The sequence below is a fragment of the Zeus faber genome (genome assembly GCF_960531495.2).
Source record: "Zeus faber genome assembly, chromosome: 6".
NCBI classification, from domain to species: Eukaryota; Metazoa; Chordata; class Actinopteri; order Zeiformes; family Zeidae; genus Zeus; species Zeus faber.
Window position 1 is genome coordinate 30,235,194 of NC_137201.1, and position 71,678 is coordinate 30,306,871.

Sequence of the window (71,678 nt, forward strand, 5' to 3'; positions counted from 1 at the left end):
GCATTCTGTTCCATATTTGTATTTATAACTCTGTAAACATTAGAACATCATATTGTCTTTGAAGCTCTCTCGCACGGCTCTCACCATGACACCAGAGATATGCTTCGCCTGCTCATTGAACAAATCAGCGACTGGATGTGTTTGAACTTCTTTCCTACATAAATAAAGACAGAGATGAGATAATTGTCTTTGGTGCCAAAGAGGGAAAGTTGAAAGATACTGCTCACCTCGACTCCTCATCACCACTTTTAAATCCAGGCTTTAAACGTGTATATGACGTTGCCTTTGAGTGGATAATCAGCCTGCTTTAAATTGCACTTTGACTTTATATTTATAGGATTGTTTTTATCTTACTTTATGTCTTTATATATATTTTTTGCTTTTTATTTCTCTGCCTTTATTATTGAAATTTGTCTTCATATCTGTGATGTTTTATTCAGATTCATTAAATCCCTTTGTGCCTTATGTATAGCGCTTTGAATTGCCCTTCTGTTTGCTACGTTCTATATAAATAAACCTGCATTGCCTTGCCTTAATTGCCTTGCCTATAAATTTGAGGAAAGCAGTGAGAGCCTGGAAGAGTCTGTAACAAGGTGGCCTTGTTCTTTGCATAATCAGATGTCTGACAAAGAAAGAGCCAAAACTAGCATCAAAATTAGTCGTTTAAAATCATGGACGTTACAACAAAACCGACTTGCATGGACTGACTTACCCTTTCATTTACCCATTCTGACACGACTCCTACTGCACCCTCAAGGTTTGTCCCGAGTGAGTCAAAACGAATGGGAAGTTTTGCTTGTTTTGGCGCCATCCTAAAGTTGAAACCAGTTGCCAACCTGAACACCAGTCCGTACCAACGGGTCACATGCGTGACACATGCGCCGATGGGATTCCGAACGGGCTGGGCTCCGAGGGACGCCAACAGTGTCATCAGAATAACCAGCCAAATGCTGTTGCTAATCCCCCACCATGGCACCGTGTGCTGCATCTCGGCTCCAACATAAAGCCTCCGAGTCCTGAGGGAAGTGAAAGTTAATTAGCTATGATGACTAGAGTCCTGGGATGATCATTAGGCGTTCAGCAAGGCTGCCCAGCAGTAATTAAATGTCATCATCTCACTGTTCACTAAGACATCCAAACCTTGGCTGCAAAGGTCAACCAAAACCGAGCACAGCCGCGACCACCGCGGGGTAAATAACAACAAGAGAGGAAGAGTGAAAGTTGGTTTGGTGACACATTTAAATAATGACTGTTTAAACACTTAATGGCTCATATATGCTTGATTCGGCACAGAGGGACTGTGGTGCAGCGCAAATAACCGAGGCCTAGTCTAGTGCGAAAAGGATGTGACCGTACAATGCGTATGCATTGATAGGCTTGGTTGTAGATGATGGAGATGACGGTGGAAAATTGGCGTAGGACTTTGTACAGAAGTGAGGTCGCCTCTCTGAAATCCGGCTTCTTGTCAACAGCGTAGATTTGCTTCACCGGCAGAACAAATTCTCTGTGGCGTCTTAATCAGAGACGTGCACCATCCCCTCAGTTTGGCCACTCATTGAGTTGATTACCATCAAAAAATAAGTCTTCATCATGGCACTACTGTTCACCATTGAATTCCCGCAAAGAGACAACATATCCAAAGCCGTCTGTCCAAAACAGACTGGAATGAGTCTCTGGACAAACCGTTCAGACTCTCCATACGATGGCTATAAAACAAATATTACATCCCATTTTTCCTGGCCAAATATGTGCTATTCCAGCATTCCGACATCACCATATTTCCCCAGCAGGGTAAAGCAGAGCTGAAACGAATAAAGCAGAATAAAGCAGGATTTGTCGTCCTGCTTTACTTAGCTTTATTAGCTTCAGCTCTGCTTTTCATGCCTGGCAGAAGCTCAGGGACATGCGGCTCCATCCCGCTTGATGGACTTCCTCCATGGACGACCGCAATACAGAAGGATCCACAATTCCAGGTCTGATTACCTCCTGAGCAACACTGGAGCCCCCTAGGGAACCGGGCAGTTTCCCCGGCCTTCCTCTTCATCATAAACTGCAGGTTCCCTAACAGCACCTTCTGTCATCGACAGAAATTGCGAGATCACACGTCGACTGCACCACTACTGGTGCTGCTGAGCCTGCAGGGGAGCGGTGGCAGAATCCGTGGGGTAGGGAGAGTGAGGTGAGGTGTTTACAGATCACAAACGCATCTGAGTAGTCTTCGGGAGGAAAAGGACACGCTATCGCCAGTTAACGCCCAGGGGACACATACGGAGATTGCCTTGTCCTCGAAGCTCCTTGGAGAACATCTGGGAGGTGGGGCGGACTGATGCACCAACACAGACATCCTCTATGAGCAAGGGATGGTTCTGGATAGTTTTCCATAGGAGCCACCGCTCTTTTCAGGGCTGCAATCCCGTTACATGATTTGGCCGCACGTTACCCATGCCTGTGTTTCCGGGACCAGAGGAGGTGTGCAGGGAGGCTGGGCCAGCTTATTACAAAGGCCAGCTCGACCGCACTGTGCACAGAAGAAGAGCGAAAAGTTTCACGAATTATAACCCACCTCACTTTCGAGGTGTGTTTATGGAGCTGAGGAGACCTTTTTTTTGCACTCCATCTGCGAATCGAGGAACTCTCTCTGAACATACATATTATTGCGTCAACATTTAAGAAAAAAATATCGCACGAAAAATGTAATAAATGCCAGTATTGTATTAAGATATGAGTTGAATTAGAATATCGAGTGGGACATTTTATCACACTGTTGGGAAATGGTTGCATTATCGGATTCTAAAATCTATCTTGGTGAGGGCTTTGACTCGACACGACTTGTAAAAAATGGAAGTTTTGCCATTAAAGCCATAAGAATCCAGGAAACAGACGGCATTGTTATCAGGATGACTGACATTATAGCCGTATCAAAGGCATTAACATACATGACTTCATTGCAGGCATTTACCAAATTAATGTCAAGGGCAGCAAATCTGTTTTGACCTTGGTTAAAAGGACGTTCAGGACGAAACTGGGAACACACCAAACAGTTGCAAACAAGGAGACAAAAGGCCGGCACGCTGATAACACTAATAGCTCAAATTCTGGGCAGTCTGTAGACCCGCAGGGAATGCGTTCATCGGCTTTCAACTACAAGTGCGAGCACTCCGACTAATTTGCCCTGCTTTATAGATAGACATTGATCACTGGAATATAATCATTCATGAATGCCTCCGTGGCCGGGACAAAAAGTCTTCCCCGCTGAGCTGAGAATTGCAAACCCAACAGGCAGCGTCTCCAGCAGGACCGGAGCCTTCTGTGGAAAATCAAGTCCAAACGGAGGTCACTATTAGCCCATTATGTCAGCCCCCCAAGGAGTGGGCTGAATAACAATTAAACTGCTGCTCGGCCGCTCCCTGGCTGCTATTTATAAGGGCCAACAAGGAAACCGCGCATCCAGCGAGAGGAGGGGGGCTCGACGTGAGCAGACTATCCAGCGGAGGGACCATTTGTTTCTGTGTATTGATTTGAAAGTCAACAATATGAGCGATTCGATAGAAAACTCCAATTGTGATCCCCGTTCTTAAGAACAAACATACTGTTATATTACACTGATATAGACAGAGGCTGACCTTCTTTACTTGTGTGGACTGGGTGTCCTTTTTTATTGAACAATGTAGAAGTAAATGATCTGATAACTATGATCAATATACCAATATCGTCGATATTCTTAATTCTGTCGCCCAAGGAATGTCACATGAGAGCCGATGCCCACTTGAATAATGCAGTAGGATTTGATTTCAGATCAATACATTGAAATGAATAAAATAATCTGGACTGTAGGGAACTCACCGCGGAGTGAACAAAAGTATAACTGCTTCGTGTCGATTCGATTCAAGATTCAAGAGGTTTATTTGTCACGTACATATACATACTTTCATACATATATGCAGTGAAAGGTCTTTGCAACGCACCCGGAGATCATGCACAATAGTTACAAAACCGAACATAATAGCTAACCTATTTCCTACCTCGCAACTAACTGAAACTAACTGATTCCTCAAACCTAATGCACTTAGTGAAGAAGAGTAGATGCTGAGCTGCTCCTTTTGTGTGATTTGAGGCATTTATCGGGGAAGACGATAAATGCCTCCAAACCGCACAACAGCCCAAGCAACAGTTTGGGAAGGTTAAAGGTTGACGAAATGTGTTTAATTAAAGACGGGAAAAAGAACTGTAACACGGCCATCCTGAAGTACCCTCCAGCTCTTGTACCAAACAGTGAAACTCTCGCTCTTGGCGTGACATGGACTGTAGTTGGCGTGGGGGTTTGTCCGGTTTTTTTTTTTACTGAGAGGTGGAGCTCATCGTCAAGTAAACATTCATACACATGCACCCACCACCCCCTGACCGTCAACACCTCCACCACCGGCCCCTGAACCCAACCACTACCGCTGGGAGATAACGGTCCAGGTTGGCACCATCACGTCAGGTGTATAATCGACCGGTTTAATCATATACAGCACAAAGCAGAAAAAAAATGTTAACCTTTAAAGCATTTGCATGATGGAATGAACATTGAGTATCTGTCAGCCGCCGCAGAATCAAATTAACATATCGCGCACCTGTAATCGAGTTTGACGTGACTGCCTACTTAGTTTGCAAAAAATAAATAAATCTTGCGTGCAAGGTTACTCATCGCGTCCAAACTGCAACCTAAGCAGGTGACGTGTGAGGCAATCAATCCCCGCCGAGAAGGTTCAACAAGGGGGGGCGGTGAAACAACCGACGTCTTTCCGTACGGGGCTAAACTGTGAAGGGGTGTCATGGCGGCCCCAGTTGAGTTGAGCTTGGTGCGCGCCGGCTGCACCGCTGCCCCTCTGTCCGTCCTCCCGCACTGTTGTCGGCAGATAGCGCGTCGACGTGAGCGCCGTCTGCGGGAAACGCCGGGAGCCGAATCCGTCGCTTACTCCGGCGCTGACTGGCCACCGATTGCGAGCTCCCCCGGGCGAGGGCTGCCCATTAGGCCGGGATGACCCACCGCGTCCCTTAGCGGCCGAGTGAAGATCCTGACATTTCTGTGCAGACTCTGCCGCCCCCCGCCAATCCCCCCCCCAGATGGCCGAGGCCGGGTTAGCGGCCTCGTTCCGCCGCGCACTAGCTGAGCCCTGGAAGGACTAATTGGTGTTCACTTAGTCGCTGGTTCCGCGGGGCGCGCAGGCCGCGCTCCCTCTTGGCTTCGCTCCGGCCGGCCAAGCGATGCCTGTCTGTGACTTCCCAAACCGTCCGGCGACCGTTTCCGCCGAGCTCCTACCGGCCGCGTCCCGCTCCACATTTACGCGGCCGGCTGGTGCGGGGCAGGACGTGGACGCGCCTAGGTGTGGGAATGCTCCACTGAGAAGCCGCACTCCAGTCAGCGGGTGTTCGGTCACAGTAGTTGCTGACCAAGTGCTGTTCCCTTTTTTCGGATTCCGCTTGCTCCGTCTGAGCCACCGGCACAAGATCCTTTGAAATATTTACACGTCATGAGCATTATTCTTTTTTTTTTTTTTTCTTAATTTTTTTTAATTATAAATTAATTTTCCTCGAGTCATGCAAAGTCATTATTGAAGGACATTAGACTGGTAGGTTAAGCGCCGCCTTGAATCGGCATTGTGGGTAGTCACACACACCCGGAGACCGCATCACCGGGAGGAAAGGTGACGCCTCGCGTTGGTTGAGCTGGAAGTGACGAGCTGCTCTCCCTCGGATTTTGGACACAGTCTCCTCCTGACTTGGTAAACTTGATGCTCCAAGCGTTGCTCTCCACGGTGCGAGGGTGTGTACGTTGCCCATTAAGAAACTAATTAGAGTTAATTTAAATGATTAACCTTACTTCAATATGATACTAAGGGTATATATTGCAACATCGTTCCGTTGTTTATTTCTTAAACTTTTGTATGTGTAAGATCGATTTTCACCATCATACATTGTGAGGAAATTTGGACATTTGGCCATGTCATGGAATGGCAGTGTTTCCAACACAGCTGAGCTCATGCTGTGTTGCTCATGTTAGTCTGCATCTCATTATGAGATTGGATTATGTTAAAGTTCAAGCACTATTAACTAGTAATTGTTAAGTGGTATGAGGTAATACTAACAGCCAAATGTATATTATAGTTACTGTTATTTTGTTATTTATATAAATATATTTATAAATACTTTGATATAGTTGTACAACAAGAACTTTAGTCTTGTTTAGTTTATGCAGATCAGACCAGGATTAGGCCTAGGGGTTTGGTACAGACTTGGGTTGAACTTAATTGAAAGTTCTGTCATTCCATTCAGTGGTTTGGAAGAGTTCTGTGTGTGTGTGTGTGTGTGTGTGTGTGTGTGTGTGTGTGTGTGTGTGTGTGTGTGTGTGTGTGTGCGCTCGTTGATTGCTGTAACGGGCAACAGGCGTACAGCCAACCTGATCCCAGGCCCAATTACCTGGACCCAAGACACTTATGGCACCGCACACCCTCGACACCAAACTGAGGCCAGGGTCACGTAGCCAATAACTAAAAACCTCTGGAAATCAGCACAACACATGAGCGACATCCAACACGCGTCCACCACGGCGCCGTTTGAAGATCATCTCTGTGAATACATTCTCGAAAATACATGGACTTCTATGTTGTAAGCACCCTCGTCCCCTCTCTTTGATCTAGCAATGTCCTTATGAGCATTTACGGTGTCGGCCTTGTCTATAAACCAAAAGTGGGTACGCCATCGAAGGCCAAATAAATCTGTGCTCATGTGTTTATTGCCGCACCATATGCGCTAAGCGGAGGACATTCTACTCGAGCGGGCCACATTTCAGCCATTTTCCCACATAATGGACACATAAGGTGGGTGGAAGAGGGGAGAAAAAAGAGGGAGAAAAAAATAAGTGTAGGAAAGGCCAAACGGACATAGACAGCGCCCTACCCAAGTTGTATGCATGTTTCCTGTCTATCTGCAGTGATAACAGGTGGCTCCTATTTGACACGAGGAATATCACAAGAACCCATAACGGAGCAGGAGCACCAACAGTGTATTACATGGAAACACTGGCCATTTGCAACACCTTTGCGATCATATCCTTAAAGCAATTTGGAGGCTTTATAGAGCATTTGACTGTAGATGTTCCCTGCCTCAATAAAGTCAGTGTACTGACATTCACTTTTACCAGTAGCTTTTTGTGGTCATTGTGAGGATGATGACATTTCATTTTCTCCCCTGGAGGAAAAAAGACCCTCAAAAAGACACTACTCGCTAACATTTGAAGCGGACTGCATTAGCTTGCAAATGGAAAAATAATAAGGTATCAAAAAATCCATGCCTTCAACCATTGATAATGGGGCTGGTTTTCTCACCCTCTCAGCAGAGCACCTTGTGCAATGGAGACGTGTCACTTTTCAGCTACCACAGCAGATCCATTTTCTGCCTGTCAAATTTTGCAAGCTGCTTCAGAAAGTGGTCAAGTGTGTAGTCCCTGGATGCATACGCCACAACACGGTAATTCAGTTTTCCGTGGAAGTTAACAATCAGGATATGTAAAAGCTAGGACCAGTGTAAACAAACTTCAGCCACCAACACGTACCTTACAAACAAACGTGGATATGCAGCCATCATTTTTGCCGGAAGGGCCGGAGGTTCCCCACCCCTGTGACGGCATCCGTCACACTTGAACATTTGGAGTATTTCAGCGTCTGCCTGTGTGAAGGAGGACATCTCTGCGTGTAGTGACACACACTGTGCTGCATATCGCTGCAAGGTGAGGTCTGTGAAATTGAGTTGGCATCTCTCCTGAAAAACACGGCTGAGGACCGGTGTTGGTAAAGTACATAAAGACGTGGCAGCAGCTTTCAGTGCGACCTGGACCCGCGCTGGTCTCCTTGCTGTGCTCAACGTCACGAGAATGAATCCACTGGCTGGTGTGCCGGAGCACGACTGTCTTTGGTCGCGCTACACATAACAAAACTTAAACCAATTCATTTGAATGGGGAGATTTTCATGGATGTATTATTATTTAAAATGAATGGGTTTATATTTCATTCTGACAGCCGCGAAATAAAAGCAGGATGTTGGTTTTGTTGTTTCTCTGTTGAACGGTCTATTCAATTCAAGGTTGGGCAAGAATAGGGATATAGGGTCGTACCCACAGCATTAATGTCCTTCATAGACACAATATAACTGGATATAAAAGCGGCGTTTGCGCAGCTGGTTGACAATTTGAACGTACCCATCAGCCAGTGCATAAACATTTCCACGGTAACAGCGAGCTCCACCAATCAGAGACGTCGCTGTTGCACTTAGGATTCTGACACTGCGAATAAAACATGTTTTCTTAATTCAAGGCTGATATCAAATGGACTCAAGGCTTCTGCAGGAGCAAAAACAAATTATTATGTACATTGTGTAATATTTTTACAATGTATATAATACAATGAAATTCATACTGAGGTTATGACCCTATATCCCTCTTGCCCATCCTTGAATTTTGATAGAGAAAAATTGAAACCTTTATTTTGTTATCATTAGTAAATTCTGTCTTGTGTAGCATGAACAAAATCTCCCCATTCAAATGAAGAGGTTTACATTTCATTGTTTGAAGCACGAAAACAAGTTGGACAATCGTTCTCAGGAACACGATTCAATAGATTCATTTTTGTAACTATGAGCAGGAAAAAGCACGAGACCTGCTTGTTCTGTGTTGCTAAAGCTCATCCAAGTCCCACAACTTATGGTAATTAGCCGAGATGCTGGATTCACATTGGAGCCAATTTTTCATGTTCTTCTATCAAACGTCGACACCGACGACAACAAAAGGATTCCACCGGGAGTTTGTGGCTATACTTGAGATTTCGACCTTTATGTAATGCCAGGGATCTATAATCAGTGGTCTGCAATCGGTCAATTTGTCCCGTGGCAGCAAATTCACAGAAGTGACATGGGTGTCAGGGCACTGCTGATGTGGCAGCCGTCACCACAAAATCTCTGCTGTCGAGGTCGACCCGACTGGGAGAATGGCTGCGGCAACATCAACGCCATGTAACAATACAAGCTCGTAACGATACGGCCCGGTTTAACAACCGTCGTATACTCGGCCGCACTCATTTTTATTATTATAAGACACCTTCTCTCCCTTTCCTTATATGCACAGATGATATCATTACTGGAGGCTGTTATTATTCATTTTCCTGCACTTGCTGTTTACATATAACTCACCATTACATTAACTTTCAGCTGCAATGCAGGTTTCTCACCTCCGTTTTCAGACATAGGCTTATAGGTCTACTGCGCTGCATACAATGAACTTCTGCAGAGTGATTTTGTGTACGGTAAAGTGGAATTTCTGGGGAACATTTCGCCAGAGTCGTTAGTTTTTAAATTAAGCGGTTGCTTACTTTTAGAAAATAACAGCGCGGCAAATGCTTTTTTCTTTTTATTTTCAACAGAAATCATCGAGCGGACATCAACCTAGAAAGACGAGAACAAAACATCCGCTTACGCAACATCTTAAATCCTCCTTCTGCCGCCTTGATATTCTGCCAACAGGCTTTTTCAAAAACGTTTCAAATTGCATGGCCTCAGATCTTCTACAAATTGTCAACATGTCTCTTCTCTCAGCTTTCTCCCCACAGGCCCCGAAGACCGCCGTCATCAAGCCACTCTTAAAAAAGATCAATCCAGACACCTCACTAATGAACAATTATAGGCTCATATCAAACCTCCCGCTTTTAGATACAATCATTGAAAAAGTTGTTTTTCAACAGCCGAACAATTTCTTGGCACTACACAACTGTTTTGATGTCTTCCAGTCAGGATTTGGACCACACCACAGCACCGAGACGGCTCTTGTTAAGGTCTTCAGTGACATCCATCTAAACAGACAGTGGCAGAATCCCAGTCTTAGTATCACTGGATCTCCGCGCTGCATTTGATACAGTGGACCACACCGTATTACTAGACCGACTGGAAAACTGGGTGGGACTTTTTGGCACAGTACAAAACTGGTTTAAATCCAACTTAAAGGACAGGTACTACTTTGTGTCTACAGGTAGTTGCACATGTGAGCGGACAAAAATGACGTGCAGAGTTCCCCAGGGCTCCATTCTGGGGCCTCTTCTGTTTAACGTCTACATGCTCCCACTGGCTGAGATTATGGAAAGCATCAAAATATGATACCATAATTATGTAGAAGACGCGCAAATCGACATAACCATGTCACCAGGGGACTATGGTCCAATACGATCACTGAGCAAATGCATTGAACAAATCCACAATTGGATCTGCCAGAATTGTCTCCAGTGAAACAAATACAAAAGTGAAGTAATTGCTTCTGGAGCGAAAGAAGAACTACGAAAAGTCAGCGCTCAGCTTCAATCAGTTATGTTAAAAAGCACAAACCAAGCAGGAAAATCATGGAGTCAGACCTAAATTTCAACAGCCACATTAAAACAATCACAAAGTCAGCTGACTATCACCTTAAGAATATATCCAGGATTAAAGGACTTGTGTCTCAGCAGAATTTGGAGAAAGGTGTCCATGCATGTGTCTTCACTCGACTGGACGACTGTTCTACTGTAACGTGTCTGTACAGGTCTCCCTAAAAGAGGGATCAGACAGCTGCAGTTGATTCAGAACGCTGCGGCTCCGGTCCTCACTGAGACTCAGAGAGTGGATCATGTCGCTGCAGTTCTCAGACCTTCACACTGGCTTCCTGTCTGTCAAACAACTGATTTCACTGAAAGCTTTAGGGCCAAAATACATTTCTCATCTCCTGCCACGTTATGAACCATCCAGAGCTCCCAGGTCGTCTGGGACACGTCTGCTTTCCGTCCCCGGGGTCAAGACTGAGCATGGAGAAGCAGCGTTGAGTTTTAATGCACCGCATACTGTATCTGGAACAAAGTCCCAGAAAACTGCAGCAACTCTCACCTCTTTTAAATCAAGGCTGAAGACTTTTATGTTTTCCGCCGCCTTTTATTTAACCAAATTTGCGGGTTTTGATTCATTTCTTGCGCTGCACTGTGACTTTTATGATTTGATTTTATGCATTCTGTGTATTCTATTTATGTTTAACTTTACCTAAAGATTCTATGTCCTTTTGTAATGTGTTTCTTTCGCATTGGGCTTAATGCTTCTGGTGTTCTAGGTAAAGCACTCTGAATTGCCTTGTTGTTGAAATGCGCTATGTAAATAAACTTGCCTTGCCTTGCCCGGTTCAAATGATAGACGTCGGAAACACTGAGGCGGAAATGCTTTCTGATGAAATGATCAACGGCAACGATTATTGGCCCAAACCATAGTTAGTACGCCCGCGCCTGTGAGTGAAATGGGAAAACGTCTCCACGACGAGAGAGAGGGCAAAGCTCAACTCTGCACTTATACAGGCGGCTGCCGGGTGTCACTTTCATTTATTCATCTCCATTTCAATCATCTGCTCCCATATTGGGGTGAATAATCACCTCATCAGATCGGGGATTAATCAGATTTAAATTACATTTGGGATTGGAGACTCCACTGGAGAATTTTTTTTGGGGGGGGGGGGGGGGGTGAGTGGGGGGCGGGGGCGGAGAAATGGGTCATTCAACAAAAGAAGCCGTCAAAGTCATTTGTAATCTTGTACAGCAGCGAGGGATATTTGACCTTACTCTGTCATTCTTTGAGGATTGCTTTAAATACCAGCACTATTGTCTCGCTGGCTAATGACGGCGATCAATTATTAACAGGTGGAGTTTGGGAGTGATTAATCGTAAAGGGATTTATCTATATTTCGATTATAGTGGTCCATTTCGACGCCGGATTAGTTCGGCGGCATCTCCAGACCCCGGACGCGCCCGGACTCTGGATCGCCGCGGGCGCAGACGGACGCGCGTGATGAAGCGCCGGCCTGTTCCCGGCGCTGTACCGGCGCCGACACTTTGAGGGATTCTTTGGGGAATGGATCACAGGCCGCCTTCAGCACACGGGGCAGTTTGCAAGCTTTTATTTCGATCACGCTGTTTGTCACTGTCTCTCCCGGTTCGAGGTCACCTCTGACCTTCCTCTGGGCCCTTTTTCTCGCGCACCCCCTCATAACTCTCCTCAAAACTGTGCGGCACAATTTGAGGTCTCATAGGTTTATGTTGCGGTGCGTTTGTCTGATTTGTTTCATCATCGCTGATCGTTTTCTCGGGTTTTCAGGGTTTCTCGTTTCCAGGACGACAGGGACATTTTCCCGACGCAGGGACCGTCACAGTAATCAGGAAAGTCGTTTCTGGCAACGAGGAACCAAAGCTTTTTTTTTTTTTTCCCCCCTCCAGACGGACTTAGTTCGGAAATCGATTCCACTCAGAAAGTCCCCCGGTCCCAAAAAGTGATCAACGAAATCGCTGAACGTGAGAATACTCGATTCCTGAAATTGTTTCCGCTCGGTTGTTTTCCCCTCAACCCGTCAGCCGTCGCTGGACTGCTTGACTCATGAAGTTCGGCCGCGGCGGGCTGTGCGCTGCGGATCGCCCGCCGGTCAAACCTTGGGAGGACGCCGTCCATCTCCGGACCACCAGCTGCTGGTGTCATCTTTCCATATCCATTCACTGACCTGCCGACCTGAGCCGGCATCTTCCGTCCACTTTTTTTTTCTCCTCCGCCCTAATGAAATGAAGCGACGCCCTCTGCGCATCGGTGGCGCGCCCGACCACGGCGTAATCAAATTGCTCATTTTCAATTTTTCATTTCTTTCATCATTTAAAAAGGCCGCTGTCAGAGAAAGCTGATGCTCTGCCCTCCAGCTGACCTTCACTGATTATTATTTGTGGAGCTCTCTCTGGCCCCGGGGGGAGGGTGCTCTCTCAATTGTCCACCCCCTTTTATCAACTCCTTGCACCCAGCTGTCAAACATTCATCTGTGCACGGAAAGTGGAGAACTAAATAACCACCGGCCATTTTCAGATGAATCTCTCATTATTTTGTGTATCCGGTCGTAATTTGAATTGGCATTCTCGGCATCATGCGCTCTAAGCATAAAGGTGACTCATAAATGAAAATAAAAACAACAATACAAGCTCTGAAATAAAGCCTGGTCGCGTGCGATTAAAAAAGCTGCCGTGCCTCAACCCGACGACACTTCTCGGCAAAGTCTTCCTTCGAGCGCTGAAGCTTTTTCGGAAACGAAACACGGCGCGTCGATCGGACGCGTCCCCGCTAACTCAAAAAAAACATTTCGGAACGTGGGACATGGATCGCTCTCAACTATCTAACGATATCAGGTGTACGAGCGGTTGTTTTCCTGTTTTCGTTGTTTCATTTTCCCCCACAGTTACAACCCATCAGCCCGCGTTTGGGAGCTGATTCTTCCGTCAGGTTGCCTTCGCCGTCAATCTGCCGCCGCCGCCGACCGCCCGGGCCGCGGATCGGCCGCGGGTCGAGCCGCCAAATAAATGCTTTCGTAACCCGGGTCGTACATGTGCCGCGACCTCCGGCGACCCCCGCCGTCGTACCTGGAATCCCGGTGATTTAGCCGGAGGAGCTGAGAGGTGGGATGATGAGGGATCGGGCAAACAGCCCCCGCCAGGAGTCGGCGCGAGACAGCAATCTAGCTGAGAGGCCGGGGCTGACATCAGTATGGACCGTCAAGCCGCACTCCTCCCTCCCGACGGATCAAATTCTATTACGGGATTTGAGATGGGAGGACGGAGGGGACACCGGGGAGAGGGAGGAGGGGAGAGCCGACGGAGGAGGAGGTGGAGTAGTTAGCGCGGCTGGGAAAGAAGAAGCTCCGGGAGAATAACAGAGGGAGAGGCACAGAGAGCGGCGCTGGCGGCTCGGAGGCCGGCCCTCCGGAAATGATTGTCCACAATTTAGAACTTTCAGACAAGGTGTGAAATGGTCTGCGTGTCCGTGGGAAATACCATACAATCGCGCTGTAGCGCTGCCGCGGCTTCAAAGGGACAAGTCGTAACGCGAGACGGGAGTTGTGCACATGCAAGCGCAGCCGACGTGCACGACAAAGAACCTTAACAATGACGACCTAATTCAATGCAGGACACATGTGTATTGACGTGTGTATTGCTGACAACTGAATTCTGAATTACTGAATTATATGAACTCCAGCCAAAGAATATGACATTTTAAGCATTCTGCAGTCGACTTAATTTCAAATAGTCAAGTTCTTATAAATGCGGTGTGTGACAGGGCTACCTCTAAACATATGGCTCTTAGGAATAAAAATGTAAACGAAAAAAAAAAAAAAAAAAAAAAAAAAGAAAATAATTTCCCATTTCCCAGCAAAATCTAAAATCGAACATGGAACAAAATTAAATCGAAAAAAATCGAACAAATTAATTTGACTGAGAACAAAGATATATTGCTACCAGCCTTGGGCTCGGCCTCCTTTTCAACTGTGGTTATTTATTTTGTACTCACAATGGTAATCACAAATACAACATTTATGTGCTTAATCCATTAATTGGTCGCGATCATGACAGGGCGCTAAACGATGCCTTCGTTTTAACCTCCCGTTTCTCCGCGAAAGAATCCTTCCTGACCGCGGCATCACCCAGGGCCCCGGCGCCAGGCCCCTCTCCGTTCTCCAGAACATCCATCCAGTGGCGTCGCTAAGGGGGGCGCGGACCGGCGACGCCCCGGGCCGGCGGAACAATCGAAAGTCGCTGTGCCATCGCCGCTACGCAGTGAACAAGGGGGCGTGCCCGTGAGTCACCGCACCGGATGACATCAACCCTAGCGATGCCGCTGCATCCATCTTCTGACAAATGGACTTGAGTCAGCTGCTAAGTACCTGGTATAAAACATAATTTATATAATGCCTTGCTCATCCACCTCCACTCGTGCATAAATGAAGAGCAGGGCCGCGCCGGTGGGACAGGAGCAGAGCGACGACCGACAAACCCAGTTGTTTGTCGCGAGACGTCTGAGCGCCGCGCGCTACAGTTTACCTTCTTTTCCAATTTGTCAACTTCCAAAAGTGTATGTGATGTTTGGCGGCGGCAGGCGGCAGAGAACAACGCACAGAAGAGATATCCGCGCCCCATTAGTTTTCGACTACACACACTATAAAACATTTCATCTCTCTTTGTTTTTTCCATTTCATGGCACATCCTTGCCCGCTCCCGTGCATGCTGCGGAAGCGCAGATGGCGTCGCCGTGGCCCCGTGCACAAGCCGTCCCTCAGGCTGCCATCCAGGCCGAGCCGGACAAAAGACCCCTGTGAAAATCTTGAACAAGCAGACGCGTCCACACACGTGTGCACCGCGCGACCGGCGTGGAACGGTGCTGTAACGGCGGAGATCCAACAGCGGAACAGCGGCGGCGGCGCCCGCGATTGGGCGGGTGGCACGTCGCGCGTCGTATGAGCTAAGGCGTTATCGGCACTGTCTGTTTGGGAGATGGTTCATTTTCTCACTGTCACTTTGGCAAAGATGAGGGATTATCAGAGGCGAGTGCTGCGTGTCAGGAAGACGCCACCTGTCTCTGTCAGCGGCCAAAGCGCCAACAGCCCAAGTGAGATTGATGATTCCCTCAACTGCAGCGAACACCTCCACCTCTTTCTTCTGCCTCTCCTCGCTGCCATCCCAATCCCCTCACAAATAAAGTAATGGAACCTGTCCATCACCGTTTCCCCCCGCAGAGAGAGACGGGGCCCCTGGGCTCCATAACGCCCGGGAAGTTGGAATCCTGACGGCAGAACGGCGCCTTCCAACCCGATCGCCAAACAACTAATAAATACAAACTGATGTGGTCAGGGAAGGGGCCAGCCCAGAGCCTCGACCTCGCTTGTCAGCGTAGACAAGTGCAATAACATGGAGCGGAAGACCGGCATATTAACTCCCTCGGCCAAGAGGAGAGGTTAACCTAAACCAACTGTAGTGAAGCATTCAAGCGTTTGTTTTTTCTCGTCAAGAAATTGTCTGTACTGGACAAGGTATCAGCTCAAGATGAGCCGGAAATGTCGCCAGGCGGCGAACCCAGACTTTCTTTTCTGACGCTAATCCATTTCTAATTGCATTTGGAATTACTTCCCCTGCCTTCAGTTGTGTTTGTGTACGGTCACGGTGCGCTCTGTTCTCCCAACGATCCCTTTAATTCTATGCTCCGAGGTTCCTAACCAAAAACTCGCTTAATCGAATATCATTAATCAAAGAGGTTCTCATATTGATCCCCTCTGCTATAAGGTTATAGCATTTCGGAGAACATCAATATCTTAAGTTGTCCGACAATCAAGTCACAGGCCATGTACAGCTGAACATGTGATGACTTAAATATTAACTTTTAATGCTTTGACCACTCGGTTTTGCAAGTGGAGGCATTCATAGGAAGTGGTGTTCGCGTAATACAAATATCAGCATCAGTTGGGTTGTCACTTTCACTCCTGGACCTGGGCCAGCCCAAGGTACGCGCTTCCGTTTCCAGCGAGAGGCATGTGCTTTTGGACTCTAGGCGGAGGAAAAACACTTTTCTTTTCTTTTCCACTGCCAACCAGGTCGTGCTGCGCCGAAGTGCCTGCGCTGATTTTAGCTTCTTGTCTGGCATCCGGCCTGGAACCCAGCGTACCAACCAGGCCACGAGGGTGGAGCTTAGCGATACTGCAGGGCCATTGATCAATCAAGTTTCTCACAAAATCAGCAAACGCTGAAGTTCCTCCACTGTGGCTATTGGTTGATTTTATGTTTCATAAGAATGTCACGGCACCATCACTGTTATAATAGCTATTGTTCATGTTCAGACCGACAATGGGGGTTTAATTTAGATATTGCTTAAATATTTCACAATCACACAAACCAGAACAGGGCTGGAGATGCCTTGCGGCTGCGGTCCGCTCTGTGCAGCGATGCAGGAGCCTGGCAGAGAGAAGTCGGAACCACCATGAGTCCTTGCACCAGACTATGGACTTCAGCCTGGACTTTGCTTGGTGCCCTGGGGAGAGCATCAAACTATGTTTTCCATTATAAATAAAAGAACCAAAGCCATCTGCAGTCGGCAGTCTTCCCTAGAGAGCTGACACGCTGAGCAACACGGGGCTCAACCCCCAAGGAGCCGAGGAGGAGGATGGGTCACACCAAAGGAGGGAAGGGTCCACTAAGGAATGTGCTGATTGAAAGCAGCCTCAAGGAAATGTACCTCGACTATAAAGCGATTCTGAGGCAGCTTCAGTGAAACTTTGCCAATGTGTCTTGCTGTTAAAGTGTTTGTCAGTCTACTGTGGGATGTCATCGGCCGTCCGTAAGAGTAAAAAAGGGGGGAAATGAACCTGGCCCGAGTATTACCGCAGCATCTGTGTGCTGACATGCAATTATGGTGGGAAAATCCCACCGCTGATGCAGTTGTGTATCATAACATATGTGCGGTTACATTCATGACTCTGTCGGTGGTATACAAGTCAATGAGTGAAAATGCAAATCAGTGCAATTTAAAGAAGCGTTTTGTATGGTAATAGTCATGTTCCTGCAGTCTGCACCAAGACATCAGGCCTAACTGAGAATCCATAACAACCTTTTTCCTTCCACGATCCCAGCTGCTATGCCAATTGTTTACCATCTAAAAAGAAAAATGATATGAGTTTTCCAATAAACTGAGAATCGGTTTTATGATTTGTATGTGGCTGTAGGAAGAAACACGCAAGCTCTGAGTTGAATTGGAAATGACTTAAATTGATGGGGAGATCAATGCAGCTACATGGGGAAACAGACCTAGCAGCACTGATTTGCATCTCTCGTTGTTTCTTGGCCCCAAGAGAATAATTACCGCTGTCATAAAACCAACATGCCTCCACATGACTGCTGGCCTATCGGCTATTGAAGATCTTATTACATTTTTATATCTGGTATCAAAGCTATAGGATGTTGCATAAAGCAGCGTGGATGTGAGAGTTTATAGACGTTCACTATCCCCTTAAGTGCAATTTGCTCATGTCATTAAACGCCGGGATAACATGTAAAACGACATCTAATTAGGTTTTATTAGATCTCTTCAAAGCATGACAACAACAGAACATATCCTCCCGGATCCAAGTGGGAGTAATCTGCACCGGGAGTGGAAAAGAGGAGCTGAAGAGACTGGAAGACACCTTTCCAAAACGCAACGTGACTTGATTCAAGTGCGCTACAAATCTTATTTTCATATACAGTACACAGCGATCAGCCACAACACTAAAACCACCACTAATTACCATTAATATTGAGTAGCTCTCCCAGGTGCCGTCAAAACAGCTCTGACCCGTGGAGGCATGGACTCCACAAGACCTCTGGAGGTGTCCTGTGGTATCTGGCACCAAGACGTAGTAGCAGATCCTTTAAGTCCTGTAATACCGTTTTTACATGAAAATTAGCAGGGATGCCAGGGTTTTTTTAAATGCGGGTAAAAACCGTTAAAAATATACGATTGACACCATTCCCATTGCCAGGACTATGCCTTTCTTTTTTCTTTTTCCTGGTGTGTCACAATCTACGTCACCAATACGTCAGAAAAGGGCCGTGTCATGGTTCCAGTGTGATTGGGGGAAACAAAAGTAGAGGCATCATGGAGTATCCACGCCTGCACCACGCGTGCACCATTCTTTTGGAGGCGGGAAGTCGAGACGCTCCTCCGGTTCGGAGACCGGCTCTGGCCGGTGCTGGAGTCCCTCGGAGCCCGGCGGGGAGCATGGGGGTTCTCCCCTGTGGTCCTGTGGAGCGATCCCCATACTTTCAATATTTCATGGTCCCGGATGCGGGAAAAGATTCAATAACTGCCGATTTTGATTTTGGATTCTAAATCGGATATGAGATGATCGAATGATACATAGATATTCTTGTCTATTTATGCGCCAACGTCCAGAACTGAACCTTGCATTGCATTGCGCCAGTAAAGGGGCGGAAATTAGCGCGTGGTCCCAGGTGTCATCAGAGCCGGTTGGAGATTTAGACGATAAAAACCTGTGTCTATTCCAGGGTCATTTGTCCCGGGACTGAAACCCGGGTGTAAGCTTTCCCATTAATGACAAATGCCAGATGCCAGATTTTTGGCACGGTGGGAAAGGGGTATAAGTTGTGAGGTGGTGCACGCATGGATCGGGCTTGTTGTTCCAGCACATCCCACAGATGCTCCATAGGATCGGACCCTAACCCCGCCCATCCACATGATGTAGAAGAAAACCTGATTCATCAGACCGGGCCACCTTCTTCCATTGCTCCATGGTCCAGTTCTGATGCTCACGTGTCCATTGTAGGAGCTTCCAGGGGTGGGCAGGGGTCAACGTGGACACTCTGACCAGTCTGCAGCTACACAGCCCCATATGCAGCAAGTTGTGATGCACAGTGTGTTCTGACACCTTTCTATCACAGCAGCATTAACTTTTTCACCAATTTGTGCTACAGTAGTTCTTCTGTGGACTTCTAGACCTCACGTGCATCAATGTACCCGTGACCCTGTTGCCGGTTCACCGGTCGTCCTTCCTTGGACCACTTTTGGTAGGTTCTAACCACTGCATACCAGGAACACCCCACAAGACCTGTGGTTTTGGAGATGCTCTGACCCAGTCGTCTAGCATCACAATGTGGTCCTTGTCAAAGTGGCTCAGATCCTTACGCTTGCCCATTTTTCCTACTTCCAACACATCAACTTCAACAACTGACTGTTCACCTGCTGCCTCACATATCCCACCACTTGACAGGTGCCACTGGAACGAGACAAGCAATGTTACTCACTTCACCTGTCACTGGTTTTAATGTTGTGGCTGACTGGTGTATAGAGTAAAGAATTTGTATCAAAAGATCCATACATTTCAACTATTGTGGATTAAGGCCTTAATCAGAGGCACCTTGTTGTTGATGTTTTTTAGCACAGCAATCATGGGATTGGAACCGCCAAACCTATAAATCCCAATATCAAACTCAACTAAAAGTGCTTTACTTAATAATTAACACAATAATTCAGACCATATTTTAATCAAGAGCAGGATCACTGCTTACAATAAATGTCTTTATTTTTAACTTTTCAATTTGATATCAAAATGGTTTTTTTCCGGTATCTAGAGGCAGAATGGACTTAATTTTGTCAAAAAAATTCAGCAAAGCCATACTTTGGTTAATATTATATAGATATTTTCACCATATATGGGGAAGGTAGGGAATTTTGTACAGCAGCTGCGCTCCTAAATACCGAGGTGTCATCTGTGGATCCATATGCTGGTGTAGCTTTGGATAAATCCCTGCTTACAGAGAGGGATTTGGATGAAATATACTGTGTTTTTTTGTGATATCGCTGGTGATCAGCCTCAAAACCAAACATATGATTTATCGCAAACCTCCTATGTTCGTGTTGGAGCAATTCCCCTCCTCCAAAAAGCTCTTTTATCATTTAAAGTATACGTGGGCCAAAGTGTACTGCAACCATCAGGGTCATTTACTGTATGTTAAACCGCTGGATCTTATTGTAACAGAAGCCCACTCACCCTTTCCTTCCCGTATATGCTTTGTGAGCTTCTCCGCACGTACATTAATATGCACGCTCCCTTCAAGATCCAGCCCCAAAACGCGGACGTGCACAACGGTAGTCCACAGCGCGAGACCATGCGTGCCGCTCCGGAACATACAACCGGGGCTTTTCTTGCGCGGCGAATGACCGCGCCGCGTAGCTATCCATGCAGCCGCCATCCCGTCACATTATCTCATTACCTGGCTGCACCGGGAACGTTCGGACGCCGTGCGCTGGATCTGAACGACAAAGACAAAAATTGGAACTGCCTCCGTGACTCCGCCGCTGGTGATGTTGGCTGTCACGACTGTCGTGACTGTCATGTGCGGTCACAGATGCACTCGGCGTAAATAGCTTTGGATAAAGGCCCCTGCGCCTGAGTGTCCTCTCTGAGCATTTCAGTGATAAAACACCTTTTTAGTGCGTCTGTACGTACGTAAAGAGGTTATAAGGGGTTTATCGAGCGTTTCCAATGAACACACACACACACACACACACACACACACACACACACACACACACACACACACACACACGCTATCATGCTGTGGAGGTACTGTGTGGTGACAGTTGTGGGCTGGCGGTCGAGGCGGTGGAGGCGGTGGAGGCGGTGGAGGCGGTGGAGGCGGTGGAGGCGGTGGCTGTGGCAGACGGCAGATGAGAACGTAAAAAGCTTAGTCTCTGGGGAAATAGGTGCAAACTGATCACCTGCCCCTCGACGCTCCAGGATAAATATTAACTGTACGTACCCCCCCCCCCCGGGCGGCTGACAGGAAGTGTGATTGTAAATGTCATCTCCGTGGGGGCGGCGGCGGCGAGGGGAGGCCAGATCCGTCCGTGTCATCTCAACCGCCTCGCCGCAAAGCGGGCGCGGCAGCTGCGGAACGGCTGTGGCCTGCGGCAGGGCCGGGGCGCGTGCGCAGGTGTGTTGTTTTCGCACGCTCACGGCGCGACGCCTGGAAACACGGATGACAAAGAGCGGCCCCTCGGGTCCTCGGCCCCTCGGGTCCTCGAGACTCGCTCGGCGTTGGTGACGGGGTTCTGGGGCGTACGGGCCTCCTCCATTACTCCTCCCAGTCACACCTCAGCGGCGATGCGGAGGCTGTGAGACCAGGGCAGTGTGGGGGCGGGGGCGGCGGGGTGGGGGGCTCTTCGGAGGACGTTCCGGCCAGAGGGAGGGCGAAAGGTCGAAAGGTCAGATTCCACCCCCCTCCACCTCCGGCGTCGTGCCGGAATCTGCGGAGCCTCTTGGCGTCGTGGCCATTCCTGCTCCGCCGGGCTAGACACTCCGAGGGCGGAGGGGAGGGGGAAGGGAAGGTGGAGGGGGGGGGGGGGGGGTGGAGGGGAGGGTGGAGTGATTTTCATTAAGATAGACTCTGGAGTGCTTGTCCTATTACGGGGTCATTATGCTCCGTGGCAAACAGATTGGCTCTAATGTGAAACGGGGGAACCCTCGCAGAAGGAAATTGCACTCGGAGTGACCACCCGGCGCTGGGGTCGGCCCTCGCTCCTTGATTGGCTAATTAGCGGCTTGTCAATCAGCCCCCACCCACCCCCCCCACCCACCCCACACCCACCCCGCCCGCAGAAGGTGCGGCCAAAAAAATAATTAAGAGTTCTGAGAAGGAACGCCGCTAATGAAAAGCCCCCGGAACTTTCCTCTTCCCACCTCATTACCAGCGCGGTGCAAGATAAGCAGGTGAGAGAGGCGTCGGGCTTCGTGAGGAGTCCAAACTCACCTGGAATGTTCCTGAAGCGGAGGCCGTCCAACCTCCCGGACCAAACGCGGCGGAGTCATGTGTTCCGGCCGGAGGACCCGCCCGCCGCATACACTGTATGTTAAATGAGCAATTAAATAATGTGGAAAATTAATTAAGTTTTCACTCCATTTAACTTCATCATTAGGCCTATATTCAACTATTATTTACTTTAATTGCTTTTGGGGGCTGAACACAAGCAATGAAAACATCCGAAAATGAATTAACGAAGTTTTCACTTGATTTATATTCATTATTATACTCAGCTGTTCTTTTTTTCAATCCACTCTCAGAAGCCTGCTGTAACTCATGGGGCAATTGTGCGATGTACCGCAAATGTTGTGAATTGCATACATTTATACTTTTATTGAAAATTATTCTTGTTTTTTTTTTTGACTTTTTTTTCTTATTTCGCTGCAAAAACAAAGCATCCATGTGGGCACCTTGAAAGCCACCCGGCCCGCCAGCGACGACCGTGCCGCCACACGCGGGTTGAAAAGCTCCGGTCCCCACTCTGGAGACGCGGTGGAGGCGTCAGTGTTGTAGGTTTGAATTTCGACTTCATCAGCTTCACCGACTTTTACTCTGCGATAATAAAAAACGAAACAAAAAAAAAACGGAGAGACGGAGAGTCGGCTCATACGCAGAGCACCGGGACCAACTGGGAGAAGTAAATACAAAGAAAAAAAAGCCCAATTTTCAGAAATCCTCTCAAAAAACTTCCATAAATCAGTGACCAAAATTAGAAAATAAATAAATACACAAAGGATTCTTGGCGTTGTTTCAGGATAACGGCACTTGACCCTGAAAAACAATATTTCTTGGTTTGCTGTACAAAGGACCCGGCCTGACACGGAGATGCTGTTTCGGGAATAATGGTGTTTTGGAGATTGAAACCCAAACACCATTCAGCGCCGCTCCCCGACACGGTCCCAGCGCGTCGCAATTCAACCGCATCTCATTTGTCCTCGAATCTTCCCCCGAATCAAACCGCCCCGGAGCGCTCCGCCCGCCCCCACCTCCACCTCCACACGCTCTCCCCCAGGTGGCATGGAGGCGGCATGGAGGCGGCGTGGAGGTGGTGTGGAAGCGGCATGGCGGCGGTGTGGAGGCAGCGTGGAGGCGGAGTGGAGACGGCGTGGAGGCGGCATGGAGGCGGCGTGGAAGCGGCATGGCGGCGGCGTGGAGGCGGCATGGCGGCGGCGTGGGGGCGGTGTGGAGGCAGCGTGGAAGCGGCATGGCGGCGGCGTGGAGGCGGCGTGGAGACGGCGTGGAGGCGGCGTGGAGGCGGTGGTGGAGGCGGCGTGGTGGAGGCGGCGTGGCGGCGGCGTGGAGACGGCATGGAGGCGACGTGGAAACGGCGTAGAGGCGGCGTGGAGGCGGCATGGAGGCAGCGTGGAGACGGCGTGGAGGCGGCGTGGAGGCGGCGTGGAGGCGGCGTGGAGGCGGCGTGGCGGCGGCGTGGAGACGGCATGGAGGCGACGTGGAAACGGCGTGGAGGCGGCGTGGAGGCGGCATGGAGGCAGCGTGGAGACGGCGTGGAGGCGGCGTGGAGACGGCGTGGAGGCGGCGTGGAGGTGGGGTGGAGGCGGCGTGGAGACGGCGTGGAGACGGCGTGGAGGCGGCGTGGAGGCGGCGTGGAGACGGCGTGGAGATGGCATGGAGGCGGCGTGGAGGCGGCGTGGATACGGCGTGGAGGCGGCGTGGAGGCGGCGTGGAGACGGCGTGGAGGCGGCGTGGAGACGGCGTGGAGGCGGCGTGGAGACGGCGTGGAGGCGGCGTGGAGTGGCGTGGAGGCGGCGTGGAGACGGCGTGGAGGCGGCGTGGAGTGGCGTGGAGGCGGCGTGGAGACGGCGTGGAGGCGGTGTGGAGTGGCATGGCGGCGGGGGTGGCGGCTTCTCCCCGCCGCCAAGTTGACAGGACGGCCGCCTCTGTTTGGCTCCCCGTCACAAAGACGTAATTGCTTTGTAATTACTCCTCCATCGTGGCGCTCGGTGGCAGAGGACCAGAGCTGCAGCGGCATCAAGCTTCAAAGCCGCGGCCACGTAAATATTCATGAGTCAGGAAGACGGAGATGGAGACGGAGACAAACCCCGACGCTGCGTGGACTAATTACTCCATCACAGCACGGATGGTTGTGGGCGGAGGGTTGTGGAGGACTTGAGATATGCATCACAAAGGTGAAACAAATCTCTGTTGTTGGACATAATTTAGAAGTGCAACAAACATCATTGCGTTCATTTATGAATGAATCCTTTGGAACATTTGTGCTTCTGCTATTTTTCTCCCAAAGGTAAAGCAGGTTCGCAGGTGCACAACAGCCTGGCAACCGGCGATGGAAGAAGGTGATTCTCATGACAACAACATAATAATAACAACGGTGTTTTGGCCGATGGAAACGGCCCAATCCCGATGTTTCGCGCGACACGCGACAGGGATGCGACGCGTATGAGCACCGCCTCAGCGGGGAGGAAAAAAATAAATAAACACCTGGACTCGTTCTGTTTTTCGTGCGTGGAGATGAATGCGATACCAATGTGACTGCCGGTGGCGGCGGCTCCAACGCGGCCGGCAAAAGTCACGCAGGGCGAGGGGCGGTCGGTCCACTCGGCCGTCGCGCGCCGGCGCCTCGGGCGGGGCTCTCCGCTTCCTCCTCCGTCGTGAAGCGTGATTTACGCTTCCTTCCTGGAGACGTGGGAAAACAATCGCTTGAATTACAATCTCCATTCCGCCTGCGTGCAGGCGGCGGGGGCCTAAGCATGAAGTGCACACGCGGGGCCGATTTTAAGTGCTTTTTTTTTTTTTTTCTTTTCTCTCTGGCGTCTGGTGATAAACATCAGAAGCGCAGGCGGGGTCGCCTGGAAACAGGCGGCAAAATGATTGCTGCGCGGGCAACAAATCCGAGCTGGGCGCTGAGACCCGGAGCCCTCAGCAGGCTCCCTGCCGAGCGGCGAGGGCTTCACCGCGTTCCTCGGGATCCACCAAGAGCCTGGCGCAGTGAGACAGAGCCTCTTCCTTCCCTGCACGCCCTGCAAGGCGGTCAGATGTCATATGTCATATGTCAGATGTCATATGTCATATGTCATATGTCATATGTCGTATGTCACCGACATATGACCCCTGGTCTGCGGTGACTCTACACAGTTTCTCCCAGAAGTTGCAGGTTCATGTTGTTCACTGGCAACCTGAGGTGTGAGGCATGTTGACCGCCTCCATCCTCACTGTATTCCTCCTCGTCGACGATCAGACTGTGACGTTCTGAGCTTCTTCGACGGACCTCGGTCATGTCCGATGGCATTTGGTCAATATATTATATTCTTGCATTATTATTGTATTTATTATCATATTATTCCTGAACTCGAGTTTGCAAAATGTGAACGCCTGCCTTTGCCCCTTATCGTAAAACGAGGAACAAAGACTTATTCAGGCCTTGTTTTCCTCCTTTTTCGGCTCTAAATCAATCACGGCTGAGCTGAAGTCTCGCGGCAAAGAAAAGACTCGTTTTTCGTTTTCTTGTTTCGTTTTTTTGCTTGTTTTCGTTTTCTTGTTTTTGTGTCTAAAACCTGGATCTCAAAGCATCCCGCGCACGCGCCCTCCAGGTCCAGGCGCAGGAACACGTCACCGGCATCTGTGCAGAGGTTTGAGACACGTTTGCTCTTCCGTTGTGGTTCTGTCTGTCTGTCTGTCCGTCTGTCTGTCTGTCTGTCTGTCTGTCTGTCTGTCTGTCTGTCTGTCTGTCTGTCTGTCTAAATCATCCTGTTCACACACACGTGCGTGTCCGCCCCCCCCCCCCCCCGCCTCATGTCCGTGGCTCTAATGGAAGCCGACAGAGACAGCCACTGTAATTACACCCAGATAATCTGACCATCTGACCAATTATATTTCTCATTAGAGCCTGATAATGCTCATTAGATTAACTTTCCTCGGGCAAAAATGAAGAAACAATCAGACCAACACGCAGGCGGGAGGTTGGATGTTGGATTGGATGTTGGATGTTGGATGTTGGATGTTGGATGCTGGATGTTGGATTGGATGTTGGATTGGATGTTGATGCTGGATGTTGGATGCTGGATGCTGGATGTTGGATTGGATGTTGGATGTTGGATTGGATGTTGATGCTGGATGTTGATGTTGGATGTTGGATGTTGAATTTGATGTTGGATGTTGGCTGTTGGATGTTGGATGCTGGATGTTGTATTGGATGTTGGATGTTGGATTGGATGTTGGATGTTGGATTGGATGTTGGATGTTGGATTGGATGTTGGGTGTTGGATGTTGGATTGGATGTTGGGTGTTGGATTGGATGTTGGATGTTGGATTGGATGTTGGATGTTGGATTGGATGTTGGATGTTGGACTGGATGTTGGATTGGATGTTGGATTGGATGTTGGGTGTTGGATGGGGGATGTTGGATGTCGGATGTTGGATTGGATGTTGGGTGTTGGATGGGGGATGTTGGATGTCGGATGTTGGATTGGATGTTGGATGTTGGATTGGATGTTGGATTGGATGTTGATGTTGGATGTTGATGTTGATGTTGGATGTTGGATGTTGAATTGGATGTTGGCTGTTGGATGCTGGATGTTGGATTGGATGTTGGATGTTGGATGTTGGATTGGATGTTGGGTGTTGGATTGGATGTTGGATGTTGGACTGGATGTTGGATTGGATGTTGGGTGTTGGATGGGGGATGTTGGATGTTGGATGTTGGACTCGGGGCGTCGGACACGGGGAGCGGCGTTGCCGTGGGGGGGGGGGGGGGGCGTTCATCAGCGGAATCTGACGAGTCTGAGCCGCGACGATCAACGCTCAGAGGGTCAGAGGGTGAGACGCTCAGAGGGTCAGAGGGTCAGAGGGTCAGAGGGTCAGAGGGTCAGATGCTCAGAGGGTGAGACGCTCAGAGGGTCAGAGGGTGAGACGCTCAGAGGGTCAGAGGGTCAGACGCTCAGAGGGTCAGACGCTCAGAGGGTCAGAGGGTCAGAGGGTCAGAGGGTTAGAGGGTCAGAGGGTCAGAGGGTGAGGGAGGATTCGTCTGGAGGAGGCGGGTGCAGCGGCACGTTGCCGTTCAACTTATAATTCATTGAATTCTTATTTTTTTTCCCATCGGTTTGACAATGGGAAGTGATTGATTTCGATCCGAAAAACAAGCAAAACAAGGCCTGAATAATTCTTCGAGTTCAGGAATAATATGATAATAAATCTAATAATAATGTAAGAATATAATATATTGACCAAATGCCATCGGACATGACCGAGGTCCGTCGAAGAAGCTCAGAACGTCACAGTCTGATCGTCGACGAGGAGGAATACAGTGAGGATGGAGGCGGTCAACATGCCTCACACCTCAGGTTGCCAGTGAACAACATGAACCTGCAACTTCTGGGAGAAACTGTGTAGAGTCACCGCAGACCAGGGGTCATATGTCGGTGACATTGGAGCCGTTTCCAGGGCGACGTCGCTGACGTTCCGCTGCCGAGTCGCGGTGAAACGCACGTACGCGCCTCCCTCCAAAGTGTCAATTAGGCCAATCAAGGCGCCGCGTCTCTGGGGAGACGGGGGACGCGACGGGGTGCGGCGGCGTAGAATATTCCCGCACATGGCAGGTTTTAAATGTCGCCGCGACATCATCGCTGTCATGGAAACCGATGAACAACACTCGAGCAGTTTGAAGGTTATTTATTTATTATTATTTTATTTATTATTATTTTACCACTTCTTCTGCCTCTCGGGGATAGCGGCCCTGCAGGGCGGGCAGAGGGTGCAGGGAAGGAAGAGGCCCTGTCTGTCAGCCTTGAAGGTGCTCCACTTGTGTCCGTGCAGACACCGTCACCATCTCACGCTTCACAATTTTGATTCCGGCTTTTTGAATCGAACCGGCGCCGTGCTGAGCGTCGTTCCAAAGGCCATGGTCGCCGCTCGCAAAGAGAAAGCCGAAAGCGAGGGTGAGACTCAGAGGGTGGGTGCAGACGTCCTCCGTCGCCGCATCAGTGACACTTCTGTCTCTGTTTGTTTTTGGTTTTTTTTTTTTAAGACTCTTTGTTTTTGTCGGTTTTATCCGACGGTGGGAAACGTCGCCGTCAGTGACTGTTTGGAAAAAACCCACCGGAGAGATGACTAATGAGGCGAAGCGCTGATAGAAATATTTGTTTTCAAAGGGCTACATCTCCTCTTCAAAACGGTAATTATCTGAATGTCATTGTTTATTATTTAGCGAGAAAAGGATCCAGCATCCAGGCGGTGGAAGTGTTGCCATGTCAGGAACACGTTTGAGTTGCAAAACATGTTTAAAAAAAAAGGTTTCAAACAATGTTTAAAAACCTTTTTTCTAAATATGTTTAAAAACATGTTTAAAAAAAATGTTTAAAAACACATATTTTAAAAAACATATTTCAAAAACATATCTTAAAAATCATATTTAAAAAAATGTTAAAAACATGTTAAATAACATATTTAAAAACATGTTCAAAAACACTTTTGAAAACATGTTTAAAAACATATATAAAAACATGTTGAATAACATGTTTAAAAACATGTTTAATAACATAATTTAAAACATATTTAATAACATATTTCAAAACATGTTTAATAACATATTTTAAAACATATTAATAAACATGCTTAAAAACATGTTTAAAAGCATATTAAAAAAACATTTACAACATGGTTAAAAACATATAAAACCATGTTTAATAACATATTTAAAAACATATTTAATAACATATTCAAAAACATATTTATAAACATGCTTAAAACATGTTTAAAACATGTCTAAAAACATATTCAAAACATTTAAAACATGTTATTAAACATGCTTAATAATATGTTTAATAAAATGTTTAATAGCATGTTTAATAACATGTTTAAAAACATGTTTAATAACATATTTAAAAACATGTTTAAAAACATATTCAAAATATTTAAAACATCTTATTAAACATGTTTAATAATATGTTTAATAAAATGTTTAATAACATGTTTAATAACATATTTAAAAATATGTTTAATAACATGTTTAAAAACATGTTTAATAACATGTTTAAAAACATGTTTAATAACGTGTTTAAAAACATGTTTATAAACATGGACTGGATTGTGTCCAGCTGGCTGGTGACTTGGACCCTGACGCGCTCGGCCGCTGGGTTTTTTCGAGGTGGGATCAGTGAAAATCGGACTGAGTAGGAAAAGGAAAAACGCCGCCAAAAAGAATATTTTTCCATGAGAAGCCGACGTGTCAGGACCTCGTGTGTTTGCCGCAGCGGGAGGAGCAGCTAATTTCCCTTCCCCGCTTCTGCCGTCACCAGCCCCACAGCACAAGTGGAAATACGCTCTGGGTTTTAGGAAAACATGAGTGGGATGTCGGGCTTCTCCTTCATTTTGGTGATGGTTGAAATAAAAGTTTTGGTTTTTTTTTCATTTGGAGAGAGGAGAGGAAGAGAGAGGAGAGGGGAGGAGAGAGAGGAGAGGAGAGGAAGAGGAGAGGAGAGGAGAGGAAGAGGAGGAGAGAGGAGAGGAGAGGAGAGGAAGAGGAGGAGAGAGGAGAGGAGAGGAGAGGAAGAGGAGGAGAGAGGAGAGGGGAGGAGAGAGGAGAGGAAGAGGAAGAGGAGAGGAGGAGAGGAAGAGGAGAGGAGAAGAGAGGGGGGGGAAGGGGGGAGTAGAGGAGGGAAGAGGAGAGGAGAGAAAAGGGGGAGATAAGACGGGATAAGAGGAGAGGAGAGGGGGAGGAAGGAGGGGAGAGGAGGGAAGGAAGGGAAAAAGGGTCCGACAAATGGAAAGGAGAATGAGAGGAAGGAGGGAGGCGTCACCAACACAGCACAGACGACAGATCCATCAACAAAGACAAAGAAGAAGAAGAAGAAGCAGCAGCAGCAGCAGCAGCAGCAGCAGCATCTCCAACGTCTCCGGCGTCGTCCAGGTGCGGTTCTGGTTCCCGGTCGGGTCGTTCCTCCACTCCCTTACGTTTGTGACAAATAGTGTCCAGAAAATAACGAAGGCAATTTGAGATGAGCAATCCCATAATATTGGATCGTGAATCCATGGATCCATGGAAGCAACGTTCAAACTCACGCTTGTGAAAAAAATCAAATAATAATTGATATCTTCAGGGCGTGCGGCAGCTGAGCCTCCAGGGCTGTGGGCATTCATCCACCCCCGGCTCTGGAGGCTCTGGAGGCTCTGGAGGCTCTGGAGGCTCCGGAGGCTCTGGAGCAGGGGTCTCAAACTCAACTTACCTGGGGGCCGCTGGAGGTGGAGTCTGGGTGAGGCTACAACTTATTTTCCCTTTCCTATTGCAACACTCTGCTGTCTTCATCAGGTCACTCTTTTTTTACTCTTGTTGAGTTCGCCCACTTCCTGAGTCCTCTGTACCTTGCGCTGGGTGACAGGATGTATTTTCCTTCCACTTAGTGTCACTCTGGAATCACCTTTCAACCAAGTGACTAACGCGTTGGCTAACATGTCAACAAACACCACCGGAAGCCGTCACGAGCCTGAGCTATGGTGGCCCATAAGTGATTCAAGAAATATAAAACGCCCAGAGCAACGACTTGGCAAAAAGGTGCGTGTGAGAAAAACACGAGGGCCACACTAACACTAAACTTTGATGTCAAGTAGGGGGCCACAAAATATCGTCCCACGGGCCGCGAGTTTGAGACCCCTGCTCTGGGGGCTCTGGAGGCTCTGGAGGCCTCTGGAGGCCTCTGGAGGCTCTGGGAGGCGCGTTGAGGCTCTGGAGGCTCTGGGAGGCTCGTTGAGGCTCTGGAGGCTCTGGGAGACTCTTTGAGGCTATGGGAGGCTCTGGGAGGCTCTGGAGGCTCTGGGAGGCTCTGGACACCTCCGGAGGCTCTGGAGGCTCTGAGAGGCTCTGGGAGGCTCTGGAGGCTCTGGAGGCTTTGGAGGCTCTGGAGGCTCTGGATGTGGACGGGGTCTCAGGGCCGAGCGGGGGGCAGAGTTGTGTTGGGTTCTAAAGCTTGTGGAGTTTCCCTGTCGATCGACAGCGTTTGAGGAGACGCTTCACTTTACAACGAGGAAGCGTGGGCCCCACGTGGCCCCACCCCACTGCAGGGACGCCCTCCCTCCAACACACCAGCCGGGTCTGAAGGTGTTGGCTCTGTGTGTGTGTGTGTGTGTGTGTGTGTGTGTGTGTGTGTGTGCGTTTTCTCCCTAATCCCTGCAAAATGAACTTTGCGGCGCACACAAAAGGGGGATTACACGTTACACCTCAGATCTCCCATCCACCTCCTCTGCGGGTGGAGGAAGAAAAACGACACCATCCTCTGTTCTTTCCAGATTATGCATCGAACAGTTTCAATGAAAGATTTGAGGATGGTTGGGGAACTGAGGAGGCATGATTTGTTTGATTCGTCGTCTCACGCCAGCACCGGAATACAACCCTGCAGGCTGCATCGCTGCTGTGATACTCGTCATAGCGTAACACTGCAAACAGTATGTTTACAATATTACAATTATAACAGTATTGTGCTGCAAAGTTTTTCAGCTGATCATGATGCACTGAGCGTGAACCACGTCCTGGGATGAACGTGTGCGTTTCGTCTTCATTCCTGTCTTTTCTTATCCTCCCTTAACTCTTAGAAATAAAAACATAAATCCCCCGCACTGTTCTTTTCAGTGGTAATGTGTGACCCGTTGTCCTGGTCTGTTTTTACTTCAAATCGACTCATTCTTCCATAGGTCTGCACAGCTCCGTGTGTCACTAGACCTGGTTATTGGCAGTAATGACACTCGAACGAATGTCCAATATATAGTTCAGTGTACTCGGCTGACATTTTGAAGTTGGCTGTGTACGTGCGTGCGTGTGTGTGTGTGTGTGCCATGAGCAGCACATCGCTCCGGAGAGATGACGTCTGGACACGGAAATTTTGTTTTTTCCCCCTTTGTTATTTATCGGCGGGACGGTAATGGACTGATAATGTTTGGATATGATTATGTCTCACTTTGCAGGGCCTGGATGCCTGATTCCCACCACCAGACAGACGGTAGACAGACAGACAGACACTGGGTGAATTAGTAGACTATAATTCTATTCCAGCTTTCAATCTTAATAGACATAATTTCTGAATATTGACACTTCTTCCAACTGTGCTCTTTAAGTCTTATAATGGATCACATGGAACAGGTCACTCCCTCACTCCTTCTCTAGTAAACACTGTCCTCTTTTGGTCATCGTCTAGAACTGCATGAAGAAGAAACCGTCGGCCTGGTCGGGATAGTTAGTTAGCTCACACACATCATTTCTCTTCACTATGACTTCACATTCATGGTTAAAATTGAAATACTTCCACGTTTTTGAGTTAAACGGGATGATTTGCGATGAGGGCGGCTGGTTACCTTCAAATCTTCACCGCCTCAGGGACGCATGTCCTTGGTCCTGCAAAATAATAATCAGAATCAGGCTCAGGCTCAAAGCTGAAAAGAACGATTTCAACACGACAGTCATCTCCTTTTTTTTTTTATACGATTATTACCAATAAGACCAGATCCTTCAAAAAGGCAGTGGCGATTAAAGTCATTTTGAAAGTCAAATCAACTGTAAAACACAGCACGGAAGCACACCAATATGCACAAGAGTTATTGTAGACAAAAGTTAATATCCGGTTCCTCTGGTCACTTGCGCTACCAAAAGCAAGCATTTTGTTTGGGAACCATGATTAGATGAACAGTGACCCATCACCTCCACCCATCAAGATGCTGGTTGGAGATCTGTCCCAGCTTTGATTTCCCTGCTCCCTCATCAGACAGCAGCACAGCTCCACCGTGTGGCCAGGTAAGTGTAGTGCAGGACCAATAAATTCAACAAACCAAATAAATCAGTGATTCAATAGCAGATTTTTTAATTATTCAGTGTTTTAATATAAAAAAAAAAAAAAAAATCAGTCTGGACATGGCCAGCAATCCACTCCCATTGGCTATAAGGTGGTTTTCCCAGAGAATAATTCTAGTACCAGTCTATGTACACCACATCCAGAACGGGAAAGAGCGGACTCTACCCATGGCTACACCACATTCCACTAACAGAGTAAAAACACACTTCACCTCAAGGATTTAATGCCATTAATTAAAAATAAAAAAACAAACAAACAACTGATTCACAAACAAAAGGGCCCTCCTAGTGTGCCGATAGTATTTTCTTACAATACTCTATAAAGTAATGCATATACATGTCTCTTTTACAATAAATTAGTACAGGCACATTCTCCTACAGTTGAGTCGGTAGTGAAGGTCCCGAGAACCTGCTTTAAAAATATAAGGTTTTACAGGTTTTATACTGATCACACACACCACACCCAGGCACGCACACACACACACACACACACACAAATAAAAACACCAAATAACTTTCTCAATAAAAAATGAAGGAAGAAAAATGAATGTGAATCAGGTGGGCAGCTTTTTTTTTTTTTTTTTTTTGGTTTCAGTGTGAATGATGCACTTCAGGCTATTCAAACACGGAGGGCATCTGAAAGTATATTATATAGATTTTATATAAATATGTACAAACCCCCGAAAAAAGTCCTGTAAAAACGCTCAGTTAAAAAAGAGAAAAACACGACCAAAAGCAAACGTAACACCAGTGAAAAAAATAAAAATTAAAATAAAAATAAAAAAGGCTGGAGAACTCAATAACTTACAAAACCGTAACAAAGAAAAAAAGGATCTGAAATGAGAACAGGTTCCATACAGTATGTGTGTGATGGTTTAATACTCTGCTTTGACCGCAGCCGGTCAGAGAGAGAGAGAGAGAGAGAGAGAGAGAGAGAGAGAGAGAGAGAGAGAGAGAGAGAGAGAGGAGAGAGAGAGAGAGAGAGAGAGAGAGAGAGAGAGAGAGAGAGAGAGAGAGAGAGAGAGAGAGAGAGAGAGAGAGAGAGAGAGAGAGAGAGAGAGAGAGAGAGAGAGAGAGAGAGAGAACAGCGGAGCTCAACAAACAGGCAGAATAAATTAGTGTCAGGCCTCGTCCAGGGTCTGTACAGAGGGAGGGAGAACAGGCTGCTGCATGCGGAGGCTGATGGAGGAGGTGGGGGAGGGCGGAGGGGGTGGGGGTACAGGAGTGTTGATGGCAGTGGGACTTGCAGCACATGTCGGGAGGTGGCGGGTTCGACCTCTGGCACATTCATCGGGCGTGGCCGCCCGTCGGCACCGGGTAGCGTCACGAGCGGCTCACGCTCTTCTGAAAGTTCCCTCTGTCGCGGCGGCGTCGTCGTCGTCGTCGTCGTCTCGATGCATATTGGGACGTCCCGGCCGACCCACGCACCCGACGCCGGGCATCCAGGGAGAGCTTGGTCGACGGCCCCCGCGGCGCTGATTTGCATTTTATCCGTCGCCGCAGCCCGTGGTCGGGTTTCTTTCGCCGGCCACGCCCGCCTGGTGGCTTCCGTCTCAGTTGCATAGGTGATCCGACAAAAACGTGGATGCGGCGCCACGGGTGAATTACAGTGTTTTTTGGAGGAGAAGGTACGGGACGCGGCGAAGAACTTAAGGAGGCGGCGGCGGCGTCTCCACCGACCAATCGGTGATGAGGAAACCACGCAGGCAGACGACAGTGCACACGACAGCACACGTTTGTGAGAGTGTGTGAGGGTAGTGTTGTGCGTACAAGGCAGAATCCGAAGATCTTTACTGTGTGTGTGTGTGTGTGTGTGTTTGGGGGGGGGTTAGGGTCAGGGTGGGGGGGTTAGGGTGTGGTTGAGGTGGCTCATGGCTCGGTTGAAGGCAGCCAGCACTGATTTGCGGATGCTGGTGGTCCGTCCCTCCGTCAGCTTGGCTCCATCCAGCCCCTTGTGGAGGCCAAAGGGAACCATCTTGGATCTAGGAAGCCATTGCCTGGGGGGGGTAGAGAGAGGTTCATTCATCTTAGCGGAGGGAGAAGGATCGTTTGCGACGAGGAATTCGAGAGAGACGACGGCCGAAAATCATTCGCTGAGAAATGACGCTGACCCTGTCAAGGTGGAAAACCCAAAACACAAATTCAAAATAAAATGTTCTTTTCTCTATTAAATGTGTTAAACTCATGAATAAGTTGACGAATCAGAAGAAACGTTCGAGGCACCAGCCACTCCCTCTCCAAAACAATCTTTGTATTTTCCCCCACCGTGTCTGCGGTTATGGTCGACCAGGTGGGGTTTTGTCTTATCTTGATACAATTCCTGTGAGACACCATCGATGACATATTGAGGTATTGATGAAGCACTGATCAAGTATTGGCGTGCCGTCCTCACCAGCTGCGCTTGTTGTCGAAGAAGTGGACGAGGAAGAGTTTCTCTTCGGACCTGAACTGCATCTGCTCTCCGGCCCTGAGGACGGCCGGCGGCGGCGGGGAGACCCCGCGTTGCTGACACGCCATCTTCGCCATTTTGGGGTCCATGATCTGTAGGCGGGAATATTAAAAAAATAAAATTAACCGCGGGGGTGGGGGGGTATGGCGGCTGTGACAGGGACTGAGTCAAGGCAACCCAAGAACCGGTCCTGGTGGCTTCTTTTGCAAGAAAACTGCAGCAGTCTCTACGAAAAGCCTGCACTACAAGAAAAAAAAAAAAAAAAAGAATAAATAAAAAATAAGAACATCTCATCCATCCAACCACGCGCATGCAGGCCTGAGTCTCTCCGGAAAGCTCTAAGCAAACCGGGGAAACTCCACACACGCACGCACACGCAACAAGTTCTGCCCTGACTAGCCTGCATGGACCCGCATGGGCGTGAGCACAGAGCACGAGCTACACCACGCACGATAGAAGGACGGGTCATGAGACACAGAGAGAGAAAGATGGCCGTGGTCTGGAGATACACATGCGCGCACTCACTCACCAAGGCGGGGTAGGAGGGAAATCCACTACATTTTGCCCAAACTAGCTTAAGAGGTTCCAGAACAAATGTTGAGGCACTAGCGGGCATCCATACATTCCCGCTGCCAACTTCTAAGAAAGCAGGAATAACGACAAGCAAGTTATGGGGAGGGTCACTGCAAACAGACAGAGAGAACAATAAGAACCAGGCATTCAGGGAGGGGAGGACAACACTGGGGATGGGCATCATTGTTCAAGTGATTAAATATCATTACTCCAAGCGGGATCCGTGACACGGCAGAAAGATTGGTGTGCGCCCGCCGTCGATGTACATCTTGCATCCCATTGAATACTTTTTGTATTGCCTCTCAACTGACAGATAAGAGCAGCCAAAGCTTAAAATAAAAAAAGATTAATAACTGGAACTTGCACACAGACGGTTGCCATTTAATTAAGGGCCTTGATAAACACCCCGACAGGCAGAGGTGGAATGTAAAATGGCGCTCCGGGATACAGAGTCAACCATGTGACTTTTAGCAGCAACACAGGTATCCAACAAACTGTAGATCAGTGTGTGGCTGCAGCAGAGACGCAGCAGAGACACAGCAGGGCTGCTATCTCAACTTTCCACCCCCGCGGACGGGTCATCTTGGCCATCCCATCGAGCGGGGAGAGGTCTCTTGATTTTCAGCCCTGGTCAGCCTGATCGTCCTGCGATTGAACCAGACTCCTTCATTCCTGACTGACTGACAGGAGTGTGGAACAATTATTTAAAAAAACGCGTTATTTGGGTGGGATGCTGTTGAGACGTCTCGGGGCAGAGGTTTGAGTGCAGCGGTTCCAGACGCACTTTGATTCGTTCGCTGGGAGCAGTAAGCGTGCGGAAAGAGAAAGCAGCAGATTAATTTGTGTGAAGTATCTGGGTGGTGTTTTTCGGTGCCGTCATCAGCAACACCATGCTTTCAGATTTAAAGCTGACGTGCCTTTAATTGAAGCGCCGTGCCAAGGATACAACATCGACTGAGCGGGGGTTAAGCGGCATTTTCAAAGCACAATGTGAATACACAGCACAACCGATACACCCTCCTATATGAAGGCCTGCCTTTTTCAAAAAACAATAGTGCTGATTAATCGATGTTTTGAAATTCGGGGTGAAAATTGGACCGAGAGGGTGTTAAAAAAAGAATGCCCATCCCTCAACAAAATTCCTGCACTGGGACGACACACAATGACCTGAGATAAGACACAAAAGAGTATGTTGTCACAGCAGGGGTTTGGATGAGCTCAAACCTTTATTGTCCCTCAGTCTAATTGAATATATGTTTAATATGTGATTTATTTAGTCAGGAATTTTATCTCCGGACCACTCCTCCTCTAGTGACTGAGGACCCTCAGTCTCCTGCGCCACCCTCCGTGCTTTGAGAGCCACTGGGTTAGGTGAACGCTTGAGGGGTGTTGAGTTCTGTCGTTAGTATCAGATGATGAATTAGTTTGTTGTTATTTGGTTAGTTGCAGTCCTAACACAAAGGAAAACTAAGGTGTTAAGATGCATGTTTCCAACCAGGGATGCACTTTATTGGAACATATCTTTGTGCACTGTGGGTGCCGAGCAAGGCTCCGCTCAGAGCATCCGTGTGAACGTGTCACAACACGGGAGTTGTGAGACTGTTTATTGGGCGTCTCACCCGATGACATCTTGGCAGACTTGGTGAACTCTGCCTCCTCCATGCAGGTGATGAGGGAACCTTTGTCGTCCACTGTGCTCCGCCGTGCCGCCGCAGGCCGGCCTTTCACACATTTTGGCACAATGACAGTGCTGAAAGAGACAGAGGCAGTCAGCACGAGGGACCATGGAGGGATATAAAAAACAAAAGTATGTGGATTTTTAAAAACAACATTGCTGATAACGCTACTCGCAGAGGGTCTCTCCGAACCTGTGCTTTATCAATTAAAGTATACAGTTTGACAGGCGTTACTTTTCCGAGTTAAATGAATTGTAATCGGTAGCTTGGACATAAAGTTAAAGTATGATAAAATTGGAAGCAGATTCCCATCGATAGATGTTTGGGACAAAGAGAATTAACAGTGAAGTCAATTAATACCACGACAATCATCATGAATGGTGACTCACTCCTGGTGACCAAGTTCAGCCACAACACGTCACAGCATTAGATTTGAACTTTTGACACGCGTGGGGGGGGGGGCAACGTGCAAAGGCTGACTGCAGATGTCTGGACCTAAATGAAACTGTAGTGGACACCGGCCAAGCTAGAAGCTGCATCAGTGTGGTGGTGGTGGTGGTGCAAAATAGGGGCGGTGTCTGGTCGACGCAGACCTGGTTCCACAAAGAAGACTCCCACTGGACGACACGCTGGACTCTGAGGCGCAGCGCCGCCGAGGCTCCAGCAGCCGACCGGGAGCCGAAACGCCCTCATCGTCCTCCTCCACCACAAAGCCCTTCGCTATTCCTGCACACAAACACAAACACACGAACACATGAACACACAAACACACGAAAACATGAACACAAACACACAAACACATGAACACAAACACACAAACACAGGAACACAAACAAACACATTAACACAAACACATGAACACAAACACACAAACACAGGAACACAAACAAACACATTAACACAAACACATGAATACAAACACACAAACACATGAACACAAACACATGAACACAAACACATGAATACAAACACACAAACACATGAACACAAACACATGAACACAAACAAACACATGAACACAAACAAACACATGAACACAAAAAAACACATGAACACAAACACACAAACACACGAACACAAACAAACACATGAACACAAACAAACACATGAACACAAACACATGAACACAAACACATGAACACAAACACATGAACACAAACAAACACATGAACACAAACACATGAACACAAACAAACACATGAACACAAACAAACACATGAACACAAACAAACACATGAACACAAACACACAAACACATGAACACAAACACATGAATACAAACACACAAACACATGAACACAAACACATGAACACAAACACACAAACACAAACAAACACACGAACACAAACACACACAACGAGGGCCAGGAAAATGAACAGCATGACAAAGGAAATAAACTGCAGAGACATGGAGAGATCAATGTTCATCCTACTAAAGTCAGCTCAAATTGGTGGGCTGTGATTGGCTAGCTTCCATGACAGGAGACGTGGGGGGTTTTCTGTTTGACTTTATAAAAACAATTACCCCGTGGCCGTTAAAAAGCCCCTTCAGGTGGCGTTTAGAGTTTGCTTTTAACCCTAGAATGCAGATGAAGGGTCCAAAGTTGCTCAAGTTTTTTTTCTTGCAATCGCCAGAAATTATTCAGGTGTCATTTGAAGGTATTTTTGATCGTGCCAACTCATAATTTCTCAATGAGTTCAATTACAATTTGTACAACCATTCTAAACAAAAACAGAGCCTATTCGAAGCCGGGGCCATATTTGACCCGCTGCTCAAGAGAAAGCGTGAAATCTTTTTACTGAAAGAAGAAGTACTCGTGTCGAGCCGCTTGATGGGAGATTCCTCTTCCCCGTCCTGGCCGTCTCTGCTCCTGCTGCGACCCCTCTTCCTCGGCAGCAGCAGCGTCTCCAGCCGCGGGATCACCACCGACAGGAAGGTCTTGGCTCCCAGGGGCGGGGGGGCCTCCGCCGCGTCCACCATCTTGCCCGGTTTCTGCGGGCTCACGCTCTTCGACTTGCGGAAGAGAACGTTGGTCCGTCGGTTGCCGGGCCCGGGGGCCTCGGCCGCCGCGGGGGCGGCCGTGATGCCGAGCTGCCCGCCGGCGGCGAGGCGGTCGGGGGCAGCGGCTGAGGTAGCGTCGCCTCTGGGGGCTGTCTGAGTGTCCTCCTGGGCGCCTCGGACGGGCCTCAGGGTCGGAGGCTCTAATTGGTCGTGCGACTCTTGGACTTGCACTGGCGCGGTTAAGGGCTCGAGTTTGGGGGGAGGTAAACAAAGGTCATCTGTTAAAGACAAACACATACAGATATTAATGTTATTTATTTAGTTAAGGGGGGGGGGGGTTAATGCCACTTGATTGGGAAATGTCATATAACACTTGCTGTTCAAATACACAAATTAAAAAAAAACAACGTTCTGGATTGAGAGTGTGGTTGCATATTTCAACATTTTTACCATCATTTTTTACTACTATACTGCCACTGTTGCAATATACATCTTGTACTTTACTTATGCCACTGCCCATATTGGATTCATTAGTAAGAAAAGTTGTACTCGCTACAACTTCTGTTTATAGATTTCTACTTACACTATATATTTTTTTCCTTACTAGCAACATTCTGTCAACGGTTGTCACCATTCTGCCAATTTCAATTCCCACCCCTATTAACTCATGTTCTAAATGATCCTTGAGAGGGGGGGGAGAGGGAGAGAGAGAGAGAGCGAGAGAGAGAGAGAGAGAGAGAGACAGAGAGAGAGAGCGAGCGAGCCCACAGAGACACAGACCCTGCAGAGGTGTGCTGGTTCCAGGTAGTGGTTTCTCCTCTGGCTCGACGAGAGGTGGGAGGGGTTTCTTGAGGCTCATCTCGCTGCGAACCTCCATGATGGTCTTCTTGAGCAACTTGAGCCTCTTGCTGCGGGACGGGCTGTGCTTCATGGCCGCGCTCAGGTCCAGTTTCTCCAGAAGCTCTTTCAGCTGATCCTCCAGGGGAGTGTGCTGCCTGTAGGTGGGGCTCAGCAGGCGATCCACTGCAAAAAAAAAAACCAAAAAAAAACACAGCACCGTCATGTGACCCACCACAGCAAAACTCCCCATCTCGTGCATTTCTAAAATGGCCAGGAGCAGCCAAATAAGTTGAAAAAACCTTTCTTGAAGGAAAATGAGATTTTTCCAGATTCACGATTCTTTGTGATTTTTTTTTTTTTATATCTTTCAACATATTTTCAAAACCGAGTTTGATTTATAAATAGTAGAAAAATGTTAAACCATGGAGTTAAATATTCCCGTTAGATGACGAGACGCAGAACAGCGCTGAATAACGCCGATCGATTGTTTCCTTTAAAGCGAGCGTCCAGGTGAAGATCATTCCTCCGTATTCCATGTGATGTGACGTCACAGTGTGAAACCGTTTTGATAGAGGTCAACCTTTAAATTGTCCTACTCTTACACACACTGTTAATGAAACGGTGCAGCACGGGGGTGTTTCGGTCTCACTTGTCTGGGAAAACTTTCTCCCCCGTATCGTTATGGATTACGCGAAACAGGCGACGGAAGTTCTGAATCATATCTTGGACCTTCATCTGACCAGTGCGATAGATCCAGTTGATGACGTGATGAAGTCCGTTGAGGTTAGTGACAGATTTTCAGATTTATGGTTTTCTGAGACTCATATATATTGATAGACTCTACATTTTATTGTGTTGTCCATACTTTTAAACTCCAAAATAATTCCACTTTTATAAAACATGATTATTGTGTTGTTTAGCTGTTTGTGATCGGCCCATTCAGCAGTATGTTAAGTAGCCACGAGGCTTTCTTTGTCCGCCAACTCCATTTGCATTCTGGGAGCTGATTGAATGAACCTGGTGAAAGTGAAACTTTGGAGGTGATTATCTCGGTTTGCCACACCCTTGTCATTAACAAGTCATAGCTTTAAATATATTTGCTTGATTTGCACAAGTGACACCTTGTTTGGAAGCTCTGATTCTCCACTTTCAAATGATGTGAAAAGAAAAAAATCTCGAAAGCCGCGAAATGACCCAAAAGTAAAAGGTTGGTCACATATACAGGTACTGCTAACTTAACGACCGAGTTCCGTTCCTAGGACCAGGTCGTTAAGTGAATTGGTCGATAAGCGAGGACCCGTGTTAATTCACGGTAAGGGGGCTTGGCTGGTATATATACTGTATATAGTATTTATAGTGTTATTTCAGGGTAAGGCGTTGTGGGGAATGCGAACGCTACTGTAGTGAATACTGACAGACGGGGAATGAGACCGAGAACAGTGATGGGATGTATACAGTGTATATTGGGTATATAGTATATATAGTGTATATATTGTATACAGTGTGTACAGTATATACAGTGTATACAGTATATATATTGTATAGTGTATATAGTATATAAAGGGTGATGCCCTATATATACACTATAGCCCCACTTGACGCTAAGATGCCGTGGAACTGTATTTGAAAAAATAATAATAATAATAATAAATAATAAAAGGTTTTTCTACTCTTTCATCCACATCCTCATGGCTTGAGCTGCAGCTCTCTCACCTTCATCCCAGGTGAAAGGGGCGGCTTCCGCCACCTTGGGGGCCTCCGGGAGGTGTAAGCAGCTTGGGAAGTCGAAGCCAATCCTCTCCGTCTCCCTCCGGGCCTTTCGGAGAATGGCCCCGCCATGGTCCTGCATGCGCTGGGCGGCCTTGTAGAAGAACGTGTCCTTGGAGTTGTACTTCATGCAGTTGGCAATGATGAGGTTGAAGTCGCCCTCAAAGTCCTCCAGGCTCCTGTAGTCGTGAGTGTCAATCCGCTTCCTCATGGTGGAGAAATCCATGGGGTTCGTAATGTGGTCCAAATAATCAGGAACCTAAGTCAAACATGTCCAAGACCGGAATCAACATCGGAAGTAGGTTTTCAGAATCCACAAAAAAATAAAATAAAAATCGCATCGATTGGACAAGGACTTTAAGAATCACATATTAGTCTTGATATTAAAGTAGAGTATCTTGTAACTAAGTATATTTAAAAGACCACTCTTGTGGATTTATAACCCAATATTTTACTATTAAAGAACATATGCATCAAATCATCCAAGGACTCACAGCCTGCTAGTTCTCTAGCAAATCCCTGTCGATCTCAGGCACACGGCATAGACAGTGAGGAGTGGTTGCCGCGGATTTTTCCGATTGTGTATAAGTGTGTGTGTGTGTGTGTGTGTGTGTGTGTGTGTGTGTGTGTGTGTGAGAGAGAGGATGAACACTGACCTCTTTGATGCAGACAGGCTGGGCGAATATCTTGTAGGAATCCTTCTCCTGCAGCTGGCTCAGCACAGCGCGCAGCAAGATGCTGAAGGGCGTGAGCTGCACCTCCAGGACAGACTGCTGGAGCTTCATCTGTGGAGAGAAGCCACGTCAGGACAAAGGAGCCACATGGAAGGAGTCTCACACCAAGAAATGCAAAAGTGGCAAACTACAAAATCGTCCCAGAATCCCATTTGAAACTGCCAAGCCCCCCCCTCCGGGGGGTGATGGGGATATTTTTCATCCGGCTTCCCATCTCTGCTTGGATCAAGTTTAGGACACTGATCAACTCCTACAAGGACGTCCATTGAACTGCTCCTCCATATCTGCAATCACTGGTCAGGTTCCAGACTCATTTGCGCCGCTCCTCTACCTTGGCAGGCCGCCAAAATGGACTGATTGTAAGTCGCTTTGGACAAAAGTGCTAAACAACATAATGTAATGTGATGTAATCTAATCTAGGGGTGATGCCCTTTTTTGTGGCTGTTCATCCATATTGGCAGTTTACTGATCACAACTAACTACGCTGGTTCATCAAATTCACCCCGGCTGCCTTTCACTTCTTGCACATGACCCAAACGGTGCATTCTTTCGAAAGAAGGGCGCACCAGCGTATAGAAGAGCACATGCATGACGCACAAACATTAAAAGGCTGTTTTTTTAAATAACGTGTCAAATATATTCATTTTGAACTAAAAAATCGTATGCATTACTACCACTTATCACAATGTTCTTTCACTGCTTCAGAAGGGCTGTTGGGTGTGCTGGTGGTAGGAACACACCTCCTCTCTCTTTAGCTTCTCTCGCTTTCTGATGAGTTCCAGGAGGAGGCGGGCGCGCTCCAGGTCGTGCCGTAAGCGGTGCCACTCTTTCAGCTGCTCCTTTAGGGCTTGGTTCGTCTCCAGGAGGGACTCCTGTAAAACAGCGTGAAAGACACATTGGGTGACAGGCGGAAAACAAAGCATCGTCAAGAAAATATCCATGTTGCCTTCTACGAAGCTGGGCCATTTGGAAGAACTGGTTCCCACAATATAAAACATCCCAGATACTAAACCAAAAGCACCTTGGTTTATCTGTTTTCCACAAACAGAAGGTGGATTTTATTTGTATCATTGTGTTCTAATGTCCCCAAAATATATGGGCTGTCAAATTAGCTCTTAAAGCTTTTGAAAAATAAGGCAAATTACAAAATGAATGACTATAATTGTTATTTTATTTAGATAGCATAGGAAATGACTGATGCATCTAATGTGAACAAGGTTGGGGTTATCCCCCAATTTTGGATAATTATCCGTAAGCCCTGGTATTGACCAATACTTTAAGAATATGAACGTAGTGGCATCGGTACATCCCAGGTAAAGTGTCTTGAGTTTAGTTTGACTAAAAGCAGCCAGCGGTGGCTGGAGGTGTAGCCGTGCAGCGCCAGCAGTGGGACTCACTGGCTTCTTGGTCTGAGGAGGCTGTGGGTTCGATTGTAGCCGTCTGATCAGTGGGACGTTATTCCGGGACTGTCTCTTCAGAACCCAGTAGCTTAAAACCCTCTCCACAAACGACCTCTTCCTCTGAACCGCCACCTGGTTCAGGATGGTTTCCAAACTGGGAGAAAGAGGGAGTGAAATATGGAGATTTGAAGACGGGGCGAGGGTACGGAATGACACCAAACATAAACAAGAATTAAAGGGGGAAAACAGAGATACAGCAGTCACTTCAACGAGTTTAGGTGCGTCAACACAGTGTTAAATGTGGCTGACAAGATATGTCATTTTGCAAACTGCTAACAAGATGAGTCCTTTTATATTGTTGATGGACTGTACGGGTGTAGCCAATACTTCTATGCGTGGTCTTGATTCAATTTGATCAATGAAATTAGAGGAAAGTAGCGCAGTGTTGCTTTGTTATACACCGATCAGCCACAACATTAACACCACTGACAGGTGAAGTGAATCATCTTGTTTCAATGGCACCTTTCAAGGGGTGGGATGTATCAGGCAGCAAGTGAACAGTCATTTCTTGAAGTTTATGCGTTGGAAGCAGGAAAATGGGCAAGTGTAAGGATCTGAGCCACTTTGACAAGGTTGTGATGGTTAGACGACTGGGTCAGAGCATCTCCAAAACGACAGGTCTTGTGGGGTGTTCCTGGTACGCAGTACAACCAGTGAACCGGGGACAGGGTCATGGGCGCCCTTGGGATCATCGATGCACATGGAGAGTGAAGTCTAGCCCATCTGGTCCGATCCCACAGAAGAGCTACTGTAGCACAAATTGGTGAAAAAGTTAATGCTGCTATGATAGAAAGGTGTCAGAACACACACTGCATCACAGCTTGCTGCGTATGGGGCTGTGTAGCTGCAGACCGGTCAGTGTCCATGTCGACCCCTGCCCACCGCCAAAAGCTCCTACAATGAGCACGTGAGCACCAGAATTGGACAATGGAGCAATGGAAGAAGGTGGCCTGGACTGATGAATCACGTTTTAATTTACATCATGTGTATGGCTGGGTGCGTGTGCGTCATTTACCTAGAGAAGAGATGGCACCAGGATACACAATGGGAAGAAGGGAGGCCGGCGTGACGGTCTGGACAACATTCTGCTGGGAAACCTTGGTTCCTGGCTTTCATGTGGATATTACTTTGACACGTACCACTGACCTAAAACATCTTTGCAGACCAAGTTCACCCCTTCACGGCAACGGTATTCCCTGATGGCAGTGGCCTCTTTCAGAAGGATAATGCACCTTGCCACACTGCATAAATTGTTCAGGAATGGTTTGAGGAACATGACAAAGAGTTCAAATTCCCCAGATCTCAATCCAAACCTACACAATATTGGGAAGATGGTATTAATGTTGTGGCCGACACGTATATGGCAAGACAAAATGTTGGTGCTAAAAAAATTGGGTTTACTTGGCAACCTCAGCACAGTCAGGAACAAAAAATGTGTGATAAAACTCTGTATCCTCAAGCGCAGAAAAAGGTTGCAGATCCATGGCTTTTTCCAACTGCATTTGTCACAGTGTTTGCACAAAGAAGCGGCAGGATGCTTGGTCTGATATGCAGCTGGACAAATAGATTGAGTCTCTGTTCACCACCAAGAATGATGTCTTTGTAATGTTGTAATGTCGTATGTATTTGCGTATGTGCTGCTATATTTGTGTTATTACCACTGGCACGGGAAACATGTATGGTTCAGTCGAATATTAGGGAATCACCGATCATGATTCTTCATGGCCGTTTCCGACTGCGTTTTATTATTTTTAACAAGCAAATGGAGCGATTGAACCGTTTTTTGCAAATTACTGTCTATAAAATAGTTTCAGCAGACTTTTTTTAACCACACCGAATGACTTCTGCTGGACTGTCCTTTGCCCCATCTATTCCAGCAGTATTATGGAGTGTGTGAAAAGTCGCAAGAAGGAAATGTTCCCGAATGTAGCTTTATGCGTGAATAGTGAAAATTAATAGCAGTGGCAGAAAGGTTATCCCAGTAATTTGCCGGTAACTACGTGTGAAAGGGGCTTTAATGGATTTGAAAACGAAACATCCTAACCCCATGCTGTAGTAAAATTTAACCAAATTGTTATAAGTTGTTGAATATCAAATATTGTCAATATTTGGAACATTAATAGTTGTACATTACTGAAACAGGCAATGTCCCAAACATAATTTGCTTGTGTGATTTATAACACTTGTTTATAAAAGGTATGGTGAAAATAGAAACTTGGATTGAGATTTGAATCTAGAATTGTTTTGACACCTTGAGGAAATCGAGGAATCACAACAGCCCTGAATCAGTTTGGTGTGTATGGCTCTGGATTTGTTCTGTACCACAACTTGGACCATCCTACCTTGAGGGAGTTATACTGGGACCGGAGTTAGCTGCCGGTTCTGGATCGGGTTCGGCTCTTCTACTCCTCTTTTTCTGCCAGCCCTTTAGCTGACCCTTCCCCCTCTTCTCCCCACTCTTGTGACAGGCTCCGTTTTTCGGGTGAGCCTCTTCGTAGATGTTGAGTGGCCTTCTGTCGCAGCCCTCAGGGGTGTGGGCGCAGCAATAGGCTGTTTTCTTCACAGAGAAGGTGGTGGAGCCCGACCCCGTCACCTCTCTGACAGGCTCCATCTTCATGTAGAGGCCGGTCTTCTGGGCACAGCTGACGTGGAAAGCGGTGTAACAGTTGACCTTGTGGCACTGGATGCAGGCCCCGGCACCCTTCTCCTTACACAGGTAGCAGGTCAGCTTCCAGCGAGCGGGGGGGATGTTGCGGACGCCGTCGATGGGTTCGATGAAGACAGTGTCAGAGAAGCCCACCTCCGGCACCCACAGGGCGCACGCCACATGCCCCCAACGGTCGTCGTCCGTCTTCTTGAGGGCGCCCCCTCTGTTGGGGCAGAAGACGCACTCTGCGGGCCGCGTGGGGCACTGGAGGCAGTGGCGGCACAGCCATTGTCCCTCTGGGATGTAGGGCACACCGTAGCACTCTTGGTGCACGGCCATGTTGCACGAGTCACAGAAGAGGATGACGTTGCTGTCGGCGCCGTCTCCGTCCATGCATATGCAACACACAGCGTCTTCGTCCACCAGCGACTGCAGGTCACTCCGGCCCTGGGAGGCAAAGTACGACTCCTTTTCAAAGCGATCCATAAGGAACTCAAACAGGTTGTAGGACACCTGACTTATGCCCTCGCTCTTCCTCTTCTCATTGAGCAGCTCCAGCCAGGCGTAGTCCTCCTCGTCCATGTCATACTCCACCTCCTCCTCCAGTTCCTCCGCCGTGCTCTCCGTGTACTTAAAATACGCCACCGGCCTTTTTGGCACGACCGGCAGATTGTACTCCACTGTGCGGAATTTAGGCTCTAAGAGCGCACTTGTAGCTCCTCCGCCCTGTGTGCTCGGGCCATGCGTGTTCGTCAGCGCCGCATTTTTCTTCTGCTGGTTATTTTTGAGGCGAACGGAGCGCACCAGAACCTGCTGGGGCTTCTCGTTGTTCTCCTTGTTGCTGTTGCACTCTGTGATTTCCTGGGCCGTGGGGTCATCGTCACTGATGACGTCAAGCTTGTCGTATATGCTGAGACGATGGACGCGGCCGTCCACCTCCAGCTCCACCATGCGCTGGGCCTGGGCGTAAGTCAGCGTCTCCCGGTTTGGTGAAGGCTTGATGGGCGAAGACGCCCTCTCCTGCATTGCCAGGCGGTGATGCCGCTGTTTTCTCTTCATCTCAAAACTCTATATAGCCATGAAGAACAAAATACAATTTTAACAATACAACTTACAATACAATACGTCCCTTTTCAGTGCCCTCAGCCCAGTTGCCCAGAGTGCTGTGTGACACTGGTGTATATTTCTGTTAACAACTGCAGTCAATGATTAAGTCCTAACTCCCCCTACTTCTACGGCAAGACATTTACATTTATTTGACATTCTTATGCAACGACACAATGACATATAAGGCATATGCAGCGAATTATACCATGTTAATGGACAGCTATATGCACAGGCTGTTTATTAATTCACCGTTTCGTCAATTTATTCAAGTCAGCAGCTTCAACAACACTGCCAAGAAGGTGTTTTTACCATAACTCAAAGCTAGCAATTAAGCAAGCGGGTGACCTCGTATAGTAGTTTAAGCTGCAGCTTTAACGCCAAGTCATGGATCATATAATTGCACGCCCTTGGAGTACTACCAATAACTAACACGGCTCTCGGCGGAATACTCGACCCAGCCACTTCTTCCGCTGCATTCACCCCGCCTACACGCTAATGCTAACACTAGCTAGTGGCGACATCTCGTGACATTACATAGAAACTACAATAGAGGACTTGAAAAGATTAACGTCCAGTTGAACCAATGTTCAATTCCACCAACGCCAAACAGGCGAGTCCTGTGTGGGGAGCGAGGTTTTTAATGGCGAATAGTTCGCTACGTTGTTGTGGGCTGTTTCTCTTGATGTAAGCCCTCAAACTGGGCAAGCAAAATTCCAAATCAATCTCCCTTCTCGTGTCTTATTTCATTTAGTGAGCAGTGTTGCAATAAGCGGGATAACGTGCAGTCTGCACGACCTCAGCTCAAAATAATCCCCCCTCGCACTGCTGCAGGACCCTGTCGGGGTCTTAGTTAGCGATAATGGCAGACAGGCTGCACATTATCCCGTACATGGTTTCAGGCACCGCGACATGAATGGATAAGATAGCAGCGTGCGGCTCCGAAGGACAGCAGCCCCGCGTCCGGTTGCAGACGAGCGCACTAGCGCACCCCGTCCACAAACGGCTGCAGCTAACCAGCTAGCGCTAGCTAGGGGAAGCCAAACATGGCGACCAACAAAACAAGAAGCTGCCTCGATTAGGAAAGTTTGCCATTTTGTCCCGCCGCGATATGCCAAACGTGCGTTCAAAGGCCACGGCTCGGCGGTCAAACGTCCGACCGCCCGCGCGGAGGTAAAACGAGGCCGTGGTTACCTTCTTGTCTTCGGGAAGCGGCTTTGCACAAACGGCAGCGCTTGCACGCAATGGCGATGTGGCCTGCAGAGCGGCAGGGAATCCACATCCAATCCGCTGGTCCGCCGGGCGCCCGGCCCCAGACCCGGGTGACGGGTTCGAAGGATAGCGAGGCCTCCGCGGTCGATTGTTTCATTAAGATCAACGCGTTCCCCCGAAAAACGAAGCGATGGCGCTGCGTTGGAAGCGAAGCGAGCGGCGCGGCTGGTCCGACCCGGGCTCCTCTTCCCCCAACAACAATGCGGTGGTGCGAGTCGTTGCGGCGTGACGTCATTACGCCGGTGACGTACAAGCAGGAAGTGGACGGGTCGAGACGATAAACCCTTTAAAAACGGAGCGATTCCACGACGCGGGACGGTGCGGGGGGCGGAGCGCGGTGCGGGGACGCCTCCACGACCCGGGTCGGTTTCGCCCTAAACTTCTGAAGCTCGGCCTGAGTTTGAAAAGTTGGTCGAGCGCCGAGCGTGAAAAAGCGACAACCCGACGCCAGGGGGCGCAGTGTCCATACATCACGCTCACCACTCGGTACGTACGTACACACACACACACACACACACACACACACTTTGTTTCCATTAATGTTCAGGTTTTTTTTTTGTTTTTTTAACGCCCTCACAGCCTGAGGCAGTAGTAGTGGCAGTGTTGTTGCACCGAGCTGCATTATATTCAGAGGTTTTCCTAATATTCTGCTCCCTTTGATACGTCAACAGGGAGGACAAAACCTTAGAGACACCTCTGAATATGATTCAGTGCAGCGCAACATTTAACTATGACCCCATTTCCTACTCTGTCAACACACACTGAACATATGAAGTTAATAAAAGTAGAATTCATGGCAGAGCTGGTCTGGTGCTCTCTCTGTCTCTCTGTCTCTCTCTCACACACACACAGTTCCAACTCCAAGCAAGATTAATTCTTCAATTCTGTTTTATTTAAGCTCCATCTGCTCAGGTTCTTGTCGTCGCTTAAAAATCTCTGCTGCAAGAGGCAGAAGAGCAAAGAATCAGCACGTTCAAGTCAAAACAAAACGGTAAAATAACCGCACAAGAGTTCTGTCAAATTAAAACACAATGGGTTATTTGATTGAACTGGAGTCGGAAGGCCCTGTTTGCAGGATCGTGGGCGGGGTCTCCCACAACCCGTTCGAGTCACATCAGCAACCCGTGCCGCTCTGAGCCGCCGCGCCGACCGAGGCAACCGCCTCCGTCGGAGCGCGTTCCTCTCGGCTTGAGAGCCTCATGGAGGAAAAGGTGTCGTCCAGTGGCGGGGAAGGAGAATCCTCTTTAGCCAACAAGTTGTTCCTCCGGAGGTGACAGGCCTGCTGATAAGGGGGGCATATGGGCGGCTGGGTGGGTGGGGTGTATCTGTACTCCTTGCTGGCGTCCAGCTGTGGAGAGGGGAGACATCTCTGTCAGGTCAGAAACATTTGGTTCGTCTGCATAAATTACAGCTTGTGCTATGTTTAGAAACTCTAGTCTAGAAACCAGGGGTTCCCATACTGAGGTCAGAGGTCCCCCTAGTGGTCATTGAAGGAACTGCAGGAGGGTTTGCGGCAAAACGCTACACACGCACATTTACTAAACCACACTGATGTTTGTCTTTTTGTTGCGATGTTTTTGTCAGATTTCATCACTTTCAGTCAAATGTTAAACGACACAGCAGTTCGTTACAGGCAGATAAAGTATATGAAGTACATACAACTTCCTATTAGTCCCACCCGGCAGCTAATAAAAAGTGTTTGCGTGTGGGTGCAGTGTGGAAGCAGCTATGGCTGTGAACCTGAAGAGGGTAGGTGCGGTCTGAGTCGAAGGCGCTCAGGTCCCCACAGGCTAGGAACGGAACAATTATCCGGTTGGGCCCTTCCAACTGGTTGAAATCTACATCTGGGGAATAATAAAACAGGAATCGGTATTTCTTTAGAGGACAAATAATGCAGAGACGGTGTTATTGCAAATATTTTATGAGGTATCTACCATATGAGTGATCCAGGAGCGGGTTTGACATGTTGGGCACATAGCCTTCTGGAGGAGAGTAATTCTGACACACCACAAAGGCCTCTGAGAGAGAAGGAATGAAAAGCAAAACCATGCTGTGTGTTGGCTCAGCCATACAGTATGGTTGACTGAACTGTGTTTTTATATATATATATATATATATATATATATATATATATATATATATATATATATATATATATATACATACACACACACACATACACATACACACACAAAAAATCGATAAAGTTAAATCTTGACTAATATATTGGAAATAAAATTAAGGAGCAAAAATAAAATAAAACACAAGCAAAGGGCTACATTAAACATGTCAAAGACTCAATGTCCGTCCTCACCGATGCTGGAGTTCCTGCTGCTGCGCGGTTTGGCACAGGTCACGTTGCTGAAAAATATCCTCAGCTGGGAGTACAACAGCGTCACATCTTTACCCCGAAAAATCTGCACAATAAACAGACAAAAGTAAGGCCCTGACGCACAGCACCCTCTGGTGAGACGCTGACAGGCCAGCACTGACTTTTCTATTACCTTGTCATTCATTGGGTGAAGATAGTCCCGCCTCAGAGTTTTTGTCAAATTTTGGATATTAAGACACATGCCTTGTAGCATTAAAAGCATTAAAAATGATAGACTGACGATAGTGTTTCTCCTCATCTTATTCTGTGCTCCATCTACGTTTTGTTTCAATGCATTCACTGCATGATAAAATAAATGGTGTGCTGTCCAGCATATTCCAGACATACTTAATAACTCTACTGGCACTATTACTGACTATTGATTATTCATCAATTAATTTTGAGCAATCATCGTGCTTTTTAAGGTGGACCTATTATGCAAAACCTTCTTTTTCAGTGCTGTTCAGTCCTGACTGTGAAATAAAACAACCCGGTCCGTTTGTTGTGAGCTAGACTGCTTATTTCTCACCTTAAATTTGTTCAGAAACAGATTTTGGTGAACTGATGAGGTGAAATCAGTGAAAATGAGTAAACACAATGGAACCCCTAAATAAATGCTCATTCGTAATTTGTGCCATCTAACTGTTTGGATGTATTCCACATACCTTGGCTACAAAGGTTCCTCCTGCTTTCAGAACGTGGGTGGTAATGTTTAGAGCCTGGGATGGAAAGAACAAATCTAATTTAACCAAAGTATCACAAATCACTAAATCGCAAAGTGGCTAAGAGCAGCATGTGAGATACTCACGGCCAGTAAAAGCTGAGCTTGGATGTATTCGTCCACGTCGTGAAGCCCGGTCACTATGGAAACCAAACAGGACGAAGGGAACACGCGGTTGCAGTGGGATTGCACCAGGAATGTGATAACGACGTCTTACGAGATATTTGTTTTTTTATTGAACTCTGCCTCCATTTAGACTCCCATTAGATGAGGAGACACTAAATCCGCGCTTTAGTGCTGTAACTGTAGTGCGTCTGCTCAACGGGAGAATTGAGGCTGAAAGAGTTTGACTCCACAAGGTCTGATTATTCATTCATTATCCACTGGCTTTCAGACCTTTTACGATTATGAAGTTAGGGGATAGTCATGCTTCGAGGGAAATGATGTATAAAGTTCTGCACAATACACAATGTACTTTATCGTACCTGTTCCTTGTTATTAGTGCAATCATTTGCACATTGTGGTATAAAACAAAAGGCCATGTTATAAGCCACCAGCCGCTTATTTCAGCACACCCCTGTTATAGAGACAATAATGTATCAGTCAACCTACCATCCGGCGCCCCATCGCACACCACGAGGTCTGCCGGCTGCCCTTCAAAATGCCTGATTATCTCCTGCGCAGTTGAAATCTGAAAGAAGGTGGTTGAGGGGTTACGACAGACTCAGTGACGTTCAGTGACCTTTCCCCGGCGTGAATCGTAGAGAGTTCTGTATTCCCAAATGAAATTAAACCCTCGGAGTCACAGTAACAAATAATGAGGCAAAGCCACGCTCCCCCCGACCTTGGTGATGTCTCCCTGGATCTGCGTCACTCCTGGGAGAGGGGCCATGGCCTGTAGGTCCACGGCCACGAGCTTCACCTCCTCCCCCTTTTCCTCCTCGCCGCCTCCGGCTCGGCCACTATCCTCCTTCACCCTGGTCGAGGGAACGAGACGAGCGGAGGATGTTTATGTCATCTGGACAGAGAGGATTGTTCAACGTTAAATAATCAGTCACAAGCTTTACTTCCTAACCTAAGTACTGCTGATCCACGCAGACAAGGACGTTGGTGCAACGAAAGATTGTAAGATGTAATAGAATGAGAGAAAACAAAGTAAAACATGACTCTCTCTCTCTCTCTCTCTATATATATATATATATATCAAACAAGGACAAACACTGAGCCAGAGCGACAACGCTGCAGCTGAATGAGAGCTTTCCAGGCGAGCAACCTGAGTTTGCGGCTGAGAACTTGACTCCAGCTTCCTGGGGCGGCGCAGAGGTCCACCGCCCTCGTCACACCTGGGGAGGGACGGAGAGGCAGAGAGGCACAGCTTGGTTACCCCCCGCAGTGTGTGTTTTAAATGTCCTGCGTCACAACACAACTCCATTACAGAATAAAAGCAAACACACACACACACACACACATATATATATATATGTGTATGTATGTATTTAAAAAAGCAGAGCGGGGGACTTGCCTTCGAAGAGGCCGAACTCCTCGTCCAGCTGCAGCAGCTTGAAGGCGCTGCGGGCCCTCCATCCCTCCTCCTTGGCCAGGCGGTAGTAGATGTCCCGCTTGTCTTTGGAGGAGCGTCCCATCGCGCACGGACAGCGTCGCCGCTCGGAGGGGACAACCGGCTCAGTCAGACGCAGGCGCTGAGAGCGGCGCACGGTGCGACAACAGCGCCGAGGCGGACGTCATGGAGCGCCGGGCGCGACCGCCCGCCGACGTCGGAAGGACCCCGACGCCGACACCGAGGTGTCCTCGTAGCGCCGGCTAAAACATCGCGGGGCGAACGAGCCTTTTTGGTGTTGATCGTTGTTATTCTTTTTTTTTGGTTTGAATAATAATTCGAATTAAACTGAAATCGTAATGTATTTAGGCTTTTTGCGCTTTCATTAAAAAAAAAAAAAAAAAAAAAAAAAAATCTATACATAGCTTCCAATCGTGACCGAAATGTGATGCACTTCCTGAGCATGGCCACAGAGCGGCGCTGCGGCCTGTCAGTTTGTCCCCCGTGGACACGGCCTGTAGACGGTGAGCAGCCAGGCTGAGGACGTCACCTCAAAAACAGTTATAACTTTAAAGGTTATAGGTTATTTACAGGTTATATTTCAGGTTTATAGGTTAAAAAATACGTTTAAAAAAGTTTTACATTTATTTAAAATTATTATTATTATTATTATTATTATTATTATTATTACTATTATTATTATTATTATCAAATATTAGTGTCGTTTTATCATTGACAATGTTTTGCATAGTTTGGTTTATTTAGTGTATATGTATTTTTTTTATTCAGCTAACTCATTGTTTATGGCAAAACATTTTTAATATATATATATATATATATATATAATAACATAAAGATAAGATAAACCTAAGAATAGACCTAAGAATATATATATATAAAAATATATTTACATAACCTAAGAATATATATATATATAGTATGTATATATAATCCGTATATATATTTGTTTTTCTTTTTTTTAATATGCAAATTCTAATCAATGACTAAATCCAACCCTACTAACTCTCAATTTCAACTATGAGTGAAATAAGAATGGTCAAGCCTACATATCCCGTACAATATTGGTGCATCGCAACACATACACACTTTAGAGATTTCTGCGCTGAAGATGCACCATCTGTTGTAACACCAACAGAACCTGAAATAAATCTAACATTGTTGGAACAATTGCATAAGACAGACAGAGGCTTTCATTGCCAAACGGGTATCAGGGTTATATATTGTTGTTTTTCCTAACTCCTAACTCCCAAGTCCTAACTCCTATATTCATGGCAGTTATATGGTCTCTATGGTTGCAAAGGAGGTTAAAGCTGTTAAATGTATTCATCCGTTCTTTTGAACAAGCTGCCGCCTCGTTGGCTTGAAGAGGTGAACATCAACATGTCGGCCAGACCTTCTCCAGGAAACGTTGCGCTGTCGAGGTTCGGGCGATACCGCAAAACTTTGTTTCGACCCAATACCGAGTAACGCCAGGGCCACAATCACCCATACCATCGATATGTCGGGGAGAGCAGTGTGACATGATTTATGAGGTGAATGCATCATCAATAGGCCAAATCGAAATACACTTTCATGACCACCAAATGATTTGCCCAAGGTCAGGACTCGTTGTAAGGTTTGCTGGGCTGTAGAATCTCTACCTGCCGCCTGTGGGGGCCCGGTTTGACTCCTGACTGAAGCATGTATTGAGCAACGCCACGTCCACGATCGAGCGTGACTCTCTTGTCGGAAGATAACGATGGATTTGCACGTTCCTTTGACAACATTTTGCACGAAGCTGCACAGCTGTTTTATTTCTCAAAAGCAGATGCATTGTTTTTGTTTTGAGTACACTTCTTCATATCTTCTATTGTTAATCTGACACTTGTGTTTCATGCATTTTGCCGTACTTGCCTGTTTTTGTCCTGGCACTGTGTTTATTGTTATGCATCTTCAGACCAAAGCCATTCCTTGTTTGTGAAAAGCTACTCAGCAACAAACCTGTTTCTGATTCTGAGATATATATATATATATATATATATATATATAGCACTTTTCTTGCAACTCAGAGCACTTCACATGCATTGGACAGGAATCGAATCCAGGTTTCCCACATGTCAAACAGAAATTCTCCCACTGTAAAAGATAACAATGGGACGTTGTTTGCCCGGACGGTTCCACCGTTTGATGAAGTACAAATGGTTCCAACGTAGAGGGGAGAGAACCGATCCCTTTTTGGTACCGATCCTACTGACGCTAGAATCCATCTTAACAACGGGACGCGGTCTCTGTCGTGCCGATACGCTGGGTGTCGATACGCCCGCCCTGGGCCGCTGTTGAGACGGGCCGAAAAGAAAAGAAATGGCCGTTGCGTCCGGTCAGTGTGGGGGGGGGGGGTTTCGGGGTTTCAGGAGTCGAAAGGCGTGAATGAAACCCCGACGAGCTCCATCCTGCGCCCACTGCTGGATGTGAACAGGATGAAGCGGAGGATTACCTTCCCGTCTCCGTGTTCATTCTCTCTGATGGAGGCCTTCCGAGCGGCTGCTGCTGCGTCGACCGAGAGCCCACGCCTCCTCCTCGCTCATCCATGTCCAATTTGTTGTATCCGTCGCTTGCTGGTTGGTATGGAGTTGAATCCGTCAAAAAAACGAACAAATAAAAAAGGCGTGAGGTTGACTCATAACCATTCAAGAAACAGGCATATTTAAGCATCGAAGCTTGATCTTAGGGCGGATGGCAGAAGCACAGTGCGCAGCGGGAAGTTTTAGTGAAAGGGCGGCGGCAGGAAGCTGTTCTCTATACATAGAATATCTGCTCTTTGTGGACAGGTCAGTCAGTCGCCGGCGCGGTAAATTCACCCGTCGTTGGGGACGTGCAGTCGTTCTACTTCGGCTGCGTCCAGCTGAGCTCTCGGCGCACGGCGGGACAGCGCGGCACATTATTTACTTTCGCATGAAGCGGATATGGAAATCAAGTTTTCTGTATCTTCCCTAAATTACGAGGCCCACCGGAACGCTGCAATCACTGGAATCAGTTCGTTCATTTGTTATTGTTCCATGGCCATCGAACCAAGTCGTTATCGGTCTGTACAGTTTACCCTTTTCAAGATATGTGCAATACACATATATGTTTTTTTTATTTTTATGTTTCTATTTATTTTAAATTGTTTAAAGTGTGTACTTGACATTTCCCCGTTGTGGAACAAATAAAGGTTTATCTTATCTTTTCTTAACATCTGAGCGTCATGATGTCATCTGATCCAACATCTGAGTTGGAAGATGTCATCTGATCCAACATCCGAGCTTGATGTCACCTGATCCAACATCTGAGTTGGAAGATGTCACCTGATCCAACATCTGAGTTGGAAGATGTCATCTGATCCAACATCCGAGCTTGATGTCACCTGATCCAACATCTGAGTTGGAAGATGTCATCTGATCCAACATCCGAGCTTGATGTCACCTGATCCAACATCTGAGTTGGAAGATGTCATCTGATCCAACATCCGAGCTTGATGTCACCTGATCCAACATCTGAGTTGGAAGATGTCATCTGATCCAATATCCGAGCTTGATATCATCTGATCCAACATCCGAGCTTGATGTCACCTGATCCAACATCTGAGTTGGAAGATGTCATCTGATCCAACATCTGAGTTGGAAGATGTCATCTGATCCAACATCTGAGCTGTAGGTTGTCATCTGATCCAACATCTGAGTTTCATGATGTCATCTGATCCAACATCTGAGCTGGAACACCTGATAAGCCCAGTGACACGCCCGCTCTCTCACACTTATTCCCTCTCGACCAGTTTCCCAATCAGGTTCACACCCTAACTTACAATCATATCACCTCGGCAGTGAGAAGCAGAGTGGAGGGGGAAATACCATTTCAGACAGAAAGGGAAGAAAAACACGAGGCTGGGCTTGATTCCACACGGAGGACTAACATGTTTGTATGTGGAGGACTTCACAGCGCCCTCACCCAGCCGCTTCGGGGTAAACGCTTTGATGTCGGCTCTCCCAGATGAAAGAAAACTGCCGCGTGTGTTTCCCTGCAGCCTCCTGAAAGGCTTACCCCCGCCCGGCCTGGCTGAACCACGCGGAATTTAAAACCGAAATGAGGCTGACGAGCGGGTTCTTGAGGTTTTTTTTCCTGCCGTCTCTGTTTTGTCTGGTCCGCCGTACGGCGCGCTTTGATCAGCAGATGCGCAGATGGCTGAGGTGATGCCGACAGATTGATAGCATCGCTTTGGCTCAGCGGTACCCGGCGTCGCCATTTGAAGCTGTCTCCCGTCCGGGTGAGGGACCCGTCGGCCCCGCATGGGGAGAGCTTGGCGGACACGTCGACGAAAAACAAGATGCAGCTTTCGAAACCTAGGAACTGCAGACTTGGCCGTCGTGGGGTTTCCAAAAAGCCTCTGTGATGTGCCGCGTCAGCGTTCCGTGGCCTGAGCCGTGGGTTTAGCCGCCATGACACACCGCCCGACAAAACACAGTATTCTGCCGTGAACCGAGCTTCCTAGAGTTTCAGATTAAGAGGGAACGCGGTGGCTCTCAAGTTCAGAGAAGAACCAAGCTTAATAAGAGTTATCTCTGGAGAAGTGAACCGGGGAGAACCGCGCGCCGCGGGGAGCTTCCTAGAAATGCACCGTCGGTCGTGATTCACTGTGGATGCTCTTCTGGCTTTTCCCAGGATTTCGCACCCGGGGGGCTTCGGAAACCCAAAAGGCGAGGAGGCGGGGGTCCGGACGGGGCTTGGGGGCTCCGTTTCCCGGTCCTTCCTGTCGCTGTTTGGCGTTGAGGACCGTAACGAACGGGGCATCTTCCTTGTCACATCACCACTCCTTCCTGGCCGTACAGTGTCCTGCAGCTTTTTCAATTTCCATCCAAAAGGTATTTGGGCTCGAGAAGTGAACGAGACCCGATCCCCACTCACAGATCAAGGTAGATTCCGCCTTTGAGCAAGGCACTTTAACCAGGCACCTAAACTCCCAGCGTGTTCGAAATAATATCCGTGGGCTTCCCCAGACCCCTGATGAGCGCTGGTGATGTTGGGCACATCCACACATATACACGCCGAAAATAAAAAAAACAACCTTCAAACTTCAATGCTGAATGTACATTGAGTTCGTTATCACAATTCTTTGGAAAATTTTGGATCTGATTTGATTTGAGCATCGTTATTGTCGTCAAAATTTCACAATGTAAACATCAAAATGGTATCAACGTCGGGTGCAAGAATCGTACGAGAAAAAGTGATTTCCAATACAGTAGTTCACGTGAAACAAATATCAGAGAGTTTCTCCGACCATAGTGCAGCAACTACCAAAGAAAGAAGAATTTGTCTGCCCGCACGTATACAGTGATTTTTTGAAACGCAGTATTTTATCCGCGTTTTTGGCTCCCCTCCCCGCGAAAAGGTGTTTTTGGAAAACTGGAGGACTTTTCGAAGCTCTGTTTTTCGTGTACTCGTGTGGAGGAGGAACAACTGAGCCTCTTGAAAACTGGCGTCCGGACCTCAACGCGTCGGGAAGCTGCGGGCGACCATGTTATCGCTGCGGGATCGTTTCGGCATCCTCGCGTGGATGGAGGATTTTCGGAAAAATGCCTTTATCCTTGACTATGAGCACGAAAATTGGCTCATAGTCTTTTCTTTCGTGCAAATAACGATATGCAAACCCATGCATGACAAGGGCTCCTCTCCTGAGGGAGTGTGGGGATGGGGGTTTTACCTGTTGCCCGTTAGACCAACCAACGAGCAACAGGCGTACAGCCACACTGATCCTGGGCCCCAATTACCTAGACCCGGGACAGCTGTGGCTGCTCAAACCACACCATCCCCACACCACAATGGTGTCTAAGATCGGCCTCAGATATAGATGAAGCTTCCGTTGTCTGAACCCACAGTGCAGCCTCGGACGAGATTCTCCTGATCTCTCGGCCGTTCCGTCGTGGCCTGTTGCAGTCCCAGTGGCGGGATTTTGGACTTGCAGACCAGCAACCCGTGGTCGGTGGTGAAGATACATACACTTAAACTAACCTGAGCAAATTACGCCACCGTGGATGTGTTAATATTTAAAATGCATGGGGTTCAATTTTGTTCTATCACAAAATTAAAGCGGGATAGCGGTTTCTCTGAACGGTCTATTTGGCGAGAATAGGGCGGAAAATCTCCCCATTCAAATGAACAGGTTTGAATTTTGTTCGGGGCGCGGGGACGCGGCTCGATAGATTGATTTCCCTGACTATGAGCATGAAAAAGCGTGAGACCGGTTTGTGTGGACAGGGGCTAAGTCACCGGGGAATTTAGCAAGCAGCTTTCAGAAAAACAGATGTACCCTTTGCTTAACGGAAGGAGTGGAAAGGTTGTGACAGGCATAACTCAGCCTGACGTTGTTTACACCATCTCCATGAGACTCACAGTTGAACAAACGGAAAGCCGTTACTTTTTACTAGCGGCGGAGCCGCCGGCGCCAGCTTATGCTGTTTTTCGTCGGGAAAAGACAAAAAAGCCTTGGTTTGTTAAAACGGCCTCCTTCTCCGTCTTCTCGCGCCCGACCTCCAACGTGCAGCAGCAGAGGTGCAGACGCTGGCAGACGTCCCTCGTCCCTCCGATCTCCCCCGTCGCCGGCTGTGAGCTGACTCAGAGGTGGCGCGGTGGGCGACGCCGCCACCTCCTCCCACTCGGCGGCGCTTCTTTTCACTCACACTCGCAGGCAGCGCAGTGCCAAGAAACGGGCAAAACAAGGACGTGAGAGGCATTTCCAGCCAAACGCTTGTTATACCATCGTCCTTCCTGCAGTGAAAGCGAGAGGATCTGGACATTTGTTGTCTAAAAAACAGGCTTGAAAATATATTGGGGGGAAAAAAAAAAAAAAAACATGTAGAGATGAAAACACGTGAATGAACCGGCTATAAATATATTTCTTTCCAATAACAACAGGCGGCTGGACGTGGGTTATGTAATATTCCTGTTGATGACTCATATTTATTGCAGTATTGGTACACAACGTGGGGCCGGGGGGGAGACGGATCATGTGTGGTGTGTGTTGTCAGGGAAGCGCTCCATGACACATGAGGGGCTGTTGTTCCTGTTTCATACTTTAACATCCTCGAACTGTTTACTCCGGCTGTGTACGGAGGGTTGTGCTCAACAACATCTTTCATTGTTACAGGAGAAAAAACAAATAAACATTCTGTCAGTTGAAGTTAAAGTTAAATGAGTTATGTTAAATGAACTCTCACTTTGTTGAAAATGTCCCTATTTGATATTTTGTTATCTGAGAGAGCCGCTGGATGTGTTTGCGTGCTGTGGGCACTCCTCCACGTCCGCCTCTCCCATCGTTGGTGGCGGCGTCCGCCTCTTCCGGCAAGAATCAAAACAAGTGAAAGGTTGACTGTGGTGAACTGTCCATTCGGACGAACGTTCACAAAAACAGGACGAATGTTTAGGCACAAAAAAAAAAAAGCGCCTCAAAGTGAAACGAGGGTGAACCCGGACGCTGGACAAAAAAAAAAAGGTTGCGGTGCTTCGAAGGGAAGGCTGGGACGACGTCGACATTGTCACGGATTCGCACTTTGGGGTTGACACAGGGGTTGACACACAACCAGGCAACGGTTGCCTCGTCCTGAATCATTCTAAACTAAGGACTTCACTGTACTTAAAAAAATAAAAAATAAATAAATTTAAAAAGTCATTGAACGTGGCAGAGTTCACTCAGATGTGGAACGGGGCATTTCATCTCGGCCCCGGCTCCACATCAGCACAGCGCTCTGGCAGAACAACAGTTGAAAACAAGGGGGGAACCGACGTTCAGTTTGGCGGAACCGCAAACCCGTCGGCGTCCATGACAACGAGGCCTCCGCAGGGCGGCCCCATTCGAGGACCCGGAGCCGCGTATTTCCACGGCGTCGGAAAAAAGGGGGAAATCTGAGCCGGGGCTTAGTGTCAGATGAAGCCAGACAGCTAATTGCCCCCGGGGCGTGAGTCACAGTTTCCAGACCGAACCAAAGCAGGGCCAAGTCAAGTCGCGTCAAGTCCCACTTTGTTCACAAGGAGCTTTTCAATCCGGTGGTTTCGTTGCGGACTGATCTGCGGAGAACAAAGAGACGTGGAGATAAATACGGGAGCTAATACAAATACGAGAAGAATAACTGAGACGGAGATGTGGTGCCAGACTGCGTGCGGGAAATTTTGTGTATATTCGTTTCCATGAGACGCCCTGCGCTCCGCTTGTGCCGGGTGATCAACAAAAACGATTGAAAATGATGACCTCAAAATGATGTCGTAGAGTCATACACAATTTCCTGGTCTAAATTAATCGTGAGAACAAATCGATTCCTCATCTTAATTTCTCTAACCCAGAAAGGTCTCTTGACACGAGGTCTGATATATTTGGGTGTTTTACATGTTTTTATATGAGGGTATTTTGGTCTGATGTCATACATGCGTGTGATGAGCTTCAGTTGGATTCTTTATCGTGATACATTTTGCCGTATTGCGCAGTCCAAAGGTTTATTTCTTGGAATAGATTACATTAGATAATGTGGGGCTCTTAATGAATTCCCTATACAATAGAAATAACAATAACAATACAGTAGCCAATAGACATCCAGATAAAGAATACGTATCCGTCAATAGTAGGCATGGCGACAGACAATGCATGATAATAGAATAACGACAATGAACCATAAATAAATGGCTGCGGGTCGGGATCCCCCACCCTCAGCGTTGTGGCAGCAGGTATTCAGGATGACACGGCACTTTCCTCTGCGTCGGCGGCGATGCCGGCGCCATGGCAACCAAACACAGCCAGCCGGCCGTAGCACCCATTTAGAAGGTCTGACGGGAGTACGAGCTCCGTTTGAAGAGGATGTGCCACATTTATCGCCCGCGTGTGAAAATAGCTCCCCTTTGCATGCCTGTGTTTACCGCGGGCCGAGCCGAGTCCGGCTTGTTTGCAAATCCCTTCAACATCCCGGCAATTTCGGCTTCAAAGGGCTTTAAAGAGCCACATTCCGAGGGTGGCTTGACGGCACCTTCTGACCCGCCGCCCGCAGAGGGGCAGGAAAACAAAACCAGGAACCCCAGAGGGAAAGGCAGGCCGAGTGGGTGCGGGACGGGAGGCCGAGTGGGTGTGGGACGGGAGGCCGAGTGGGTGCGGGACGGGAGGCCGAGTGGGTGCGGGACATGAGGCCGAGTGGGTGCGGGACGGGAGGCCGAGTGGGTGCGGGACGGGAGGCCGAGTGGGTGCGGGACGGGAGGCCGAGTGGGTGTGGGACATGAGGCCGAGTGGGTGTGGGACGGGAGGCCGAGTGGGTGTGGGACATGAGGCCGAGTGGGTGTGGGACGGGAGGCCGAGTGGGTGCGGGACGGGAGGCCGAGTGGGTGCGGGACGTGAGACCGAGTGGGTGTGGGACGGGCGCCCGGTGAGTTTTGGGGACTTGTGATTCAGGGTGAGTCTCCAAAACTGCATCACAGCATTCAGCCTCTGAGACCGTTGATCAGATGCAGTTTCTAAGGATGACTCAGGCGTAGGCATTCTCAGAATCATTGAAAAACACAAAAAAAAACAATAAAAGAGGACCGGTATTACCGGATGTGTTCCTCCGTACCCCACGCTGATCCCCGAATATAATTGATTCTCTCGTCCCCGTGATCAATGGGCGAGGAGGAGATGGAGGCGTCCTTCGTGGTCTCCTCCTCGTCCTTCTTCCAGGAATGCCTGTGAGTCACTCTGCCGAGATGCTGCAGCCGCCCAGGGCGTCCTCCTAAAGCGCCCGGCCGCTCCGAGGTATTCATCATCTGATCGGCGTGATCAATGCTTTTCCCGATGAGCGAACAATTTTCACCCCTGAACCACAGAGTGCGCACCAGCACATGGATGACTCTGGAATTCGCCGGCGGTTTGGGTCATAACTGCCCTCTGTTTTGACTCTTCGATTCCACGACCCGTGCAAAGAAAGATTGCCTCCCGTGTGAATACGTGACCTCCGCCTAATTGGCGGGACCGACCACGCGTTGCTGGTCTGCAAGTCCAAAATCCCGCCACTGGGACCGGAACAGGCCACGACGGAACAGCCGAGAATTCAGGAGAATCTCGTCCGAGGCTGCACTGTGGGTTCAGACAACGGAAGCTTCTATTACTATCTATATCTGAGGCCAATCTTAGACACAATTGTGGTGTGGGGATGGTGTGGTTTGAGCAGCCACAGCTGTCCCGGGTCTAGGCAATTGGGGCCCAGGATCAGTGTGGCTGTACGCCTGTTGCTCGTTGTCTGGTCTAACGAGCAACAGGTAAAACACCCATCCCCACACTCCCTCAGGAGAGGAGCTCTTGTCATGAAACTGTGTCCATCTGCTCCTGGGCTTATTCCGTAGAGCCCACCCTCTACAATAAACTGTGTGTCTGAAAACCCGGTCGTATGCGTCTCCGCGCCGGAGGTCCCTGACCACGTCACCTGGGTGGCATGTTGTAGGCAAAACTGCCACAACTATCATTACATGTGATATTGTGATTAATGTAGACAGGCAAATTGCGTGCCAGTATATGATGATATGTTGATGTCAAAACGGTAAAACCATCATTTAAAATTCTCACCCGGCCCGAATCTCTCTGCGACTGACATTTTTGTGGCGTTATTTGAACACTACAGACAAATAATCACCTTTTAACAAGTTCCAGCGCCTTGGACATGATTGCACTCGTCTCAAAGTGCTGCATGTCATTCATCAGAGAAAAGAGTGGCGGGTTGCTCCCTCGGTGCCTTCCGACCGACTGCCTCGGATTACACCGATCGGCTGGCCGCGCCTTGTCGTGACACAAGTCACCGATTAGATCACGCTCTTCACAATGTGTGAACTCAAGGCTTTATCCCAGATGGTTCAATATGTCGTTGATTAGCGCATCTATGAAATCCCATTGTGGAGTTCAATAAATAAATGGATATCCACTGGATCCCTGTATATCCACTCCATTCTCCAATAACACGAGCACAGCATTAAAAGCCCTGTGCACGAAAGAAAACAAAAACATGATGGCACGGCAGCATCCATTTACATGGAAAGGGGGGTTTCATGCAGCAAGGCGGTGTTAGGTTTAAATACGCAGTAAAACAGATGTTGGTGCCGTAAAGGGGACATATGGACGGCAGCTTCTCCGGGCGCCAGGTGAGGCTGAATGTGAGGTTCACCGAGAGGTCACTGACATGACTGAGGTCACTGACATGACTGCTAAAGCGTACGTGAAATATCTGTCTATCTGTTCTATCTATCTGTCTGTCTGTCTGTCTGTCTGTCTGTCTGTCTGTCTGTCTGTCTGTCTATCTATCAATCTATCTATCTGTCTATCTGACTATCTATCTATCTATCTGTCTGTCTGTCTGTCTGTCTGTCTGTCTGTCTGTCTGTCTGTCTGTCTGTCTATCTATCCAGCTATGTATCGTGCAATGACCCTTACATGCCGCAGGGGGCGCCGTGAGCCCGTAGTCTGTGCCTGGACTTGAGTTCCATGACTCAGCTCCTTGTGAGGGTCCTCCTCGTCAGAGCTTCTGTGCTGGAAATGACTCATGACTTCCTGTTTTCTAATCGGAAGCGCAGCCACAGTGACCCAAGCCAAGGGAGTCCTCCCGATCAACAATAATTGTGTCGTCTGCTGACGTAGACGGGAAAGGTCATCGAGACCAGAGGTTCTCAACGTGGGGTCCAGGGGCCCCCAGGGATCCTTTGAGAGGTTCCAGGCGGTCCCCAGCAAATTGATTTAACAGTTAAACGTCACAATAATTTCATTCGCAAGGCGTTGGTGCCATTGGATAACGCACCACAGACTGTTTTGATCATTGTTTCACTGTAATCTGTCTTGGTAGAAATTGGGTGTTGGTGGTTAAATTCTTTGCCTGAAAGAAATGGTTATAAGAGGTAGACCACAAGATGGTGCCCATTAGAGTTTAAGGACCTTTTGTCCGGACACGGTTGGGTAATAGATATCTTATGAAGGGAATCAGAGATTTGACACAGAGTACAATTTAAGTACAAAATGGGTTTATTTGAAATTTTGGTATGAAAAAATACTCTCCCAGTTAAGATTTTACACTTTGAATTGTAGAAGAATTGACAGTTTCAGCCACATTTGATGCAACAAAATGAGATTTTAGAGAATGAGAATTTAGAAGCTAACTATTTTTTAATTTACAGCGTTAGCCAGGTTCTAATTTCCAACCATTTAACCTTCACAGGTAAACTGATTATGGTCTTTGAAAATTAACAAATTATGTGTTTAGCTGATGATCTAATGAGCTCACAGAAATGCGACAAAAACACAACAGCAACAACAACAACAAAAAAAAAGGCCACAAAGAGTTTAGACTCCGGGATCAACTTGATTTGACGGGAAATAAATAAATAAATAGCCACAGGGTGTGGAATGTCTGGTACAAATAAATACACATGGGAGAATGTACATAAATATACAAAATATGATATAAATCTGCCCCCCCCCCCCCCCCCCAAAAAAAGTATATAAAATACAAGACAATGAATATTTGCATTGATTGTGCATTTCACGCCCAGACCCTTAGACCCAACATGCAGGCCAGAAACCACAGGCTTGGGCCGAAGACAGGGTGAAGAAACACCAAGAGGGTCAAGTGTGTCAACCCCTTTAAAACCCATTCACGGAAAGAGAAAGAGAGAGAGTGAGAAAAAGAGGTGTTGAGTGTTGATGACGGGCTGGGTGATATTATTGTCAAGGTAAGTATTATCAATTGTTGTCATGGGGAATTTTTACATAGTGATATATCACTTACAGTATATCATATAACAAGTTATCTGCTAATGAATTGAATTAATTTAATTTGCACTGAATAATGCAAATGAGCCAATTATTACTGACAAAAACTGTAGTTTTTCATAGAAACCCCACTCATGTCTCATCATAAATTCTAATTGTTATAACAAGGTTGTAATGTAATAGTGGTGGGTTACTGGATGTCACTAGACAATAATCTTGTGTTATCGCCCAGCCCTGTATTGATGCTTCCGCGCACATTCATTTACAGTGTTGAGGGACTCGTGTTGATGCAGGGAACTGCAGGCATTTCCTGTGAGAGAGAGCAGCAGAACATACAGAGAGAAAGAGAGGTGTAGTGTTGAGTGAGTGTTATGTTTGCGTTTCAAGTATTCCACATGTCACTAGGCAGGGATGCTCGGGTCAGTACGATCACTGACGCTGCCACGTTTGGCCGACAGGTCGTACCCGGCACACGGGTCAGCGCCGGGATCATGTGACAAAAGGCCGTGTCCAAAGCAGCTTTTAAAACAAGGCACTCCAAAATCAAGGAAACAATACAAAGGAAAAAAGAAAAGAAAAAATAAAAGTTGTTATGGCTCTATAAGAGCTGCTTATGTCTGACCAGAGGGGAGCGATGCTGAGCGCAAAACCCTACCCTGCATTTCCACAACAAACAACAAAACAAAAAAAAAATCACTGCCATCATACCACCAAAACAACCCCATCACGCTCTTCCACAAACAAACTAGTCCTCAAAAGAACCCCGAAAAAGTTTACGATGGTTGCTGACGACGATGCTCGAAACAGTTCGGTGCCCCCCACCCAAAGCAACCAAGGACCTGTCCAATCTGAGGGGCCCGTGCGGGCCCCAGTGTCCGCAATTGTCCCCCGCACCAATCAGAGGCTCTCTTTGCTGGAGTTTGGACTGGAGGGCGAGGAGGAGGAGGAGTCCGTGGAGTCGATGGCGTGGAGTGTGATGTCACCGCCCGGCGTCAGGGGGTGCTCGGTGCTGGGACGCATCCAGGGGTGGTCCAGGATCTGCTCCAGGGTGGGCCGGTCCGACGGCCGCACGCACAGACACCACTTGATCAGCTGCTGGCACTCTGCAGAAAGGAAAAAAGAAAGCATTAGATTTAACATTATCATTTTTAACCTTAAATGATCATTTACTTATGGCAGAATGTATTATTGCTCTAGTCATGTAAACTATATTGATATACCACCACCAGTGCAAATCAATTCAGAATCCCATGTTAAATAATCAATTTTTTTCAGATCAAATTGAACTAATATGGTAATTTAAAGTAAGAAAAATCAGTAAAAGTGTTGTGGTATTTCTTTAACGCTCTATTACAAAACCACAATGTGGCGACATCTTCATTTCAAGACGATAAAATACCAATAAAAAACAATAAACAACACTGATTATTTCCCAGCCCAAGATCAGAGGCTAAAAAAATCCTGAATCTGACATCTTATCGAGCATTGTAATTGCTGGAATTTCTTGTTTTATTCTTACAATAGAATTAAAATCATCCAAAGAAGACCCAATGGTGCGGCGATTCTTAAGTGCAAATTCCCAGTTGAAAGGACGCTCACCCGTGGAGATCTTGCGCCTGAAGAAGAGTCGCGCTCTGAGAATCTCGTCGTCGTGTTCGAAGGGGATGTCGCCGCACACCATGTCGTACAGGAGCACGCCCAGCGACCAGACCGTCGCCGATCGACCGTGGTACCTGTGGAAGCGGATCCACTCGGGCGGACTGTACACCCTGGTTCCTGTAGAGATTGAGGGCAAAAAGATACGAGAGAGAGAGAGAGAGAGAGAGAGAAAAAGAAATGCGTCAAAAAAAAGAAAAATGGAAAAAAGGAAAAGAGCCACTACAGAGAAACTGGGCTGGAAAAAGAAATGCCCAGTCATGTGAGCGGTAGAGTGATGCTTGTATAACACCACGTTTGTGTAGCGGGACTATATTTGGATTGCAGCCACACTGCAACACTACGCACAGTCACGACCAGTCAGCTGACCACCCTCCCCCCACCCCGCCCGTCACGAGCGTGACTGCGGAAACCAAAATAAAGTCGACGTCTGAGCCGTGAGGCATCACAGTGGTCGTTTGGGGTGACGCAGGAAGGGTTTGCCTCCGTAAATAGCTCAGAAACAACGTCCTGCCCGTAACAAAGCCTCTATTTTCCCCCCCTCCTTCTGTCGTTGAAGGCGGGACACTCCCCTCCATCCTGAAACCCACCCCCGCCCCCCTCCCCTCCCCCGTTCCTCCTCCTCTTCCAAGGGCAACCAAATACAAGCTGGGATGCAAATTGAGGACTGTCACATGAGTCACGAGGGGCTCGGGTTTCACAACAACGGTGATATGTGGCGCACTTACCGCTTCCCGGAAACACACCAAACTACATAGACCAACACTACATTCATATTCATGAATGAAGATCCTATGACCCATTATTAACACATTAATTCTGGCGATAATTGCACATGGTGTCCCCTCGACTTAATCCATAACAGGATGATTGTGTATAAACAGGAGACAGCGGCTACGTGACTATAACCTATTTGTTTTAAATACTATTATTTCTTGGATGTCAGTAGTAGTGTTCATGTGTGGACCGTCATGTGAGGGGGAAACCCTGAACCGTGAAGAGAGGAAGCCCTGCGTCACCATGCACAGAGACAGGGATATTAATAAAAACAGGCATCCATTATAAACACCCAGAAGCATATTTGTTGCACAAGGAGAAAATGATCCCAGATGATCCCTACCCACGACCACCCGGACAAATGCCAGCGAAAACAAAAACCTGATGAGCCATGTTGTTATGACACACATGGTGGCAGAAACTCACCGTCAAAGTCTGTGTACACCGTGTCCTTGAGGATGGACCCGGAGCCGAAGTCGATAAGCTTCAGGTCGCCGGTCCTCAGGTCCACCAGGAGGTTCTCGTCCTTGATGTCCCGGTGGACCACGCCGCAGCTGTAGCAGTGGCGCACCGCCTCCAGGACCTGGCGGAAGAAGCCCCGCGCCGCGTCCTCCTCCAGGGCGCCCTTCTCCGTGATGTAGTCGAACAGGTCCTTCACCGGCTCCGGCCTCTCCATGACGATGAGCCAGCCGTCCGGCCGCTCGTACCAGTCGATCAGCTTGACCACGCCGCAGAACGAGGAGCCCACCTTCTTGAGCAGCACCACCTCCAGGGGGACCACCGCGCCGCCCTGGGAGGAGCACAGGAGCCCCGTCAGAATCACTGCATTCCACCAAGTACATTTACATTTACATCATATACAAAGAATTTGCGTTCGGGTCTCAGGGGGTAGAGCGGGCCATCTAGTTATCCAGTAAAAGCAGTCGGAAGATTGCTGGTTCGATCCCTGGTTCCTCCTGATAGCTTGCTATAGTGTCCTTGAGCAAGACACTCAACCCCCTTATTGCTCCTGATGGCTGCGTGTATAATTAATTGTAAGCTGCTTTGGAGAAAAGCGTCTTTTAAATGACGATATGATACGGTATCGACACAGCATATGAAATAACGGGGGTTTTTTGTGTGGAAATAAAGTAAATGCGGAAATAAATAATGGAATCAATTAAATAATGGGTTTAAAAAAATAAAATAAATAACGGAAATTGGCGTTTGTGTTGCAAGATCAAAACTGCAAGGGTGTACTCGTTGAGAACACCAGCTCTGCGTACATAAGGACGAGCCCTAAGTTCCACATGCGACTGTAATGGCGCATTGCCGCCCTCTTCTGTTACTCAGTCCATTACGAGACACGCGGGAACCCACCGAAACGCGCTACGAACCGGGCTCTCTACTCACCAGGGTGCCCCACTCGGTGACCCGCTCCTTCGCTACGTGCTTCACGGCCACCTGAAACGCACAAACGGGGTCGGGCTTGAGAACAACGGCGGCAGCCCGCTCGGCGCGGCCATGTGGCGGACCAAAACAAAGCGAAGTGCACCCCCCTCCCTGCCCCTCCTCCGCGCTCCACTCACCGGCAAACCGTCCGACACGCGGCTGCCGGCGTACACCGTGCCGAAGCCCCCGCTCCCCAGCACGGAGCCCACATGGTACGCCTTCTCGAAGGGCTCCCTCTCGGTCTTGGCTGAGGGGGTTGGAACGAAACACACACACACACACACACACAAAAATAAATAAAAATAAACATTAATGTTGTGCTAGATCACAATCGCGTGTTGTGCGAACGACCGTGTAGAATAAACAACGACAACACACCGTCGTATGTTGATCGTTTATTTCACCGAATATCACGTCGATTTTTGAGACATACAACACGTTTAATAATAAGTGTTCCACGACTGTGAAGCGGGGGAGCCGGCACGGCCCGGCCCGGCCCGGCACAGCACGGCCCGGCCCGGCACGGCCCGGCACGGCACGCCGCTTCTAAAATGGCCCCAGCTTAAAAAAAAAAAAGGTCATACCCCCTCCTCCAACAACCTTTAGAGGCCAGCAGCTTTACATGTGGACCATATCTATTCCATTGATGCGATTTTCCGTCGACTTATTATTGTCGTTATTATTATTATTATTATTACTACTATTACTATTATTATTATATCAGATTCGAGGAGATTTCGAAGATACTTTCTTCATCCCCGGAGGGAGAATGCGGTGTCACGGCAGCACGCGTCACAATAACATA

General features: G+C 47.9%; 3 protein-coding genes across 3 annotated transcripts in view; all 3 read right to left on the reverse strand.

Moving 5' to 3' along the window:
- Positions 1-34,927: 34,927 nt before the first annotated feature.
- LOC307231530 (bromodomain-containing protein 1-like) lies at positions 34,928-49,743 on the reverse strand. Its single transcript, XM_080002285.1, has 11 exons — positions 49,492-49,743; positions 46,889-48,261; positions 44,484-44,640; positions 43,827-43,958; positions 43,009-43,137; positions 42,299-42,611; positions 40,526-40,768; positions 38,337-38,469; positions 37,687-37,817; positions 35,438-35,586; positions 34,928-35,042 (listed from the first exon to the last, which is right to left on the reverse strand). The coding sequence occupies exons 2-11, from the start codon at positions 48,250-48,252 to the stop codon at positions 35,028-35,030; spliced, it is 2,766 nt and encodes a 921-aa protein (XP_079858411.1). The 5' UTR covers positions 48,253-48,261; positions 49,492-49,743; the 3' UTR covers positions 34,928-35,027.
- Positions 49,744-50,439: 696 nt separating this feature from the next.
- On the reverse strand, positions 50,440-54,433 carry ftsj1 (FtsJ RNA 2'-O-methyltransferase 1). The gene is made up of 10 exons (XM_080002292.1): positions 54,184-54,433; positions 53,935-54,004; positions 53,506-53,638; positions 53,274-53,352; positions 52,749-52,801; positions 52,606-52,659; positions 51,884-51,986; positions 51,504-51,587; positions 51,310-51,413; positions 50,440-50,917 (listed from the first exon to the last, which is right to left on the reverse strand). Exons 1-10 carry the CDS (start codon positions 54,302-54,304, stop codon positions 50,684-50,686), a joined length of 1,035 nt encoding a protein of 344 aa, XP_079858418.1. The 5' UTR covers positions 54,305-54,433; the 3' UTR covers positions 50,440-50,683.
- A 12,305-nt stretch (positions 54,434-66,738) lies between these two features.
- LOC307231536 (serine/threonine-protein kinase pim-3-like) overlaps positions 66,739-71,678 on the reverse strand; it is a 5,495-nt gene continuing 555 nt past the window's right edge. Inside the window, exons 2-6 of the mRNA XM_080002293.1 lie at positions 71,011-71,120; positions 70,835-70,885; positions 69,869-70,232; positions 68,609-68,785; positions 66,739-68,112 (exon numbers count right to left, since the gene is read on the reverse strand). Of these exons, the coding sequence (XP_079858419.1) occupies positions 67,907-68,112; positions 68,609-68,785; positions 69,869-70,232; positions 70,835-70,885; positions 71,011-71,120 (908 nt within the window). The 3' untranslated portion in view covers positions 66,739-67,906. The remainder of the gene's footprint in view (positions 68,113-68,608; positions 68,786-69,868; positions 70,233-70,834; positions 70,886-71,010; positions 71,121-71,678) is intronic.

Bases quoted from the DNA above. Each gene is read 5' to 3' on its own strand.
- LOC307231530 (XM_080002285.1), bottom strand. From the start codon at position 48,252: ATGAAGAGAAAACAGCGGCATCACCGCCTGGCAATGCAGGAGAGGGCG. The intron at 42,612-43,008 runs GTCAGTGTTCAT...TGTTTGACTTAG, and splicing joins AGCCTGTCTGCATCAAAGAG to GTTCCTGATTATTTGGACCA. The intron at 38,470-40,525 runs GTCTGTGTCTCT...GTTTGTGTGCAG, and splicing joins AACCAGCACACCTCTGCAGG to GAATAGCGAAGGGCTTTGTG.
- ftsj1 (XM_080002292.1), bottom strand. From the start codon at position 54,304: ATGGGACGCTCCTCCAAAGACAAGCGGGACATCTACTACCGCCTGGCC. The intron at 53,639-53,934 runs GTTGCTCGCCTG...TCCCTCGACCAG, and splicing joins GTTCTCAGCCGCAAACTCAG to GGTGAAGGAGGATAGTGGCC. The intron at 52,660-52,748 runs GTGAGTATCTCA...TTTCCATCCCAG, and splicing joins AAGCTCAGCTTTTACTGGCC to GCTCTAAACATTACCACCCA.